The following is a 72,089-nucleotide window of genomic DNA, read 5'->3' as shown; positions in this document are numbered from 1 at the left end:
TATACTTGGACAAATGCAGAAAGAATGTGTACCTAGGCCACCATCGATTTCTTCCGACCAACCATCAATGTCGAAAGAAAGGCAAGCATTTCAAAGGCGAGGCAGATCACCGGAAGAAGCCCGCCACGCATACGGTGATCAAGTAGTTGCTATGGTCAATGATTTACACGTAATCTTTGGAAAGGGTCCCGGCGGACTAGCTGTTCCGAATGACGCTGAGGGACACACACCCATGTGGAAGAAGAAATCTATATTTTGGGACCTACCCTACTAGAAAGACATAGAGGTCCGCTCTTCAATCAACGTGATGCACGTGATGAAGAACCTTTGCGTGAACCTGCTAGGCTTCTTGGGCGTGTATGGGAAGACAAAAGATACACCTGAGGCACGGGAGGACCTGCAACATTTGCACAAAAAGACGGCATGCCTCCGAAGCAGTATAAAGGTCCTGCCAGCTACGCTCTTACGAAAGAAGAGAAAGAAATCTTATTTGAATGCCTGCTCAGTATGAAGGTCACGACTGGCTTCTCGTGAATATAATGGGAATAATAAATATGCCAGAGAAAAAGTTCCAGAACCTAAAGTCTCATGACCGCCACGTGATTATGACGCAATTGCTTCCGGTTGCATTGAGGGGGCTTCTACCGGAAAACGTCCGATTAGCCATTGTGAAGCTATGTGCATTCCTCAATGCAATCTCTCAGAAGGTGATCGATCCAGATATCATACCAAGGCTAAGGAGTGATGTGGCGCAGTGTCTTGTTAGTTTCGAGCTGGTGTTCCCACCATCCTTCTTCAATATCATGACGCACGTATTATGGTTACATAGTGGACATATGGGAACTTGACTACGGACATGATTTTAAGGTCCCTTTGTTTAAGTGCAAATGGGTCAATCTGTCAGGAGGCGGGGTACAGGTAGACCCACAGTACGGAATGACAACAGTGGATCTCAACAATCTTGCGTATGCAGACGAACCGTTCGTCCTAGCCAATGATGTGGCATAGGTTATCTATGTGAAGGACATGTCTACCAAACCGAGAAAAAGAAAAGATAAGGAAGCGAATACATCATACGATGAGCTAAAGCGCCACATAGTTCTTTCAGGAAAAAGGGACATCGTGGGAGTGGAGGGCAAGACAGACATGTCTGAAGATTATGCAAAGTTTTATGAAATTCCTCCCTTCAAAGTCAAGGCTGACCCAAGCATCCTTATAAACGATGAAGATTATCCATGGTTACGGCCCAATAAGCAAATGACACGAGCGAAGAAAAAGTGAAGACTTTCACCCGCAACTATTATGATCATACCATGCCAACTTTGTAACAGACGAGTATGATACCATTGTCCGTTTTGTACATGCACATGCTATGTGGGTGAAATTATGATACCATGCCAACTTTCAACTTTTTCAGAGTTCATTTGAAATAGTTTAATGTCTTATGGTTCGGCCCTCGTAATACCATTATTCAAATTTTAACTATTCAAATTTGAAAACTAATGACACTAACAGAAAGTTTATAATTTTTTCTAAAACTAATGGCACTAACAAAAAGTTTATAATTTTTCTAACCTAAAAGCAAAAGGAATTAAAAAATAAAGCAAAAAACAAAAGAAAATAAATAATGCAAAAAACAAAACAAAAAAACTGAAAAAAAACTATTTTTGTAGTAAAGTTAATCATAAACTTGTGATTCACACAAATTTCAAAGAATTTAAATTTTAACTATTCAAATTTGAAAACTAATGGCACTAACAGAAAGTTTACAAGTTTTCTGACCTAAAAGCAAAAAGAATTAAAAAATAAAGCAAGAAACAAAAGAAAATAAATAATGCAAAAAACAAAACAAAAAAACTGGAAAAAATAGAAAAAACTGCCACCTATTGGGCCACCACGGCCTGAATACGACTAGAAACCCAACCTGGGCCAGGATTCAGGCCCGCAGAAGGCCCAATAGGCCCACATACAGCATAGTGTGAGATTAGGCCCGTAAGCCTGCAGTTGAGAGGAGCTCGAGAGGGCAGCCGCAGTGGGGCTTATAAACCACACCGAGCCCCTCTCAACTAGCGAGGTGGGACTTAACTTTTGGCTGCGGGCAGCGCAAGGCCTTTGGTCCCGGTTGGCACCACCAACCGGGACTAAAGGGGGCATTGGTCCCGGTTCGTGGCACCAACCGGGACCAATGCTCCTCGCCCCTGGCCCATGACCATTAGTCCCGGTTTGTGCCACAAACCGGGACTAAAGGGTTGCTCCTCGTTGCGGGCAGAGTTTAGTCCCACCTCGCCAACTGAAGGGGGCTCACACCGGTTTATAAGCCCTTCCCTCTCTGCCTTGTTGAGCTCATCTCAAAGTGAAAAGAGATGCCCTTATAGAGAAAAGTTTAACCTAAATTCAGAGTGAATTTCTCTGAAATTCATAGAAATTTACTTGAATTTAGGTTGAATTTTCTCTATAAGCGCAGCTATTCTCATTTTTAGTAAGTTAATCACAAACTTGTGATTCACACAAATTCCAAAGAATTCAAATTTTAACTATTCAAATTTGAAAACTAATGGCACTAACAAAAAGTTTATAATTTTTCTAAAACTAATGACACTAACAGAAAGTTTATAATTTTGTTAACCTAAAAGCAAAAAAAAATTAAAAATTAAAGCAAAAAACAAAAGAAAATAAATAATGCAAAAAACAAAATAAAAAAAATAGGAAAACAACTATTTTTATAGTAAAGTTAATCACAAACTTGTGATTCACACAAATTTCAAACAATTCAAATTTTAACTATTCAAATTTGAAAACTAATGGCACTAACATAAAGTTTATAATTTTTCTAAAACTAATGACACTAACAGAAAGTTTATAATTTTGCTAACCTAAAAGCAAAAAGAATTAAAAATTAAAGCAAAAAACAAAAGAAAATAAATAATGCAAAAAACAAAACACAAAAACTTGAAAAAACTATTTTTATAGTAAAGTTAATCACAAACTTGTGATTCACACAAATTTCAAACAATTCAAATTTTAACTATTCAAATTTGAAAACTAATGGCACTAACAGAAAGTTTATGATTTTTCTAAAACTAATAACACTAACAGAAAGTTTATAATTTTGCTAACCTAAAAGCAAAAAGAATTAAAAATTAAAGCAAAATATATAAAAAAAGCAAAAAACAAAACAAAAAAACAGGAAAAAAACTTTTTTTATAGTATAGTTAATTACAAACTTGTGATTCACACAAATTTCAAACAATTCAAATTTTAACTATTCAAATTTGAAAACTAATGGCACTAACAGAAAGTTTATAATTTTGCTGACCTAAAAGCAAAAAGAATAAAAAAATAATGCAAGAAACAAAAGAAAATAAATAATGCAAAAAACAAAACAAAAAAACTGGAAAAAAAAACTGCCACCTATTGGGCCACCACGGCCTGAATATGACTAGAAACCCAACCTGGGCCAGGATTCAGGCCCGCAGAAGGCCCAATAGGCCCACAGACAGAATAGTGTAAGATTAGGCCCGTAAGCCTGCATTTGAGAGGAGCTCGAGAGGGCAGCCGCAGTGGGGCTTATAAACCACTCTCGAGCTCTCTCAGCTAGCGAGGTGGTACTAAACTTTTGGCACGGGGCAGCACAAGGCCTTTGGTCCCGGTTGGTGCCTCCAACCGGGACCAAAGGCCTCTGCTTCTCGCCACCAACCGGGCCTAAAGGCTTTGCTATATAAGATGACACTTAGGAAATTTTCACTTCTCATCTCGCAGTTGCCCCCGACGATGCCGACGACATTGACGTCGCCAGGCTGCCCCAACGCCGCCCGCGTCCCCGGCCGTCACCGTCGCCCACCATCGCCGTCGCCCACCGTCGCCGTCGCCCGCGCCCTCGCCCTATGCCATCGCCGCTCGCCGCCCCTTCCCTGACGCGCGCCGCCCCGGCCCTGCCCCGCCCCCTTCGTCATCATCGGCCCCTGCCCCAAGCGCGCGCCCCCTGCCCTGTCGATGTCATCGCCGTCGCCATCCTCGCCGCCGACCCCGCGCCCCTGCCCCTCCTCACCTTGGTCCGGCCGGCGCCCTCCCTGTCCTTGTTTTTTCATATATATGATGATGTATATGCTTTTTTATGTATATGATTGTTTTTTTCTTACATATGATGATGTATATGCTTGTTATCGTAATTGTTTTTGTTCATATATATGATGATGTATATATAGAATATGATGTTTGTTTGTTCATAGATGATCATATATATGATGTATGCATGGATTTGGATGAAATGAGATGAGATGAGATGTGTTTTGTGTTGGAGAAGAAAACATTTTTTCCATGTATATATGCAAAAGTTACATTTTTAGAAAAGTTTTACATATATAGCTAGGAAAGGAAGAAGAAAAAAAAGAATGAGAGGAAAAAGGAAAATAAGAAGAGGAAGAAAGGAGAAGAAGAGGAGAGGAAGAAGAGGAGAAATAAATAAGAAAAAGAAAAAAGAAGAAAAAGAAGAGGAGAATAAGAAAGGAATATCCCCTCTATTCCTTTCTTCTTCTCCTCTTTTTTTCTTCTTTTTTTTCTTCAATCTTATCCTCTATTAATATCTTCTTCTCCTCTTTTTATTTCTTCTTCGTCTTCTTATTTCTTTTATTGGATATGTCGTTGCCGATATACCCCGTGTCCCGATAACTTCAACACGAGGGGGGTTCGACCTACCCCCTCCCCGATTACATTATTTTCCATGTATATATGCAAAAGTTACATTTTTTGAAAAGTTTTTATATATCCAACTAGGAAAGGAAGAAGAAGAAAAATAATGAGAGGAAGAAAGGAAAATAAGAAGAGGAAGAAAGGAGAAGAAGAGGAGAGTAACAAGAGGAGAAATAAATAAGAAGAAAAAAGAAGAAGAAAAAGAAGAGGAGAAGAAGAAAGGAATAGAGGAGAAGAAGAAAGGAATAGAGGAGAAGAAGAGAAAATAGAATATTCTATTTTATTTTCTTATCCTCTATTTCTTTCTTCTTCTCCTCTTTTTTTTCTTCTTTTTTTCTTTGATCTTCTCCTCTATTAATATCTTCTTCTCCTCTTTTTATTTCTTCTTCGTCTTCTTATTTTTATCGGTTATGTCGTTGTCGATATACCCCGTGTCCCGATAACTTCAACACGAGGGGGGGGGGTGGGTTCGACCTACCCCCTCCCCGATAATATTATTTTCCCATGTATGTATGCAAAAGTTACATTTTTAGAAAAGTTTTATATATCTAGCTAGGAAAGGAAGAAAAAGAAAAAGAATGAGAGGAAAAAGGAAAATAAGAAGAGGAAGAAAGGAGAAGAAGAGGAGAGGAAGAAGAGGAGAAATAAATAAGAAGAGGAAAAAAGAAGAAAAAGAAGAGGAGAAGAAGAAAGGAATAGAGGAGAAGTCTATTTTCTCTTCTTCTCCTTTATTTCTTTCTTCTTCTCCTCTTTTTTTTCTTCTTTTTTCTTCAATCTTCTCCTCTATTAATGTCTTCTTCTCCTCTTTTTATTTATTCTTTGTCTTCTTATTTTTTATCGGATATGTCGTTGTCGATATACCCCGTATCCCGATAACTTCAACACGAGGGGGGGTGGGTTCGACCTACCCCCTCCCCGATAACTTATACCACGGGAGCACCCCCGGCCCTCTCGCTTGACCAAAAATCTCAAGGACACCCAAACCCTAGAAAAAACGATGTCGGTTTCCTACCCCCTCCCGCCGCGCCCCTACCCTTGAAGAGTTGCCGAGGCCACCCCAAACCCGGAATAAGCTAGGTCTAAATTTGCCAGTAATAGATCCACATGCTGTCATGTTTATGTAATAATTGCCGTGTTGTAATATTTGCAGAAACAATGGAGTTTGGACGAGACGAGGAACAAGAACAGGTGTTGGGGGACATAATCTTAGCCGGAGGTGATGTCATGTCATATCTTAACGACAATGATGGTCTGGAAGCAGAACAGGGTGAAGAAGAAGCAGGCTACGGTGATCGAAGAATGGAGGAGGAAACACATGATTATGATGGCTCCGGTGACCCAATGCTGGTGCAAGAAGGAGCCCGTGGTGACGGCTCCGGTGACCGAACAGAGGCCGGCTAGGTAAATATATTAGTTAAGCCTGTGATGACTAGCTAATTGATGCATTCATTGTTTTGGTATGTACACATATTAATTAACTCTCGTCTAATTCTTCTTTTTTCTAGCCCTCCAGATCGAGCACAACTTCGATAAAGAGACGAGGCCTGAAGAAAAAGTTGCGCTCGGATGAAAGGTTTGAGATCATAGAAATCGCGCGCGATGGCACGCCGATTGAACCCATCCGGACAAAGGAAGCATTTTGTTCTCAGTGCGGGTTTCTTGTTAGGGACAAGATCCCGATCAGCATCCAGCAATGGTATGAGCCTAAGAACGAAGACCCTGAGGTGTCTTATGTCAATGATATGCAGAAAGATGATCTTTGGACTGAGCTGAAGGAAAATTTCACCCTACCGCCAGAGGAGGATCTGGAGAAGCCAGTTAAAGAGCAATTAATCAAGTCTCATGCTCTTAAGAAGATGGCAGAGCTATTCAGGAGGTGGAAGAATGAGCTGAAAACGTTTGTCGACAACGAAGAGACACCAGAATTCATCGGCAGATATGAGAAGATCAGAGATCACTGGCCCGCATTTGTGGCCTACAAGACATCGAAAAAGAGTAAGAAGATGTCGGCAACAAACAAGAAAAATGCTGCAAAGAAGAAGCTTCACCGTCACACGGGGTCAGGTGGCTACCTCAAAGCCCGGCCTAAGTGGGCCAAGGATGAGAATGATCTGCTTGATAAAGGGATCGAACCAGAGACTATGAACTGGCCAAACCGTTGCCGGACTTGGTTCTTCGGGGCTGGCGGAACCGTGGACCCTGTATCAGGGAAATGCGTTTGGACAGACGAGCAAATGAACATACCACTCAAGAAGCTAAAATACTATATCGATGCAGCGCAGCAAGGGACGTTCGTTCCAGACAAAGAGAATGACGAGCTCACAATGGCCCTCGGGAATCCTGAGCACCCTGGACGGACACGAGGCACGCCAGGCTCCGTTTCGTGGAAGGCTGGTTTTCCGGACGCAGGCGGTTACAAATGCCAGGAGAGGAGGAAAAAAGTGCAGCAGACCCAAGTGCAGGCGCTGCACGCAAGGGTACAAGCGATAGAGAAACGAGAAGCAAATCGCAGCAAACGAACTGCCGACGCTTCCCCCGAAGCTACCCCGCCATCTCAGCGGAGAAGCAGTGTGGCTTCCACCGAGCTGCTTCAGCTGGAGCATGTCTTGACGGCTCCTGCCAGCTATCCCGTGGATGCTATCACGGAGTCTCAAAATTGCCACCTTATGACACAATGGATGAATTTGAAGGTCAAGGCGGTGTTGGCTCTGTTTTTCCTACTGAACCCAGCGCGACTTTTCACTGCCAGCCGATTCCAGAAGGATATGCTAGGGTGATGTTGGATGAAATAACGGAGGGATTTGAGGACCTCCAGCTTGACCACCCTACCGGTGAAGGGGAGACTCGGCTGGGTTCTGCTCTGAAGACTCCATGCCTATGGCGGAAGGAGCTCATCAACCTTCCGAACTGGATGCCTCCGCCTCCGCCTCCTCCTCCGGCGAGTCAGGGCACTCCGCCTCCTCCACCGCCTCCTCCTCCGATGAGTGACAATTAGGGCACTCGGCCTCCTTCTCCGGCACGTGGCGGCACTGAGGTTAAATATCATGCCGAAGATACCGAGGCTAACTTGCTACGATCGTTGGTAATAAATGAAAATAAAGATATAATACTCTTCCCTTACAACTTCAAGTAAGTGTTACTGTCTTGTGCATATTCGGTTTCCCTGCTTAGTAGTCCAGGTTATAGTAATGTAATTGATGAGTTATGCATGCGTGCACAGATTCCACTATATTCTCCTAGAGATTAAGCTTGACCAGGGACTAGTAACCGTCTTAGACTGAGACGAAAAGATCCCCAGGACTATGCGGACATGACTCAAATGCTCGAGAAGTAAGTTAAATCAATCATTATCCACCATATCAGCAACTTTGTTCATTTCCTGATATCAAGTAATTGTTTTCTTTGTCTGGCAGGGTTTGGAGAAAATTCACCAAAAAAGCTCCGGGACTGCCGAAGAAACTGCAATTTAGACACCCGAAAGTAGGTACTATAGTAACATGTTCCACGCATCTCCTAGTGATTCAAGCGCTAGTTTCATCAATACCATTTGGCATGCTTGCTTATCAGTTTGATTGACCTCTATTTCTTGTAAAGTGGTTGTGGCAGGAACAAGGGAATGATTTCTGTGGATACTACGTTTGCGAGTCCATCCGCCACACGACCTGTGAACGAAGGTACTCTGACGAACAATATGAAGTGCGTAAGCAATAATATTCACAATTTTATTTTATTACCATCATTTGTGTTGAGTTTCATTTATTCATATATATATAATATATATATATATATATATATATATATATATATTATATATGTATGTATGTATTGACCCCCTTCTTCAAATTAGATCTTTCGGATGCGGGATGAACTCCTAGCACCACATCGTATGCGAGCAATTCAAGAGGAATTTGCGTTATTCTTCCTTGACCACGTGATCGCTAAAGACGGGGAATACTATGTGGATCATGTGTTCGTATATAATTAGGAGATTATATTGTAAGAGATAATTATTGTATATATGTAGCAGGTAGTGTCGGATAGATATACGAGAACTTGTTGTTCGACCAATCTCTTGAGAAGGAGAGGTGGTCGATATCACTTCTCTCTGTATGCATATATGTTCATGACGATCTTCTGTTTCCTTCGTTTGCTTACTAGCTAGCTAGCGTGTCTAGTCCTCTCTATACGTATATAGTACGTAGCGTCGACCAAGCACAGACATAAGAGAGGACACTTCTCTCTATTAATTAGCTAGCTAACACAATATATGAAACACCTAAATTAACCTCCTAAAACCCCCACCCCCCCTTCAAAAAAAAACAAAAACCTCAGCCCCTAAAACGCTGACGCGTGGATGCCTATTGGTCCCGGTTGGTGCCACCAACCGGGACCAAAGGCAAAAAAAAAACTTAGCCCCTAAAATGCTGACGCGTGGATGCCTATTGGTCCCGGTTGGTGCCACCAACGGGGACCAAAGGCCCTCCTGCCTGGGCTCGGCGCACCGGCCACGTGGAGGCCCATCTATCCCGGTTCCTGTTTGAACCGGGACTAAAGGGCCAGGGCATTAGTAACGACCCTTTAGTCCCGGTTCAAAAACCGGAATAAAAGGCCCTTACCAACCGGGACAGACGACCTTTTTTCTACTAGTGATTGTCACCATGATTTATGATTTTTCATTAAGAAGACATCCAAAAAATTCAACCCAATTTTGCACTCTCTGCCATAATCTATTATCCACACTGGTTTGATAGTTGTGAACTATAGTGCATGGTGTTTTGGTCCGAATTTGATGCAAGGATGTATTGGTCCAAGATGTGGCAAGAAGCATAAGTGGTGAAAGAATACATTTTTTTTGTGGGGAAGTGGTGAAAGAATGCTTGTGACCGTTACGGCATTGAGAACCAAAATTATAAGTCCATGGCTAGAGCCGACAATGCCAGATTAAGAGTGGGTGAAAGAGAATGGCGGTGGGGCACTGAGGAAGGGAGAAATATACCAATTTTTTTAGTGCAAGGAGCGGATGGTTAAGGAAATAGAAAGAGTAGGAGGAAAGAAACGGGAGGGAATCAATGGTTTTCTGCTAAATGAATCCAAACCACATACAATCAATTTTGACACATATTTCGAATTAAAACAACCATATGTCAACATATCTATTTTTTTATCTCGTGGCAACGCACGGGCATTCAACTAATGGTTTCTTAAGGCATCCATTGCTTGTTTTCCTCTTCTTGGGATTGAGGCAAGATTTTGTCATGTATGGTGTAGGTTTCTTGACTTTTCCCTCCATTTCCATGTTTCTCCAGAGAATCTTGTTGGTATCTTGTTGTTGGCTTAGATGACTGACTAGTGCCAATTTCCTGATATTCTCTTACAATTGTGTTTGAAATCTTTGAGGAGACCTAATACCCCTCGAGGTGTTGTGCTGGTCCGCCACAACGCGGAGAGCCGCGCTGAGGTCGATGCGCTAGGTCGAAGGTAGGTGCGGCATGGGTCGCAATGCTTTGAGGTGATGGTGTTCCAGGCGGTGGTGGATGTGCAGGCGCATCTGAGAGGGCGGTATAGCGGTCGACAAAAGCACTGCGGTGTGTTGCATCAACGTGCTCTGCGGTACATGCAGTCCCTCCAGTTGGTCGTATGACCAAAAATCGTTGTTGCCTAACTTTCCCAACGTATCCTATTCCCGCACTAGCAAATTTACGTTTACCACACTTCACTAGCTCTTTCTCCTCCATTTTTCTGTAGTTGTACGCATGTAGTAGCCCTATACTACAGTACTAGTCTCGATGTGTTATATATTTAATTTCACCCTTGTACATCATACTCTCTCTGTCTCTTCAAATGCGTAGTATTGGCAAACAACTAGATGCATACGTATCTGCGTGTTAGTACTTCGAGTATTGGCCAGCTCTGCATACTTGTCATATATATAGTGGTGCTAGCTAGCTCGCATAGTATCACGTCTGCTCATTATTGCCTGGTAGGTAAACAATGTACTACTGCTTCACCGATCTACTTTGCAGAGAGACGTAAGCTTGTGGCCATATGGACAGACACAGCTAGTGATGTACTGCTGCTTCATTGATCCATTTTGTAAAGAGAAATGCTAGCTTCTAATAATAAGGACAAGCACAGCTAATGTATGTAATCAAAGTGCAAAATTAATGTCCTTAGCAACCATGCATTAGCCAAGTCATCTTCCTGGATCCAGATCGATCTGACGGTTGGAGTTAATATTTGTACATATGTCAGGTTTTCTAAAGAATTGCCAGTCTTCAACTCAGAAAGAAAGATCCGATCAATTGATTGCAACCGTTTTGATGATTATGACAGCTAGTACGGTAGCGAGGGCATTATATTTAGTTTACATTTTTAGAGATATCTATATTATGTGATACAAATAATACAATCATATGTATAGAGACCAGAAATTTCTATGAAAATATCTATAATTATTGGTTCCATTTCACTAACAAAAAAACACCTTAATAATGTAAGTATGTTCTTCTTTGTAAAGTTATAAAGCTTAGATATGCCACTGGACGATAGGTTGTTGTGCGCCTATTATTTCTTGGTAGGTAAAATTGTACTACTGCTTTATCGATCCATATTGAAAAGAGAAATGCTAGCTTCTGACCACAAGGACAAATAAAGAAGACGAAGAGGTTTGAGGACATCTTGGCGAAGAAGGAGAAAACATGTTTCAAGCGTTCCGACGTTAAGGAGGAAAAGAAGGCCGAGAGGTGGGAAGAAGCTCAACCTCGAAGAGAAGGAGACGAAGCTCGAATAGAGAAGGGATGAGCTCGCGGCTGCTTCGAAGGATACAAAGATGTTGACCATAAGGATGGATGAGTTGGATGACGATGCGACGACAATCGTGCACGCCATCCATGTCAAGATGTTGAAGCGCTTGGCGGACGAGATGGAGGCGGTTAAGAAGGAGGCGACCAAGAAGGAGCCGAATGGTGGGAGGAGGCGGCGGCAGTGTGATCGAGGAGGCTCGGATAGCCGGTTAGCAGGGCAAAAATTCCCTTTTTTTACACGGACTTTTGTGAACATGCGCATGCAAAAACTATGACCGGGTGCTATGTAAACCACAATTTAACTTGGTCTTATATTGATATGCATTTGAAATGAAATTGATGGGACCTGACCGGACATTTAGGAAATATCATTGGATGGTCGGCTCTTACATTTCAGGGGATGTCGTGAGATGCCCTAACATAGGATTCACATCAAATCATTTATTTATTTTTCCTTCATAATTAAAAAAACCTGCCCTTACTCCATATGTGATACATCAAGTGGAAGCAGAGAGCAAGCCCTTGAGAAATTCCCGGGGCCGGCACACAAGAGCCAACGGCGTGGCCATAGGCATGCTTAGACCGGCACCTTCGGCCATGTCAATGGCACGACCTTCCCCGGCATCCCATTCGAAGCACTGCACGAGCGTCGCAAGCGTCAAGCCAAGGAGGCGCATCGCCAGCCCTTCCGCGGGGCACCGCCTCCGGCCAAACCCGAACGGCATCATGGGCGTGGGCTTGGCCGTGTCCAAGAACCTCTCCGGCATGAACTCCGTTGGGGAGTCCCAGAGGTCGGCGTCCCGGTTGATCGCCCACGAGTTCACTAGGATCATGGTGCCGCGCGGGACCCTGAAGCCGCCCACCGTGCAGTCCTCCATGGCCTCGTGCGCCGGGATGAGCGGGCCGACGGGGCACAGCCGAGGGCTCTCCTTCACGACGCATTGGAGGTAGGGCAGGTTGGCCATGTCAGACTCGTCGACAAGCCGTCGGCACGGCGTCTATCTCGTCCCTAGCCCTCTGCAGCGCCTCCGGATGCGTCAGCAGCAGCGCCATCGTCAACTCGATGGTCAGCGCCGTCGTGTCAGTCCCGGTGCTGAACAGTACCTGGATTGGATTGGTTGGACATTACGTTGCAGCAGCTTATATACGTTAAGCTATATTCATGTTGGATGAAGCAATTACGGTGCTACTACTCACCAAGACGATGCCTTTGAGGACGTTGTCTGTGTAGTACTCGGGATCGGCTTCTTGTAGCGCCAAGAGCTCGTCGATAACGCTGGTCGTGTGTCCACCACCGGCCTTGCTCCGCCTTCGTCTGTGGTCGTCGACGAGGCCTCCGACCAACGCGTCACGCCTCGCCTGCAGCCTTGCATGCGCCGCGTCGATGCCGCATAGGCGGTCGACCCACTGCAGTGCCGGGAAGAAGTCCCCGACGCTGGGCGCGCCGACAACCTTAAACGACTCCTCGACGAACTCCCGGAACCTGCCCAAGTCGCCAGAGTGCCCGTGCGCGGTCACGGCACACAGCATCACGTTCAGCACCAACTCAAAGAGCCTAGGGCGGAGGGTGACCGGCGCGCCGCCACCGCCTGCTGCCGCTGTGTCCTGGAGCAGATTGTCCACGAGGGACGTGACCTCGGCATGGCGGTCGGCCGTGCGTTCATCGAGGTAGGGCGCCGAGAAGAGCTTGCCGGCGAGGAACCGACGCAGGACATCCGAGTGGAAGTATCGAAGGTCGGCGTCTCGGTTGATCGCCCATGATTATGACATTTCCATAGCCATTTCGAGATATATTGTCATACAACTTTTCACCGTTTCATTTATTATGACACGCATCATCATTGTCATATTGCTTTGCATGATCATGTAGTTGACATCATATTTGTAGTAATGCATCATACTTAATTTTTCATATATGTCACTCTTGATTTATCGCAATCCCGGTACACCGCCAGAGACATTCACATAGAGTCATATTTTATTTTAAGTATTGGGTTGTAATTTTTGAGTTGTAAGAAGATAAAAATGTGATGACCATTATTAAAGCATTGTCCCATGTGAGAAAAAGACGATGGAGACTATGATTCTCCCGAAAAAAAAGGGAAGAAAAGAGGCCAAAAGAAAGGCCCAAATAAAAAAAAAGGAAAAAATATAAGAGAAAAAGAGAGAAGGGACAATGTTACTATCTTTTTTCCACACTTGTGCTTCAAAGTGGCATCATGATCTTCATGATAGAGTCTCCTATCTTGTCACTTTCATATACTAGTGAGAATTTTACATTATAGAACTTGGCTTGTATATTTCAATGATGGGCTTCCTCAAATGCCCTAGGTCTTCGTGAGCAAGCAAGTTGGATGCACACTCACTTAGTTTCCTTTGATGAGCTTTCATATAGTTATAGCTCTAGTGCATCCGTTGCATGACAATCCCTACTCCTTGCATTGACATCAATCGATGAGCATCTTTATAGCCCATTGATTAGTCGCATCAATGTGAGACTTTCTCCCCTTTTGTCTTCTCACACAACCTCAATTATCACATTCTATTCCATCCATAGTGCTATGTCTATGGCTCGCGCTCATATATTGCGTAAAAGTTGAAAGAGTTTGAAAATGCTAAGTATGAAACAATTGCTTGGCTTGTCATTGGGCTTATGCATGATGAGAGCATTTTGTGTGACAAAAATGAAGCATGGCAAAACTATATGACTTTATAGGGATAAGTTTTCTTTGGCTAAGGTATTTTGATAAGACATAATTTCTTGATTAGCATACTTGGAGTATTACTATTTTTATGTCAACAATAAACTTTTATCTTGAGTCTTGCGGATATGAACATTCATGCCACAATAAAGAGAAAATACATTGGGAAATATGTTAGGAAGCATTTCACATCAAAAATTCTGTTTTTATCATTTACCTACTTGAGGACGATCAGGAATTAAGCTTGGGGATGCTTGATACGTCTCCAACGTATCTATAATTTTTGATTGTTCCATGCTATTATATTATCTATTTCGGATGTTAATGGGCTTTAATTTACACTTTTATATTATTCTTGGGACTAACCTATTAACCGGAGGCCCAACCCAAATTGCTATTTTTTTTGCCTACTTCAGTGTCTCGCAAAAAAAGAATATCAAACGTAGTCCAAACGGAATGAAACCTTCGGGAGCGTGATTTTTGGAATAAACGTGATCCAGAGGACTTGGAGTGGACGTGAAGCAACCAACGAGGCGGCCACGAGGCAGGGGCACGCCCTCCCCCCTCGTGGGCCCCTCGTGGCTCCACCGACCTACTTCTTCCTCCTATATATACCTACGTACCCCGAAAACATCCAGGAGCACCATGAAACCCTGTTTCCACCGCTGCAACCTTCTATACCCAAGAGATTTCATCTTGGGGCCTTTTCCGGAGCTCCGCCGGAGGGGGCATTGATCATGGAGGGCCTCTACATCAACTCCATGGCCCCTCCGATGATGTGTGAGTAGTTTACTTCAGACCTTCGGGTCCATAGCTAGTAGCTAGATGACTTCTTCTCTCTCTTTGGATCTCAATACAAAGTTCTCTTTGATTCTCTTTGAGATCTATTCGATGTAATCTCTTTTTGTGGTGTGTTTGTCGAGATCCGATGAATTGTGGGTTTATGATCAAGTTTATCTATGAACAATATTTGAATCTTCTCTGAATTCTTTTATGTATGATTGGTTATCTTTGCAAGTCTCTTCAAATTATCGGTTTGGTTTGGCCTACTAGATTGATCTTTCTTGCAATGGGAGAAGTGCTTAGCTTTGGGTTCAATCTTGCGGTGCTCGATCCCAGTGACAGTAGGGGAAACAACACGTATTGTATTGTTGCCATCGAGGATAAAAAGATTGGGTTTATATCATATTGCATGAGTTTATCTCTCTACATCATGTCATCTTGCTTAAGGCGTTACTCTGTTCTTATGAACTTAATACTCTAGATGCATGCTGGATAGTGGTCGATGTGTGGAGTAATAGTAGTAGATGCGGGCAGGAGTCAGTCTACTTGTCACGAAAGTGATGCAGGCAGGAGTCGGTCTACTTGTCACGGAAGTGATGCCTATATTCCAATCTATTTTATTTTGCAATCTTTACTTTCAATCTATATCATAAAAATACCAAAAATATTTATATTATTATCATTATCTCTATCAGATATCACTCTTGCAAGTGACCGTGAAGGGATTGACAACCCCTTTATCGCGTTGGTTGCGAGGTTCTTATTTGTTTGTGTAGGTACGAGGTGACTCGCGCGTGGTCCCCTACTGGATTGATACCTTGGTTCTCAAAAACTGAGGTAAATACTTATGCTGCTTTGCTGCATCACCTTTTCCTCTTTAAGGGAAAACCAACGCATGCTCAAGAGATAGCAAGCGGCAACAACAATTCACTAGTAGAAAAAGGCCCATTTGTCCCGGTTCATAAGGCCCATCTGTCCTGGTTGGGGATCCGGGACTAAAGGATCGTTACTAATGCCCTAGGCATTTAGTCCCGGTTCTTATACAAACCGGGACAGATGGGCCTCCACGTGGCCGCTCCGGCGAGCCCAGGCAGGAGGGCCTTTGGTCCCGGTTGGTAGCACCAACCGGGACCAATAAGCTTTCACGCGTCAGCGTTTCAGCGGCTAGTTTTTTTGAAAGGAGGTGGTTTAGGGGTTTTGGGGGTTAATTTAGGTTCGTATAGGTAGCTAATAGAGAGATGTGTCCTCTCTTATCTCTGTGCTACTGCTACTGCTATGCCTAAACATGACTTAGATTGAAGTGAGGCAACATGTGGTGCATGTCGAAAGTAATAGTAATCCTAACTTGATCAAGTTTGGATTGTACTACTTCCGACATGCACCACATGCATGTTGCCTTCACTTCAATCCAATCCATGTTCATTTCACCCGCTGGTATGTTGGGGAACGTAGTAATTTCAAAAAATTTCCTACGCAGACGCAAGATCATGGTGATGCATAGCAACGAGAGGGGAGAGTGTTATCTACGTACCCTCGTAGACCGGCAACGGAAGTGTTGACACAACATAGAGGAAGTAGTCGTACGTCTTCCCGATCCGACCGATCCAAGTATCGAACGTACGGCACCTCCGAGTTCTGCACATGTTCAACACGGTGACGTCCCTCGAGTTCCGATCCAGCAAAACGTTGAGGGAGAGTTTCGTCAGCATGACGGCATGATGACAGTGATGATGTTCTACCGACGCAGGGCTTTGCCTAAGCACCACTACGATATGACCGAGGTGGAATATGGTGGAAGGGGGCACCGCACACGGCTAAGGAACGATCACGAGGATCAACTTGTGTGTCATGGGGTGCCCCCTTGCCTTAGTATATAAAGGAGGGATAGGGGGAGGTGCGGCCGGCCCTATGGGTGCGCCTGGAGGAGTCCTACTCCAACCGGAAGTAGGACTCCCCCCTCTTGCCTTGTTGGAAAAGGAAGGAGGAAGGGAGAAAGAGGAAAGGGGGGCGCCGCCCCCCCTTCCTTGTCCTATTCGGACTAGGGGGGAGGGGGGGCGCGGCCTGCCCTGGCCGGCCCTCCTCTTCTCCCTTATGGCCCATGTAGGCCCAATAACCCCCCCCCCCCGGGGGGGGGGGTTCCGGTAACCCCCCGGTACTCTGGTAAAATCCCGATTTCACCCGGAACGTCTCCGATATCCAAATATAGGCTTCCAATATATCAATCTTTATGTTTCGAACATTTCGAGACTCCTCGTCATGTCCGTGATCACATCCGGGACTCTGAACAACCTTTGGTACATGAAAACACAAAAACCCTAATTACGATCGTCACCGAACTTTAAGCGTGCGGACCCTACGGGTTCGAGAACTATGTAGACATGACCGAGACACGTCTCCGGTCAATAACCAATAGCGGAACCTGGATGCTCATATTGGCTCCTACATATTCTATGATGATCTTTATTGGTCAGACCGCATAACAACATACGTTGTTCCCTTTGTCATCGGTATGTTACTTGCCCGAGATTCGATCGTCGGTATCTCAATACCTAGTTCAATCTCGTTACCGGCAAGTCTCTTTACTCGTTCCATAATACATCATCCTGCAACTAACTTATTAGTTGCAATGCTTGCAAGGCTTGAGTGATGTGCATTACCGAGAGGGCCCAGAGATACCTCTCCGACAATCGGAGTGACAAATCCTAATCTCGAAATACGCCAACCCAACAAGTACCTTCGGAGACACCTGTAGAGCACCTTTATAATCACCCAGTTACGTTGTGACGTTTGGTAGCACACAAAGTGTTCCTCCGGTAAACGGGAGTTGCATAATCTCATAGTCATAGGAACATGTATAAGTTATGAAGAAAGCAATAGCAACAAACTAAACGATCAATTGCTAAGCTAACGGAATGGGTCAAGTCAATCACATCATTCTCCTAATGATGTGATCCCGTTAATCAAATGACAACTCATGTCTATGGTTAGGAAACATAACCATCTTTGATTAACGAGCTAGTCAAGTAGAGGCATACTAGTGACTCTCTATTTTTGTCTATGTATTCACACATGTATTATGTTTCCGGTTAATACAATTCTAGCATGAATAATAAACATTTATCATGATATAAGGAAATAAATAATAACTTTATTATTTCATCTAGTGCATATTTCCTTCAGTCTCCCACTTGCACTAGAGTCAATAATCTAGATTACACATTAATGATTCTAACACCCATGGAGCCTTGGTGCTGATCATGTTTTGCTCGTGGAAGAGGCTTAGTCAGCGGGTCTGCAACATTCAGATCCGTATGTATCTTGCAAATTTCTATGTCTCCCACTTGGACTAAGTCCCGAATGTAATTGAAGCGTCTCTTGATGTGTTTGGTTCTCTTGTGAAATCTAGATTCCTTTGCCAAGGCAATTGCACCAGTATTGTCACAAAAGATTTTCATTAGACCCGATGCACTAGGTATGACACCTAGATCGGATATGAACTCCTTCATCCAGACTCCTTCATTTGCTGCTTCCGAAGCAGCTATGTACTCCGCTTCACATGTAGATCCCACCATGACGCTTTGTTTAGAACTGCACCAACTGACAGCTCCACCGTTCAGTAAAAACACGTATCCGGTTTGCGATTTAGAATCGCCCGGGTCAGTGTCAAAGCTTGCATCAACGTAACCATTTACGATGAGCTCTTTGTCACCTCCATATACGAGAAACATATCCTTAGTCCTTTTCAGGTATTTCAGGATGTTCTTGACCGTTGTCCAGTGATCCACTCCTGGATTACTTTGGTACCTCCCTGCTAGACTTATAGCAAGGCACACATCAGGTCCGGTACACAACATTGCATACATGATAGAGCCTATGGCTGAAGCATAGGAAACATCTTTCATTTTCTCTCTATCTTCTGCAGTGGTCGGACATTGAGTCTTACTCAACTTCACACCTTGTAACACAAGCAAGAACCCTTTCTTTGCTTGATCCATTTTGAACTTCTTCAAAACCTTGTCAAGGTATGTGCTTTGTGAAAGTCCAATTAAGCGTCTTGATCTATCTCTATAGATCTTAATGCCCAATATGTAAGCAGCTTCACCGAGGTCTTTCATTGAAAAACTCTTATTCAAGTATCCCTTTATGCTATCTAGAAATTCTATATCATTTCCAATCAATAATATGTCATCCACATATAATATCAGAAATGCTACAGAGCTCCCACTCACTTTCTTGTAAATAGAGGCTTCTCCAAAAGTCTGTACAAAACCAAATGCTTTGATCACACTATCAAAGCATTTATTCCAACTCCGAGAGGCTTGCACTAGTCCATAAATGGATCGCTGGAGCTTGCACACTTTGTTAGCTCCCTTTGGATCGACAAAACCTTCTGGTTGCATCATATACAACTCTTCTTCCAGAAATCCATTCAGGAATGCAGTTTTGACATCCATTTACCAAATTTCATAATCATGAAATGCGGCAATTGCTAACATGATTCGGACAGACTTAAGCATCGCTACGAGTGAGAAGGTCTCATCGTAGTCAATCCCTTGAACTTGTCGAAAACCTTTTGCAACAAGTTGAGCTTTGTAGACAGTAACATTACCGTCAGCGTCAGTCTTCTTCTTGAAGATCCATTTATTCTCAGTTGCTTGCCGATCAACGGGCAAGTCAACCAAAGTCCATACTTTGTTCTCATACATGGACCGCATCTCAGATTTCATGGCTTCTAGCCATTTTGCGGAATCTGGGCTCACCATCGCTTCTTCATAGTTCATAGGTTCATCATGATCTAGTAGCATGACTTCCAGAACAGGATTACCGTACCACTCTGGTGCGGATCTTACTCTGGTTGATCTACGAGGTTCGGTAGTAACTTGATCTGAAGTTTCATGATCATTATCATTAGCTTCATCACTAATTGGTGTAGGTGTCACAGAAACCGGTTTCTGTGATGTACTACTTTCCCATAAGGGAGCAGGTACAGTTACCTCATCAAGTTCTACTTTTCTCCCACTCACTTCTTTCGAGAGAAAGTCCTTCTCTAGAAAAACTCCGAATTTAGCAAAAAAAGTTTTGCCTTCGGATCTGTGATAGAAGGTGTACCCAACAGTCTCCTTTGGGTATCCTATGAAGACACATTTCTTCGATTTGGGTTCGAGCTTATCAGGTTGAAGGTTTTTCACATAAGCATCGCCGCCCCAAACTTTTAGAAACGACAACTTTGGTTTCTTGCCAAACCACAGTTCATAAGGCGTCGTCTCAACAGATTTCGATGGTGTCCTATTTAACGTGAATGCAGCTGTCTCTAAAGCATAACCCCAAAACGATAACGGTAAATCAGTAAGAGACATCATAGATCGCACCATATCTAATAAAGTACGATTACGACGTTCGGACACAACATTACGCTGTGGTGTTCCCGGTGGCATGAGTTGCGAAACTATTCCGCATTGTTTCAAATGTAGACCAAACTCGTAACTCAAATATTCTCCTCCACGATCAAATCGTAGAAACTTTATTTTCTTGTTACGATGATTTTCAACTTCACTCTGAAATTCTTTGAACTTTCAAATGTTTCAGACTTATGTTTCATTAAGTAGATATACCCATATCTGCTTAAGTCATCTGTGAAGGTGAGAAAATAATGATATCTGCCACGAGCCTCAACATTCATTGGACCACATACATCTGTATGTATGATTTCCAACAAATCCGTTGCTCTCTCCATAGTACCGGAGAACGGCGTTTTAGTCATCTTACCCATGAGGCATGGTTCGCAAGTACCAAGTGATTCATAATCAAGTAGTTCCAAAAGTCCATCAGTATGGAGTTTCTTCATGCGCTTTACACCGATATGACCTAAACGGTAGTGCCACAAATAAGTTGCACTATCATTATCAACTCTGCATCTTTTGATTTCAACATTATGAATATGTGTATCACTACTATCGAGATTCATCAAAAATAGACCACTCTTCAAGGGTGCATGACCATAAAAGATATTACTCATATAAATAGAACAACCATTATTCTCTGATTTAAATGAATAACCGTCTCGCATCAAACAAGATCCAGATATAATGTTCATGCTCAACGCTGGCACCAAATAACAATTATTTAGGTCTAATACTAATCCCGAAGGTAGATGTAGAGGTAGCGTGCCGACTACGATCACATCGACTTTGGAACCATTTCCCACGCGCATCGTCACCTCGTCCTTAGCCAATCTTCGCTTAATCTGTAGCCCCTATTTCGAGTTGCAAATGTTAGCAATAGAACCAGTATCAAATACCCAGGTGCTACTGCGAGCATTAGTAAGGTACACATCAATAACATGTATATCACATATACCTTTGTTCACTTTGCCATCCTTCTTATCCGCCAAATACTTGGGGCAGTTCCGCTTCCAGTGACAAGTCTGCTTGCAGTAGAAGCACTCAGTCTCAGGCTTAGGTCCAGACTTGGGTTTCTTCTCCCGAGCAGCAACTTGTTTGCTATTCTTCTTGAAGTTCCCTTTCTTCTTCCCTTTGCCCTTTTTCTTGAAACTGGTGGTCTTATTGACCATCAACACTTGATGCTCCTTCTTGATTTCTACCTCCGTGGCTTTTAGCATCGCGAAGAGCTCAGGAATAATTTTATTCACCCCTTGCATATTATAGTTCATCACAAAGCTTTTGTAGCTTGGTGGGAGTGATTGAAGAACTCTGTCAATGACACTATCATCAGGAAGATTAACCCCCAGTTGAGTCAAGTGATTATGATACCCAGACATTTTGAGTATATGTTCACTGACAGAACTATTCTCCTCCATCTTGCACCTATAGAACTTATTGGAGACTTCATATCTCTCAATCCGGGCATTTGCTCGAAATATTAATTTCAACTCCTGGAACATCTCATATGCTCCATGATGTTCAAAACGTCGTTGAACACTCGGTTCTAAGCCGTAAAGCATGGCACACTGAACTATCGAGTAGTCATCATCTTTGCTCTGCCAGACGTTTATAACATCTGGTGTCGCTCCTGCAGCAGGCTTGGCACTTAGCGGTGCTTCCAGGACGTAATTCTTCTGTGCAGCAATGAGGATAATCCTCAAGTTACGGACCCATTCCGTGTAATTGCTACCATCATCTTTCAACTTTGCTTTCTCAAGGAACGCATTAAAATTCAACGAAACAACAGCACGAGCCATCTATCTACAATCAAACATAGACAAGCAAGATACTATCAGGTACTAAGTTCATGTTAAATTTAAGTTCAATTAATCATATTACTTAAGAACTCCCACTTAGAAAGATATCCCTCTAATCCTCTAAGTGATCATGTGATCCAAATCAACTAAACCATGTCCGATCGTCATGTGAGATGGAGTAGTATCAATGGTGAACATCAATATGTTGATCATATCTACTATATGATTCACGCTCGACCTTTCGGTCTCCGTGTTCCGAGGCCATATCTGTTATATGGTAGGCTCATCAAGTTAAACCTGAGTATTCCGCATGTGCAACTGTTTTGCACCCGTTGTATTTGAATGTAGAGCCTATCACACCCGATCATCACGTGGTGTCTCAGCACGAAGAACTTTCGCAATGGTGCATACTCAGGGAGAACACTTATACTTTGATAATTTAGTGGGGGATCATCTTATAATGCTACCGTTAATCAAAGCAAGATAAGATGCATAAAAGATAAACATCATATGCAATCAATGTAAGTGATATGATATGGCCATCATCATCTTGTGCTTGTGATCTCCATCTCCGAAGCACCTTTATGATCACCGTCATCACCGGCGCGACACCTTGATCACCATCGTAGCATCGTTGTCGTCTCACCAATCTTATGCTTCGACGACTATCGCTACCGCTTAGTGATAAAGTAAAGCATTACAGCGCAATTGCATTGCATACAATAAAGCGACAACCATATGGCTCCTGCCAGTTGCCGATAACTCGGTTACAAAACATGATCATCTCATACAATAAAATTTAGCATCATGTCTTGACCATATCACATCACAACATGCCCTGCAAAAACAAGTTAGACGTCCTCTACTTTGTTGTTGCAAGTTTTACGTGGCTGCTACGGGCTTAGCAAGAACCGTTCTTACCTACGCATCAAAAGCACAACGATAGTTTGTCAAGTTGGTGTTGTTTTAACCTTCGCAAGGACCGGGCGTAGCCACACTTGGTTCAACTAAAGTTGGAGAAACTGACACCTGCCAGCCACCTGTGTGCAAAGCACGTCGGTAGAACCAGTCTCGCGTAAGCGTACGCGTAATGTCGGTCCGAGCCGCTTCATCCAACAATACCGCCGAACCAAAGTATGACATGCTGGTAAGCAGTATGACTTATATCGCCCACAACTCACTTGTGTTCTACTCGTGCACAACATCAACGCATAAAACCTAGGCTCGGATGCCACTATTGGGGAACGTAGTAATTTCAAAAAATTTCCTACGCACACGCAAGATCATGGTGATGCATAGCAACGAGAGGGGAGAGTGTTGTCTACGTACCATCATAGACCGGCAACAGAAGTGTTGACAGAACGTAGAGGAAGTAGTCGTACGTCTTCCCGATCCGATCGATCCAAGTACCGAACGTACGGCACCTCCGAGTTCTGCACACGTTCAACTCGGTGACGTCCCTCGAGTTTCGATCCAGCAAAACATTGAGGGAGAGTTTTGTCAGCACGACGGCGTGATGATGGTGATGATGTTCTACCGACGCAGGGCTTCGCCTAAGCACCGCTACGATATGACCGAGGTGGAATATGGTGGAAGGGGGCACCGCACACGGCTAAGGAACAATCACGAGGATCAACTTGTGTGTCATGGGGTGCCCCCTTGCCTCAGTATATAAAGGAGGGAGAGGGGGAGGTGCGTCTGGCCCTATGGGTGTGCCTGGAGGAGTCCTACTCCAACCGGGAGTAGGACTCCCCCCTCTTGCCTTATTGGAAAAGGAAGGAGGAAGGGAGAAAGAGGAAAGGGGGGAGCCGCCCCCCCTTCCTTGTCTTATTCGGACTAGGGGGGAGGGGGCGCGTGGCCTGCCCTGGCCGGCCCTCCACTTCTCCCTTATGGCCCATGTAGGCCCAATAACCCCCGGGGGGGTTCCGGTAACCCCCGGTACTCCGGTAAAATCCCGATTTCACCCGGAACATTTCCGATATCCAAATATAGGCTTCCAATATATCAATCTTTATGTCTCGACCATTTCGAGACTCCTCGTCATGTCCGTGATCACATCTGGGACTCCGAACAAACTTTGGTACATCAAAACAGAAAAACCCTAATTACGATCGTCACCGAACTTTAAGCGTGCGGACCCTACGGGTTCGAGAACTATGTAGACATGACCGAGACACGTCTCCGGTCAATAACCAATAGAGGAACCTGGATGCTCATATTGGCTCCTACATATTCTACGAAAATCTTTATGGTCAGACCGCATAACAACATACGTTGTTCTTTGTCATCGGTATGTTACTTGCCCGAGATTCGATCGTCGGTATCTCAATACCTAGTTCAATCTCGTTATCGGCAAGTCTCTTTACTCGTTCCGTAATACATCATCCTGCAACTAACTTATTAGTTGCAATGCTTGCAAGGCTTGAGTGATGTGCATTATCGAGAGGGCCCAGAGATACCTCTCCGACAATCGGAGTGACAAATCCTAATCTTGAAATACGCCAACCCAACAAGTACCTTCGGAGACACCTGTAGAGCACCTTTATAATCACCCAGTTACGTTGTGATGTTTGGTAGCACACAAAGTGTTCCTCCGGTAAACGGGAGTTGCATAATCTCATAGTCATAGGAACATGTATAAGTCATGAAGAAAGCAATAGCAACAAACTAAACGTTCAAGTGCTAAGCTAACGGAATGGTCAAGTCAATCACATCATTCTCCTAATGATGTGATCCCGTTAATCAAATGACAACTCATGTCTATAGTTAGGAAACATAACCATCTTTGATTAACGAGCTAGTTAAGTAGAGGCATACTAGTGACTCTCTGTTTTTGTCTATGTATTCACACATGTATTATGTTTCCGGTTAATACAATTCTAGCATGAATAATAAACATTTATCATGATATAAGGAAATAAATAATAACTTTATTATTGCCTCTAGGGCATATTTCCTTCATGATATATAATAACTCTTCATGCTCGCATCATGCATCATCATATATAATAACAAGTCTACTAATCATCATCATACAACTTCTACTCGTTATTAATAACAAGTCATACGATCATCATCCTCATAGTCATCGAACCAACCCTACTTAATCGTTCTTAGCACATGATCATCAGTATTAGGTAGGACCTAAATACCCTCTTTAAGGTAAAATAGTATAAAACAATATAGACCCTGACTCTCCATTATGAAGAATGGAGATCATCCTGTCTCCAATTCTTGCGCTTTGCTTCCTTTTGCTTTCAAGAACCTCCTTACGCCTGTCCATACATTTTTTCCATACTTTGATTTGCATGTCTCCATTTCTTTTAGAAATCTGGTATGGACAGTTGAGATTCCTAGGATGACCTGGCTGTATGTTCAAAACATTAAGGCTACCTTTCTGATACATCAAATGAGGCACACAATTCTCTGGGATTATCTATTGAAAAACGTAGTAATAACTTCATAGTTAGCAATGATGTACTAGTTTTAGAAGTATGCAAAAGATTCACGGATGTCGTAATACTAAAAAATCTTACAAGGGTATCTCCATGGTAGTTACCGTAGTTGAACACATGCACTAGTGGCACGTTTTGACCATAATGTTGAGGAGTTTGATTGTAGATATTGTAATTCTCAATGTCAGTACAAAATCCGACCAAATGATTTTTCTCCTTGTAAGTTAATTCGGAGCCATCGGTGTAGTGGGTTTTGTCTACAATCTCCCGCACATTCTTTGAAGAATGAAAATAAGCTGTCAATGGAAATAAGCTGTCAACTATTTTGAAATAAACAATATAAATTAGCTAATAACTATGTTTGAGAAACTAAACTCACATAACGGTAGAATTGGAGGCGTATCAACAAGGACCCAAATGTCCATATTGTCTTGCTCGATTTCAGGATCACCAAGATCCATGGTGACAAGCATACCCTCATCAAAACCATACATCTTGCAAAATGCTTCCCATTTTTTGCATCCAAAATGGGTTACGCTCTCAGAATTGTACAGCTTTACTTCAAAATCCACATCATGATGAGTCCTTAGGTGAATTTTCTTTGTTTCAAAATGTTCATGGTCTTCAAAACCCATCCTCTCCAAGACATAGCGCCTTGCATGGCATGGGATAAGCTACTCGAATTGAAAAGATGAGAATTACACGCTGAAATAGTTGTAGTCATGCTTAATTACGAAAAAACACTTGTCGTTGTTGCGTACCATTTCAACATCGAAGGTCTCCTCGAGCTTAATGTTGAAGCGCCGATCATCATCCAGGTGAGGCATGTCGCACAGACCTCGATCGTCGTGGCACCAGCTGCACTCCCCCGGGAGACATTCGTCGTCTGATGATGACATTTTCTACGTTCATATATTCAAAGATTAAACTTGTACAATTAAATATATGTACTACAAAAACTAAATTAGATCATTATTATTCATCACAGGTTGACTATCGGTCTGTCGAGTCTTTTCTTGAAAACTGTTAGCTCACGTGGTGTATATATTCGACTTTCGGTGATGGTCGCTCCTCACTTTGTCCTTGAGTGCATCACACCAAAATGTCTAGCACACGGTAACGAAGAAGAAGCGACACCCACGACAATAGTCGGGATTCTTCGTCCCCATATATATATATATATATATATATATATATATATATATATATATATATATATATATATATATGGTGGAACTCTCCCTCACTGATTCCTCTCTGACATTTGCGACCGTCGGTGATGGTCGTTACTCCTTCTTTCCCTGGTGCATAACAAAGGTCTAGCACCCGGAGAAGAAGGAGAAACGACCCCCATGACAACAGTCGGGCTTCTTTTTCCTCTCATATATGGTGGAGACTCGACAGACTTAAAGTCAATCCGAAATATCGTTTAATTATCTTTCTAAAAAAGGATTTGACTGGTCTCACCACGAGGTCGGAGGGGGTCGGTGACAGGGACGACGGCGGGGATGATGGAGGGGGGCTCCTAGATTTCTGCGAAAACAAAAACACTATAAGCTATCAACTAATCATATGCATACGCCTTGCATAGTGCTCTCCAATTAGCATTCAAAGTAGGAGTAGTTTTCCAATTTGAGCATTCAGTAAGCAAAATCAAATCGCAAAATAAAGTAGTATTAAAATTATGATGCATTCAATTATAAGGAAAACTACATCATCTCCATGCGTCCGTACATCGTCGAATATTATCACTAATACACCTCGAATACTATCATACATATAGCATCGCCAGTACAGCTAGAACTATAGCGCCCGACGGGTATCGGCGCGGGCGGTGGACACCCAAAGGGAAGGAACCATCACAGGATCACAGCTCTAGTGAGATCCATGAAGAACCTGCCAGGTATTGTCGAACCTTCCCTCCAACGTAACCATGTAGCGACGGACGTGCTGGTCCTCCTCGCTGACATGGTGACGTACCACCTCCGCGGTGTCCGCAAGCCTCGGCACCGTCACTAGCCCACGCGACCGCCACCAAACAGGGATCGGGTCAATGACGGGCTGGCTCCTCACCAACCTACGCCCCCCGGAAGGTAGCACCTCCCAAAACCAGCCTGGCGGAGCCCAGTCCCGGACATGGCCCCTTTGATCAAGCCGGCCTCCTCCACTGAGTCGACGATGAGGATGCGGGATATGCATAGTCGACGTCGATGCGGGAATAATTGCTTTAACTAAAAAACAAACTAGTTCTATTAATTTCCTTGCTAAAAATAAACTACTTCTATAGTAAAATAAACTACTTCTATATATAGTAAAATAAAGTAGTTTTATTAAATCAACTAGTTCAACTACTAAGCACTTATTATAAATAAAATAAAGTAGTACTTACTAAAAATAAACTTGTTTAACTAGTTCTATTATTTATCGAGCCCCCTCATGTCGAAGTTATCGGAGAGGGGGTATATCGACAACGACATACCCGATAAAAAATAAGAAGAGGAAGAAGAAGAAAAAAAGAGGAGAAGAAGAAAAAATAGATTTTAATCTACTTTTTCTTCTCCTCTATTCCTTCTCCTTCTCCTCTTTTTTTTCTTTTTCTTTGTCCTCTTCTTATTTTTCTTCTTCTTCCTTCTTCCTCTTTTCTTCCTCTTTTCTTCTTTCCTTAATTTTTTTCCTCGACGACCCTAACCCTAAACAGTACAACTCACTACAACGACTTCGCTTGCATACATATGAACAAATATGATCGATCATCTATGAACAATATAAAAACATCATATAATATATGAACAAAAAAATCACATCTATGAACAAAAAAAATCATCTAATCATATATTTTTTACGGCGTCGAGGCAGGGGCGGCGCGGACCGGGGCAGTGACGACGCGGGGCGGCGCGGCGCGCCGCGACGGTGTTGGGGCAGGGGGCGACGGCGTCGGGGCAGGGGCGACGCGGACCGGGGCGGTGACAACGCGCGGCGGCGCGGCAACGGCGTCGGGGCAGGGGCGGCGGGCGGCGACGGCGTTGGGCAGGGGGCGGCGGCGCGGCGACAGCGTCGGGGCAGGGGCGCGCGTGGCGACGGCGTCGGGGCAGTGGGAAGAAGAACTGAACCAAAATTTTACAAGTGTGGCTTATATAGACAGACCTTTGGTCCCGGTTCGTGGCACCAACCGGGACCAAAGCACACCTTCAGTCCTGGTTAGTGCCACCAACCGAGACCAAAGGTCATTTTTCAGCAGCCCAAAGGGCGGGAAGCAGAGGCCTTTGGTCCCGGTTGATGGCACAAACCTGGACTAAAGGGGGGGCATTGGTACTGGTTGGTGCCACGAACCGGTACCAATGTATGCCTTTAGTACCGGTTGGTGGCACCAACCGGGACTAAAGGCCTTGTGTTGCCCGCATCGCGGCACGAAAGTTTAGTCCCACCTCGCTAGCTGAGGGAGCTCAAGAGTGGTTTATAAGCCCCACTCCCGGTGCCCTCTCGAGCTCCTCTTAAATGCAGGCTTTCGGGCCTAAACACACTGTATCTGCCTCTGGGCCTATTGGACCTTCTACGGGCCTGAATCCTGGCCCATGGGTGGGTTTCTAGTCGTATTCAGGCCGTGGTGGCCCAGTAGGTGGCGTTTTTTTATTTTTTCCCAGTTTATTTTTTTCTTTTTTGCTTTATTTATTTTATTTTGTTTCTAGTTACAACAAAATTCTTATTTATTTCATTTTATTTTGTTTCTAATTAATTATTTATTTTATTTTATGATAATTCTTTTTGCTATTAAAGTTTCTAACAAAAAAGTTCTTTATGAAAATTCTTTTTTGCTTTTAATGATTTTGAACAGAAAAAACTTGATAATTTTAGTTGCATCAATTTTATATAATTTTAGTTTCAGTAATACTAGAGGTTGCTTATAATATTTTGAACAGAAAATACGTTGATAATTTTAGTTTCATAAATTTTATTTATGTTATTAAAGTTTATTTTATTTTGTTTCTACTTATATATTTTATTAAAATTTATTTTATTCTGTTTCTAATTACTTATTTATTTTTTATGATATTTGTTATTTTCCATGCATTTACTGATTATTTTGAGTTATAAGACCCTGAAATTGAAAAGCACTAGAAATGAACTCTGAAAAGGTTGAAAGTTGGCATGGTATCATCATTTCACCCACATAGCATGTGCAAGAAAGTAGAGAGGGTTACGGCAAAAACTAGATGCACTTCGTGTACAAAACGGACAATCTGTTTCGAAGTATCAGGATTTCATACGGAAACTCGTCTGTTACAACAGGCATTTCAAATGAACTACGAAAAGGTTGAAAGTTGTCATGGTATCATCATAATAGTTGTGGAGAGAAAGTCTTCACTTTTTTTCGCTTGTGTGCTTTGCTTATTGCGCCGTAACCATGGATAATCTTCATCGTTTATCAGGATGCTTGGGCATCCTTGATTTTGAAGGGAGGAATTTCATGAAACTTTTCATAATCTTCAGACATGTTTGTCTTGCCCTCCACTCCCACAATGTCCCTTTTTCCTGAAAGAACTATGTGGCGCTTTGGCTCATCGTATGATGTATTCGCTTCCTTATCTTTTCTTTTTCTCGGTCTGGTAGACATGTCCTTCACATAGATAACCTGTGCCACATCATTGGCTAGGACGAACGGTTTCGTCAGTGTACCCAAGATTGTTCAGATCCACTGTTGTCATTCCGTACTGTGGGTCTACCTGTACCCCGCCTCCTGACAGATTGACCCATTTGCACTTAAACAAAGGGACCTTAAAATCATGTCCGTAGTCAAGTTCCCATATGTCCATTATGTAACCATAATATGTGTCCTTTCCCCTCTCGGTTGCTGCATCAAAGCGGACACCGCTGTTTTGGTTGGTGCTCTTTTGATCTTGGGCGATCGTGTAAAATGTATTCCCATTTATCTCGTATCCTTTGTAAGTCAATACAGTCAAGATGGTCCCCTGGACAACGAGTACAGCTCATCACAAACAGTGTTGTCACCTCTGAGACGTGTTTCCAACCAACTGCTGAAAGTCCTGATGTGTTCACATGTAATCCAGTCGTCACACTGCTCCGGGTGTTTGGAGCGCAGACTGTTCTTGTGTTCATCGACATACGGGGTCACCAAGGTAGAGTTCTGTAGAACTGTGTAGTGTGCTTGAGACCAAGAATGCCCGTCCCTGCATATTATTGAGTCCGCTCCTAGCGTGCCTTTTCCAGTCAGTCTCCCATCATACCGCGATTTAGGGAGACCTATCTTCTTAAGGCCAGGAATGAAGTCAACACAAAACCCAATGACATCCTCTGTTTGATGGCCCATGGAGATGCTTCCTTCTGGCCTAGCACGGTTACGGACATATTTCTTTAGGACTCCCATGAACCTCTCAAAGGGGAACATATTGTGTAGAAATACGGGGCCCAGAATGACAATCTCGTCGACTAGATGAACTAGGACGTGCGTTATGATATTGAAGAAGGATGGTGGGAACACCAGCTCGAAACTGACAAGACATTGCGCCACATCACTCCTTAGCCTTGGTATGATTTCTGGATCGATCACCTTCTGAGAGATTGCATTGAGGAATGCACATAGCTTCACAATGGCTAATCGGACGTTTTCCGGTAGAAGCCCCCTCAATGCAACCGGAAGCAGTTGCGTCATAATCACGTGGTAGTCATGAGACTTTAGGTTCTGGAACTTTTTCTCTGGAATATTTATTATTCCCTTTATATTCGACGAGAAGCCAGTCGAGACCTTCATACTGAGCAGGCATTCAAAAAAGATTTCCTTCTCTTCTTTGGTAAGAGCGTAGCTGGCAGGACCTTCATACTGCTTTGGAGGCATGCCGTCTTTTTCGTGCAAACGTTGCAGGTCCTCCCGTGCCTCAGGTGTATCTTTTGTCTTCCCATACACGCCCAAGAAGCCTAACAGGTTCACGCAAAGGTTCTTCGTCACGTGCATCACGTCGATTGAAGAGCGTACCTCTAGCTCTTTCCAGTAGGGTAGGTCCCAAAATATAGATTTCTTCTTCCACATGGGTGCGCGTCCCTCAGCGTCATTCGGAACAGCTAGTCCACCGGGACCCTTTCCAAATATTACGTGTAAATGAGAGACCATAGCAAGTACGTGATCACCGGTACGCATGGCGGGCTTCTTCCGGTGATCTGCCTCGCCTTTGAAATGCTTGCCTTTCTTTCGACATTGATGGTTGGTCGGGAGAAATCGACGATGGCCCAGGTACACATTCTTCCTGCATCTGTCCAGGTATATACTTTCGGTGTCAGCTAAACAGTGCGTGCATGCGTGGTATCCCTTGTTTGTCTGTCCTGAAAGGTTACTGAGAGCGGGCCAATCATTGATGGTCACGAACAGCAACGCCTTTAGGTCAAATTCTTCCCCCATGTGCTCATCCCACGCACGTACACCTGTTCCATTCCACAGCTGTAAGAGTTCTTCAACTAATGGCCTTAGGTACACATCAATGTCGTTGCCGGGTTGCTTAGGGCCTTGGATGAGAATTGGCATCATAATGAACTTCCGCTTCATGCACATCCAAGGAGGAAGGTTATACATACATAGAGTCACGGGCCAGGTGCTGTGATTGCTGCTCTGCTCCCCGAAAGGATTAATGCCATCCGCGCTTAAAGCAAACCATACGTTCCTTGGGTCACTTGCAAACTCAGCCCAGAACTTTCTCTCGATTTTTCTCCACTGCGACCCGTCAGCGGGTGCTCTCAACTTCCCGTCTTTCTTACGGTCCTCACTGTGCCATCGCATCAACTTGGCATGCTCTTTGTTTCTGAACAGTCGTTTCAACCGTGGTATTATAGGAGCATACCACATCACCTTCGCAGGAACCCTCTTCCTGCGGGGCTCGCCCTCAACATCACCAGGGTCATCTCGTCTGATCTTATACCGCAATGCACCGCATACCGGGCATGCGTTCAAATCCTTGTACGCACCGCGGTAGAGGATGCAGTCATTAGGGCATGCATGTATCTTCTCCACCTCCAATCCTAGAGGGCATACGACCTTCTTTGCTGCGTACGTACTGTCGGGCAATTCGTTATCCTTTGGAAGCTTCTTCTTCAATATTTTCAGTAGCTTCTCTAATCCTTTGTCAGGCACAACATTCTCGGCCTTCCACTGCAGCAACTCCAGTACGGTACCGAGCTTTGTGTTGCCATCTTCGCAATTGGGGTACAACCTTTTTTGTGATCCTCTAACATGCGATCGAACTTCAGCTTCTCCTTTTCACTTTCGCACTTTTCCCTTGCATCAACAATGACCCGGCGGAGATCATCATCGGGCACATCGTCTGGTTCCTCTGGATCTTCAGCTTCCTCTTGATCTTCAGCTTCCCCCGTTGCAGCATCACTGTATTCAGGGGGCACATGGTTGTCATCGTCCTCCTCTTCTTCGCTGTCTTCCATCATAACCCCTATTTCTCCGTGCTTCGTCCAAACATTATAGTGTGGCATGAAACCCTTATAAAGCAGGTGGGTGTGAAGGATTTTCTTGTCAGAGTAAGACCTCGTATTCCCACAATTAGGGCATGGACAACACATAAAACCATTCTGCTTGTTTGCCTCAGCCACTTCGAGAAAATTATGCACGCCCTTAATGTACTCAGAGGTGTGTCTGTCACCGTACATCCATTGCCGGTTCATCTGCGTGCATTATATATAATTATGTGTGTCAAAAGTAAGAAAATTAGACAAGTATCTATCTAAAGTAAGATTTTTTTCTTTCAGAAAGAAGATAAGAACAAGAGGCTCACCACGGTGGTGCCGGCGACGAGATCGGCGCGGGCGATCGACGGCGGTGAAGACGAGGACGGGGCGTGACGGACCGCTAAACCTAGACAAATCTCGGAAAAAATGGAGCTCGGAGGTCGAGCTTCGAGAGGAGAAAGCTTAACTAGTGTGGCTCGGGCATTTCATCGAACACCTCATGTGCATAGAAGGTGAGCTAGAGCACCCAATGCCCTCCCCCTCGCCGGCCAGCAAAAAACAGAGCACTGTGGAGTGCTCTGCTCGCCGGCAATGGGGTATATATAGGCAACTCATTGGTCTCGGTTCGTGGCTGGAACCGGGACTAAAGGCCATCCTACTGTCCCGGTTCCTGCCACGAACTGGGACCAATGGTAGTGGGCCAGGAGCGAGGCCCATTGGTCGCGGTTCATGCCAAGAACCGAGACAAATGGGCCCAGACGAACCGGGACCAATGCCCACGAGGCCCCGGCCGGCCCCTTGGGCTCACGAACCAGGACAAATGCCTCCATTGGTCCCAGTTCGTGGCAGAACTGGGACTAATGGGCTGGCCAGGCCCGAACAAAAGCCCCCTTTTCTACTAGTGATTGGTATCAGAGCTTCGGTTCAGGCGATCACCGACGACCATGGCGCTCGTCCCACACGGCGGCGGCGCGGGCGGATCGGCGACGATGGCGATGCCAATGCTGACCGCGGAGAACTACACGGTCTGGGCCATCAAGGCGCAAGCGATCCTCGACGTCCACACCGTATGGAAGGCGGTGGCACCGAGCGACGCGGTGGTGAACGCGCGGAAGGACAAGATGGCGCCGTGTTGCTTCTCGGGGCGTTGCTGGAGGATGTGCTATTGCAGGTGTTGACGAAGCTCATCGCCAGGGAGGTATGGGACTCCTTGAAGGTGAGGTTCGTCGGCGCCGATCGGGTCCGTGCGGCGAGGCTGGCGATGCTGTGTGGCGAATTTGACCGCCTAAAGATGGCGGACGGCGAGGAGTTCGATGTGTACGGAGGGAGGCTCGCGGCGATGGCGGCAAGGTACGTCAACCACGGGGAGACGCTGGACGATGCGGCGCTCGTCAAGAAGCTGCTGGATACGGTGCCGGATCGGTTCTTCCCCGTCGTCGCTGGTGTCGAGCAGTTTCACGATGTGACGACGATGGCGTTCGACGAAGTGCTTGGGCGGCTGCGCGCGTTCGACGAGCGAGTTCGGCGTCGACGGCAGGACAGCGGGACGGACATCTCCTGTTCACGGCGGCGCAGTGGCGGGCGCGGGAGTGGCAGCATGGCGGAGCACGGGACGACGACGACGGACGCAGCGTGGCGTCAGGAAGCGGCAGCAACAGCCGCTGGCACTGCTACAAGTGCGGGGAGCACAGGCACTTCCGGCGCGAGTGCCTGTAGCTGCGGAAAAAGACCGGCGGTGGAGCAGGCTCTCTTGGCCGGCGGCAACGTCGACGATGACGGACTCCTCTAGGCCGTGGCTTGGGAGGTATGTGTTGGAATAAGTCACGGCGTCGGGCTTGTCGGGTTCGTCGGGCGCTTCGATGGCGCGCGAGACGGGCGGGACGTGCGGGACGCAGCAGCGTGGCATGTGTGTGTATAGGCAGTGTATGGCCCATGTGCGTGCGTTTGATTCATTATCGCAGACTGGTTTGTTGCAGCGGGCGCTGGCTATGCGTGGTGGTGACCAGGTATTACGGATGAGTAGGTGCTCACGTTGGGAGAAGACCGAATCACTAGGAGGATGGGCGTGCGTGGGTTCTGTAGCTACAAAGCCGGCTGGGGCGTGTGTTAGGGCATCTCCAGCCGTTGGCCCCCCAAGGACGCAAAAAAATCGTCCCCTGGGGGCGAGCCGACGATACAATCGGCGCTGGGGGCGGTTTTGCGCCCAGTCGTCGCCCCCAGGCGCCGAAATTGGCCCACTTTGCAGGCCCATATGGGCGAGAATAGGCCCATATTCGGCGTGGTTTCGCCGTGTCTCAGCGTTCAATTATCAACACAATTATTTCTTATCACATATTTCATCACAGAAAAATCAAATACTTCAACAAAATAGTACAACAACAAATAGTTCAATACAAATTATATAGTTCAACAAATAAAAACTCGTATTTCATCACACGGCGTCCCCCTTGAGACTCCATAGGTGCTCAATCAGATCTTTCTGCAGTTGATGATGCACCTATGAGTCTCGGATCTCCTGACGCATACTGAGATAGGCAGTCCAAGTTGCCGGTAGCTGGTGATCAACTTCGGCTAGAGGACCCTGCCTGTAGTATGGTTCAGTGTCAAATACTAGGTCTTCTTGCTCGCTCTCGATGATCATGTTGTGCAAGATGATGCAGCAAGTCATAATCTCCCACATTTGATCTTTGGACCAGGTCTGAGCGGGGTACCGAACAACAGCGAATCGAGATTGGAGCACACCAAATGCCCGCTCGACATCCTTCCTGCAAGCCTCCCGAACTTTCGCAAACTAGGCGTTCTTGCCTCCTGCCGCAGGGTTTGAGATCATCTTCACAAATGTCGACCATCTCGGATAGATGCCATCTGCTAGGTAGTACCCCTTGTTGTATTGGTGCCCATTGATCTCGAAGTTCACCGGAGGAGAATGGCCATCAACGAGCTTGGCAAAAACAGGAGAACACTGCAGCACGTTGATGTCATTGTGATTTCCTGGCATACCAAAGAAGGAGTGCCAAATCCAAAGGTCCTGTGTGGCTACCGCCTCAAGCACCATACTGCAACCGGCTTTGGCGCCTTTGTACATCCCCTGCCAACAAAATGGGCAATTCTTCCATTTCCAATGCATACAGTTGATGCTTCCAAGCATCCCAGGAAATCCTCTTGCTGCATTCTGGGCTAGGATCCGAGCAGTGTCTTCCGCATTGGGTGTTCTCAAGTATTGTGGCCCAAACACTGCCACCACTTCCCGACAGAACTTGTAGAAACACTCTATGCTGGTGGACTCGGCCATGCGCCCATAGTCGTCGAGTGAATCACTGGGAGCTCCATATGCAAGCATCCTCATCGCTGTCGTGCACTTCTGGATGGAGGTGAATCCAAGAGCGCCAGTGCAATCCATCTTGCACTTGAAGTAGTTGTCGAACTCCCGGATGGAATTCACAATCCTGAGGAAGAGCTTTCGGCTCATCCGATAACGGCGCCGAAATGTTCTCTCGCCATGAAGTGGAGCATCGGCGAACTAGTCGGAGTAGAGCATGCAGTAGCCTTGGAGACGATGCCGGTTCTTTTCTTTCATCCGCCCCGGCGCCGAGCCACCTCGCCGCGGCTTTTCATTGCTCGCTAGTAGCTGGCCGAGGGCGGCGAGCACCATGAGATGCTCTTCTTCCTGGACGTCGGCCGCGGCTTTCTCCTCCAGCAGCGCGGCGAGCTCTTCCTCCTCATCCGAGTCCATCGCCGAGGCAGGCAAAACGCCGAACACCTTGCGCTCGGTGGGCGTGTACCCGCCGTTAAACCGCGCCTCCGCGGCCGGAAACGGCGGCCGGAAACGCCCAGCTGCTGTGGGAGGGGCTGCCGCGGCGAAGCGCTGCTATTTTCCGGCGGGGAATGGCTATCTAGCGGAGTAGGGCGGCGGCCGTCGCCGTGATATAGCTAGTGGTGGCCGAGGGCGCGGGGGGTGCGAGGCAAGTCGGGGAAGAAAACCTTGACTTTTCCGCTGTCGGTGTGGGCCAGGCGTGCTTTTCCCTAGCGCCGGAGCCCCCAACTGCTCCCCAGCGCGCCGGATTCGGCATGTGACCGCCGGGCGGAAAAAAGGTCCGAACCGGCGATTTTCGGTGTCCTGGGGGCACGACTGGGCTGTTTTTTCGGCGCCAGCGCCGAAAAAGTGGCCTGGGGGGCCCTGTTGGGGGCGCGGCTGGAGATGCCCTTAGTGCTTAGTGCATGCCTAGGAAAAGGCCATGCAGTTAGTGGCTAGGTTAGTGGCGTCCAGCGTGTGTGCATATCTGGATATAAAAGGTCCCTCATTGTAGGATGAGACTTGCCTGCTCCCTGCGTGTGCTCCCATCCGTTCTTCCGCATACGTGGCTTGATTTGATTGGAACAAAATAAGGTCTGGCTTCACCCCTTTAAAATCAAGGGGGAGATGATTAGATTAGAAAGGGAAAAGAAAAAAGAACAACCGTAGGATGAAGTGGGAGCACGGATGGGAGCACGAGGAGGGAGCAGGCAAGCCGGATCCCTCATTGTATGGCTTGTAGACGGGGAGTGAGCCGGAGATAATTGGAAAGGGCTATGTTGCGGCCGGAAAAATACTGTTATATTTTTTCTACCTCTATTCTCCGTCCGGCATAAGAGAGAGCGGCAACAACATACCTTGACACGGCGGTCGGCCGTGCTTTCATCGAGGCGGGGCGCCGAGAAGAGCCTGCCGACGAGGAATCGACGCAGGACGCCCGAGTGGGCGCTGTGGGATGCCCAAGTGAGCGTGGTGTGGTTATACCCAAGGTACTTCCCCACAAGCAGTCGTGGCCGTCCCGCCAGGGCGGCGTCCTGCGCCGTGAAGCACTCCTCGGCGGCAGCATGTGTCGACACGAGGAGGGCTGGCCGCGCCTGATGGGGTTGTGTACCTAGGGTAGGATCATGGACCTGATCCAAGTAACTTACCCTAGGACACCCTGAGAAGAGGTCGCCTTCCAGTCGACCAACGAGGACTCACTCGACTGGTCTGAAGGACTCGACCACGAAGACTCACTCGACCACCAGGAGGTCAAGAGGCACTCTGCACTGCAACGGCCTGTAATCAAGTAGACTTTATGATAGTAAAGGCACTTTATGTGGGGCGTTACCAGTAACGCCCCAGACTTAACTCACCTTAAACCCTCTCCTGCGTGGGCTGGCTGGGGTCCTGGCACACTCTATATAAGCCACCCCCCTCCACAGGCAGAAGGGTTCGGCACCTTGTAATATATACATTCATAATCCACTCGACCGCCTCCGGGCTCCGAGACGTAGGGCTGTTACTTCTTCCGAGAAGGGCCTGAACTCGTACATCCTTTGTGCTTACAACCTCTCCATAGCTAGGACCTTGCCTCTCCATACCTACCCCCACTCTACTGTCAGGCTTAGAACCACGACAGTTGGCGCCCACCGTGGGGCGGGTGTTTTAGCGATTTTGTGGAGAAGTTGCGATTCTTCTGAGTACTCTCACCATGGTGTCTGCTGGAGTTTTGGTCGAGGGTCAAGAGATCCGTCTCGGCACTCTCACCTTCATCGCCGACGACTCCGCATGGCTCCAGGAGGCTCCACTCGACGTAGATGCGCTCCCCGTCCGCGGTGCGACGCATTTTCGCGCATGTGTCCGCGGCGTTCTGCTGCGGCAACCGTCGGCCAGTATCGGTCGGCTCCTCCATCGTCCACCCTCCCGGTCTCCTGCCGGCGCATGCGCTCAGGCCGGTCGAGGCTTCAGCGATGGGTGAGTCACGCTGTGGCTCGCCAATCGGCTACTACACAAGTTGCGGCAATCGAGCCCAACGAATCTCTCTACGGCTTGTTCGATCAGTCGACTGGCTCCGGAGAGACTGCATCCGAGTGCGGAAGCAGTGATCCAGCGGCGGAAATCTTGATGGTTGACGGGCCCCACAGCCCTCCTGGCTTCGCCCGTGGCGGTGGAGCAGGTGGCGGCGGCGACCATGCACGAGACTACGAAGAGTACCAGCCCGAACCACTCGACTCTCTGCAAAGAGAAGAGCTTCGCCGCAGGAACGAAGATCCCCTGCGTATTCCCATCACAGGAGAAACCCCCGAGGCTCGCGCCTTGGAGGAGGCGCGTCTGGCCAATTTGGCCGAGCGCACTCGACTGGAGAACCTTCAGCGAGCACTCGACGAGCGCGCGCGGCAACGAGTTCCCGACACCAGTCGACGTCAACTCTTCCCGCCGACTCAGGTATATCGAACCCCAATTCAGAATTTAGCAGCTGCGACCCGTATAGCAGAGTCCATTCAGCCTTCGCAGTCGGAAGCTGGCAGAGGTTTGCTGCAGATCAGGGATCTGCTCCGGGCAGCAGGAGATCAGAATTCAGCCGTGTCTCAGTCGCGCAACAGAATTCACAGTCGATCTGTCACTGTGAATACGGTTCAGTCGGCTCACAGCCCCAGATCGCCTCCGCGGCGCGAAGGGCGTGAGAATTGGCGAGATCAATATGGCGACAGACTCGACCGAGATGATAGGCGTCGAGTGCCCTATTCCCCTCCGAGGGGTGGGTCTTACGCTCCTCGGCAGCCAGATGATAGGCGTCAGTACAGTGCAGGGCGTAGGGTTCCTGTTGACCCCAGAGAGCCAGGCTTCGATGCGCGATCCATTCTCGTGCAAGGGCTGGTCGACCGGAACAAAGCCCATCGAGGCGCACTCGACAGAGATGTACCCACGAGCAGTCGAGTACACGTTTCTGGTCCTGAATGTTTCAGCAGAGCTATCAGAGCCGCAGTTATCCCCCCCAATTTCAGGTTGGCAACAGGAGTCAGCAAGTTCACTGGTGAGTCTAAGCCTGAAACTTGGCTTGAAGACTACCGAGTGGCAATTCAGATCGGTGGTGGGAACGACGAGGTGGCCATGAAGCATTTGCCCCTCATGTTGGAAGGTTCTGCCAGGGCATGGTTGACTCAATTACCTCCTAGCAGCATTTACACTTGGGAAGATCTGTCCCGAGTGTTCGTCAGAACGTTTGAAGGGACTTGCAAGCGACCAGCGGGATTGACAGAGCTGCAAGTCTGCGTGCAGAAAACTAATGAGACTCTCAGAGAGTATATTCAGAGGTGGATCACTTTGCACCACACCGTGGAAAATGTCTCTTATCATCAGGCAGTTTGCGCCTTCAAAGACGGCGTCAAGAACAGAGAACTGAGTTTGAAATTTGGTCGAACCGGTGACATGACCTTGAGTCGAATGATGGAGATTGCTACCAAGTATGCCAACGGCGAAGAAGAAGACCGACTCCGAAGCGGCAAGCACAAGCCAAGTCAGTCGGAAAAAGGGAACGTCAGTCGGAAACAGAAGCGAAAGGCTGAACCGGCAGCTCCTGGAGAGGCTCTGGCCGTAACTCAAGGAAAGTTTAAGGGGAAACAAAAAGGATCCTGGAACCCCAAGAAGGTAAAGGATAAAGAAGGGAACTAATATTCAGATATGGAGTCCCACACAGCATCATTACAGATAATGGGTCGAACTTTGACTCAGAGGAATTCAGAACCTTCTGCAACTCCCAGGGCACACGAGTCGACTACGCATCAGTCGCCCATCCGCAGTCAAATGGACAAGCAGAGCGAGCTAATGGACTGATTCTCAAGGGACTGAAGCCTCGACTGATGCGTGTTCTCAAACACGCGGCTGGAGCTTGGGTCGACGAACTTCCATCTGTACTCTGGGGACTGCAGACCACACCTAATCGGTCGACCGGAAGAACTCCATTCTTCTTGGTCTACGGAGCTGAAGCAGTCTTGCCGAGTGATCTCCTCCACAATGCTCCTCGAGTTGAAATCTACAACGAGGCAGAAGCTGAACAAGCGCGGCAGGACGCAGTCGACCTTTTAGAGGAAGAAAGGGAGATGGCTCTGATCCGATCGACCATCTACCAACAAGATTTGCGTCGTTTCCACGCCAGAAATGTGAGAGGTCGAGCCTTCCAGGAAGGAGATTTAGTTCTCCGAGTGGATCAGCACAAACCACACAAGCTTGCTCCTTCTTGGGAAGGTCCCTTCGTCGTCACCAAGGTTCTCCACAACGGGGCGTACTGTCTTTACAACGTCGAGCATAACATCGACGAGCCCCGAGCTTGGAAAGCGGAGCTACTCCGCCCATTTTATACTTAAGATTTCTCACTCGGGTGAGTTGCAACAAAGTACTCCTGTAGTTCATGGACCTCAAAATAATAGTGTCACAGTTCCTCTATAATTTCTGTCACTTTTTATTTTTGTCCAATAAAATTCCCCCTCAGTGGGTGACTTAGCTGCGAATCCGTTTCGCCTAAGTTTGTAAAAATCCTACCGAGTGGTAAGCCAGCCTTCCACTCGGAGGCTTAGCTGCGAATCCGTTTCGCCTAAGTTATCAAAATCCTACCGAGTGGTAAGCCCGACTTCCACTCGGAGGCTTAGCTGCAGCCCTGAGCTCGCCTAAAGTTATCAAAATCCTACCGAGTGAAGAGCAACCCTCTCACTCGGGGGCTTAGCTGCAGCCTCGTGCTCGCCTAAGTTATCAAAATCCTACCGAGTGGTAAGCCAGCCTTCCACTCGGAGGCTTAGCTGCAGCCTCGTGCTCGCCTAAGTTTTTCAAAATCCTACCGAGTGGTAAGCCAGCCTTCCACTCGAAGGCTTAGCCGCAGCCTCGTGCTCGCCTAAGTTATCAAAATCCCACCGAGTGATAAGCCAGACTTTCACTCGGGGGCTTAGCTGCAGTCCAAGGACTCGCCTAAGTTTTTCAAAATCCTACCGAGTGGTAAGCCAGCCTTCCACTCGGAGGCTTAGCTGCAGTCCAAGGACTCGCCTAAGTTTTTCAAAATCCTACCGAGTGGTAAGCCAGCCTTCCACTCGGAGGCTTAGCTGCAGCCTCGTGCTCGCCTAAGTTATCAAAATCCTACCGAGTGAAGAGCAACCCTCTCACTCGGGGGCTTAGCTGCAGCCTCGTGCTCGCCTAAGTTATCAAAATCCTACCGAGTGGTAAGCCAGCCTTCCACTCGGAGGCTTAGCTGCAGCCTCGTGTTCGCCTAAGTTATAAAAATCCTACCGAGTGAAGAGCAACCCTCTCACTCGGGAGCTTAGCTGCAGTCCAAGCACTCGCCTAAGTTATAAAAATCCTACCGAGTGAAGAGCAACCCTCTCACTCGGGGGCTTAGCTGCAGTCCAAGCACTCGCCTAAGTTGTGAAAATCCTACCGAGTGAAGAGCAATCCTCTCACTCGGAGGCTTAGCTGCAGCCTCGTGCTCGCCTAAGTTATCAAAATCCTACCGAGTGGTAAGCCAGACTTCCACTCGGAGGCTTAGCTGCAGCCTCGTGCTCGCCTAAGTTACAAAAATCCTACCGAGTGAAGAGCAACCCTCTCACTCGGGGGCTTAGCTGCAGTCCAAGCACTCGCCTAAGTTGTGAAAATCCTACCGAGTGAAGAGCAATCCTCTCACTCGGAGGCTTAGCTGCAGCCTCGTGCTCGCCTAAGTTATCAAAATCCTACCGAGTGGTAAGCCAGACTTCCACTCGGAGGCTTAGCTGCAGCCTCGTGCTCGCCTAAGTTACAAAAATCCTACCGAGTGAAGAGCAACCCTCTCACTCGGGGGCTTAGCTGCAGTCCAAGCACTCGCCTAAGTTGTGAAAATCCTACCGAGTGAAGAGCAACCCTCTCACTCGGGGGCTTAGCTGCAGTCGAAGCACTCGCCTAAGTTATAAAAACCCTGCCGAGTGGAGAGCAGCCCTCTCACTCAGGGGGCTTAGCTGCAGCCCGGTGCTCGCCTAAGTGAACTAAAGAACAAGTCGATTGCAGTACAGGCGCCTTGCTTTGAACCTGCAAAAGACATTCCGAGCCGAAGGCAATCATATTCAAGCGCCAAATTCAAGTTTGAATCGATATCTAAAGGAACCGAAAGTGCTCAGGCATCAAGCCCGTTAAGGTTTGTCGGTTACAATTCCACTCGGCATACCGAGGCAAATTTAAAGTGTCGAGCCAGAAGAAGTTTTTTACCCCTCCTGTGGAGGGCTGGAAGGTGCAACAAATTCATCAAGGTCAATTCCGTCGGCGATCCGAGTGGCAGCTGCAAGGAAAGTCTCCATAAAGGACCTGAAGTCGTGCTTCTTAGTATTGGCCACCCGAAGGGCCGCCAGCTTCTCCTCTCGTGCATCTTTGCAGTGGACTCGGGGCAGACACAGAGCGACATCTGCACCACACCGAGCCGAGGACTTCTTCCACTCCTGCACTCGACCAGGGATCGTGTTCAAGCGGGCCATCAGTGACTCAAGGTCATTCTGAAGTGTCTCCTCAGGCCAGAGCGTCGAGTCGATGCGAGATGTGGCGGCCTTCAGCCTTGCGAGATAGTCCACGACAGCTGCAACGCGAGACTCCAGTCGGAAAATATCCATGGCAACTTCGTCGTTCACCGGAGAATTGACGGGGTCAAGGTTTGGCTCTAGTCGACTGGTTTCTTCTTCAAAGTTTTGACAAAATTCTGCAAGGGTGATCACTAAGTCAAGGAGATAGTCGAATGGAAAAAGCCACAATTGGAAATATTTGCCAAACATGGAGGTTTACCTTCAAGCATAAGGAACAACTTCTTGGCAAGGCCACTCAGGAAGGCCTCCAGTTCAGTTTTCTTCTCAGTCAATTTGCTGACTCGGTCGGTCAGGGCAGCTTTGTCAGTTTTCAGTCGACTGACCTCCTTGTTGGCAATCCCAAGAGCAGCTTTCAGATTGGTATTGTCTTGTTCGAGCTTGGTGACTGAAGCTAACTTCTCGTCAGCAAGCTTGATCTTCTCAGCTAGCTCAAGGTCTTTCTTCTGCTGGGCCTCCCTTACCTTACCTGCAAGTTACAGCAAGATCAGATGCTGAAACAAGCAAGGGGAAAAGCAGTCGTCAGGGTCTCACCAAACATACCTTCGGTCTCCTCCTTTGCCTTTGTCAGCTTCTCCTGAACCAGCTTCAAGCTCAGCTCGACTTGAGTATGTTTCTGTTCCAGCTCTGAGTAGCGAGCCACAAGATCACAAGAGTTCTGCGAAGAACCAATCGACTAAATGTCAAATGTAATTCACTTCCGAGTGAAAAAGGGAAAAACACACGTTTCTAAGACTACAGCCGAATACAAGCATTCGACCGTAGTCTCGGGGACTACACCCAGTGGGTGCACTCAGCGTGCCCCCACTAATCCTGTTGAAGACAAAGTCGACCAGTCGACCTCAAAAAAAAAAAAGTGTGCGAGATGCATTCTCTAAGACTGTGATCAACTGCAAGCAGTCGACCACAGTCTCGGGGACTACACCCAGTGGGTGCACTCAGCGTGCCCCCACCGGTTTGTGAAATCCAGTCGACCAGTCGACTGATAGAAAAATTGACATCATAAAGCCTAAGGCCGACTGCCAGCAGTCGACCTTAGCCTTGGGGACTACACCCAGTGGGTGCACTCAGCGTGCCCCCACCGGTTTGTGAAATCCAGTCGACCAGTCGACTGACAGAAAGATTGACATCATAAAGCCTAAGGCCGACTGCCAGCAGTCGACCTTAGCCTTGGGGACTACACCCAGCGGGTGCACTCAGCGTGCCCCCGCTAACACGGAGTTTATTCGACACACCCAGTGGGTGACTAATATAAATTCCGGAAAAGAAAAGTTTTTGGTAGCATATCCAACAGAACAAACAACGGTCGACTGACCTGGACATTGCTTTGGAGGGCAGAACTGGCGTCATAAGCTGCCTGGCTCGCGTCCCGGATGGTCTTCAGTTGCTCCATCATAAGGCCCGCCTGGCGTATTGCCTCCTTCGCTGCGCCAGCTTGGTCCTCTGGGACGTGGTGCGTCGTGAAGAGAGAGGGCTGCTGAGCACTCGTCAGTGGACTTGCGAAGGACACCGTGTGTCGAGTGGTGTTCCCTTCCTCCACAGTCAGAATCTCAGGCGCCGTCACATCCTGAGGTACCTTACTGGTGGTCGCTTTCCGACTCCTCCTGCGTGTCAGTGGCTCTTCATCCTCGTCGTCGTCAGGGAGATCGATAACAGTGTTGGGTGGAGCTGCGGAGAAGGATCAGGATCAGAGATCGCGAGTCAGTCGACTAAAAACGGTGTTAAGAATACAGTACCTGGGTTCGAAGTTGCCGCATCCTCCATCTCGTGGTCATCGGCCCGGGCCGAGGTCTCAGAAGTAGTAGCACTGCAACTCCAAAGGATCAGTCGACTAACTTCAGCGTCGACCAGAAATAAAGTTCATACAGAATAAGAAAATATGAGCAGCACAATTACCCTGATATGGTGGGGATGGACACCTTCATCTTCGGCAGGAGCTTGGTCGGCTTCGGCGGAGCCCCCCTAGGCTGCTTCGACGCCTTTTCAGTCGGCGCCGGAGAAGTGGTCCTAGGGCGCTTGGTCGACTGCGTCGCAACCCCCTTGCCACGTTCAGTCGAAGGATCGTGGACGAGCTTCGACCGCCTTTCCGAGCGCGGTGGCACGACCTCCTCCTCCTCCTCCTCGTCTTTGGCGTCATCATCATCGCCGTCGTCGTCATCATCATCGTCGTCATCATCCTCTGCGACATCCGAGTCCCATTCCTCCTCTTCCTGGCTCTCGCCTCCGCTCGCCTCGCCCTCCTCAGTCGAAGCTTGTGCCCCATTGGGCATCGAGTACAGCTCGGTGAGGGCCTAACAAATGCCCAGACAAGAATCAGTCGACCAGTCGGCAAGATTAACAGCAATGAATGCGACAAGGGCGCAGTGGAGAGCAGAGCAAATGTACCTTGTTTGGGTCGCTGTTGTGGTCGAGTGGAGGAATCCTTCTGGCTCCGCGCGGGTTGTCCTTGTTTCCGGTAACGGCTACCATCCATCTTTCCAGAGTGACGTCGTCGACTGCTTCTGGATGGACTCTGGTCTCGTCTTCGGTCCCACAGTACAACCACATGCAGTGGCTCCGGAACTGGAGAGGCTGGATGCGACGCCTGAGGAAAACCTCCAAGAGGTCCATGCCTGTCACTCCCTCCCGAACCAACTGCACCACGCGCTCCATCAGCATCTTCACGTCGGCTCTCTCCTCCGGAATCAGCTTCAGAGGGGAAGGCTTGCTCACTCGGTCCATGGTGAACGGAGGGAGTCCACTCGACTGCCCTGGCGTCGACTGGACCTGGCAGTAGAACCAAGTCGACTGCCAGCCTCTGACGGACTCGGGAAAGGTCATGGGCGGGAAGGTGCTCTTATTCCTCACCTGGATCCCCAGGCCCCCACACATTTGGACGACTCGGGTTTTCTCATCACCTGGGCTCGCCTTCTTCACGGTCTGAGAGCGACACGTGAAGATATGTTTGAACAAACCCCAGTGCGGTCGACAGCCCAAGAAACCCTCACACATGGACACGAATGCAGCAAGATAGGCAATGGAGTTTGGGGTAAAGTGGTGGAGCTGCGCTCCAAAGAAATTCAAGAAGCCACGGAAGAAAATACTTGGCGGCAAGGAAAACCCACGATCCACATGAGTGGCCAAAAGCACACACTCACCCTCTTCTGGCTGTGGATGCCACTCCTCCCCCGGCAACCTCGCAGCTCCGTGAGGGATCAAGCCCTCGTTGGCCATATCGAGGAGGTCCTTCTCTGTGATGGTCGACTGGATCCAGTCTCCTTGGACCCAGCCCTTCGGCAGGCGGGACCTGGACGAGGACCCTCCACGGCTGGTGGATCTCCCCTTCGCCCTCTCCGACGCCGACGCCTTCTTGGCGCGCTCCAGCGCCGCCGTCTTCTCCTTGGCCATGGTCGCCGGGGGGATGCGCGAAGGAAAGTGGTGCGGAGGCGAGAGCGAGCACGCTGAGCAGGGAAGAAGGAAGCAGAGAGAGAGGGAGAATGCTGGGGCGCAGCACAGAAATCCTCGCCGGGCGCATTTATAAGGTCCCTTCCGAGTGGCTGACATGCGGGCCCGGTCGATCTAATCATATCTGAGGGCAGTTATGCAGGCTGGATACGTGGCGAAAAAGGCGGCGCGGAGATCGAGGCGTCTATGCCCCGTCCCATCCGAACGCCGCGGTCCGCCCCGCTTCGCGCGCGCCCCCAAATTTCGCATCCCGCGGAATCCGCGAGCAACAAATCAGTCTGTCAGACGCGGTGTTTCCAGCGATCCGTCGCTCGGAGATCGTCGAAGCCCGAAAGATCACTCGACGTAAAAACAGAATGGATCGAGTCGACTGAAGGCAAATTGCTCCCTGTCAACGAAGAGATTCTTTGGTCCAGAACAGCGCACAACTAGAGCGCAAAGGTCAATCGGAAACGACATCAACTCCTTCACTCGAAGCCTCAATCCATTCGGGGGCTAATGATGGGGTTGTGTACCTAGGGTAGGATCATGGACCTGATCCAAGTAACTTACCCTAGGACATCCTTAGAAGAGGTCGCCTTCCAGTCGACCAACGAGGATTCACTCGACTGGCCTGAAGGACTCGACCACGAAGACTCACTCGACCACCAGGAGGTCAAGAGGCACTCTGCACTGCAACGGCCTGTAATCAAGTAGTCTTTATGATAGTAAAGGCACTTTATGTGGGGCGTTACCAGTAACGCCCCAGACTTAACTCACCTTAAACCCTCTCCTGCGTGGGCTGGCTGGGGTCCTGGCACACTCTATATAAGCCACCCCCCTCCACAGGCAGAAGGGTTCGGCACCTTGTAATATATACATTCATAATCCACTCGACCGCCTCCGGGCTCCGAGACGTAGGGCTGTTACTTCTTCCGAGAAGGGCCTGAACTCGTACATCCTTTGTGCTTACAACCTCTCCATAGCTAGGACCTTGCCTCTCCATACCTACCCCCCACTCTACTGTCAGGCTTAGAACCACGACAGCGCCCCCAGCCTCAGCGATACGAGCGGCCTCAGGGCCCCGCCGTGCACCGAGGCGGCCAGCGTGGCCAGCGAGCGGTGCAGCGGCTTCTTGATCAGGGGGAGGTGGCCCAACAGTGGGAGTGGATTCGGTGCGGTTGCACCATCCGTCGACGGAAAAAAATTATATGAAATTAGGTCTCACGGTTAGCAGGTGAGACCCGCCCTGATGGATGACACGTGTCATTCATAAATCACAAAGCATCTAACCTCTTTCCCTCTGATTTCAAGTGAGGATGAGGTAGATGCTTTGTGATTTGTGAATGCCACGTGTCATCCATAAGGATGGATCTTACGTGAAACCTGGTCTCATAGAATTCTTTTCCTCTATTGACCCATACGATCGAACAAAAGTCGCGATGACACCGGTGAGAAGGACGAGAAGGAGCAGGAGAACGCCGCCGCTGCCGCGTCCATGGCTAGCATTGGCATTGCCATGAAAATCCTCGGCACGCGCTTGCTATATAGTGCTAGTACCAAGCAGGTTGCTTCATAATAACGATTCTTAAAGAAATCGTCGGCTCAAATGCGAACAAAACTAGAACTTCAAAAATCCAATCAGGCAGCCAATCCACTTGGTAAGAGAACCACTGCTTACATTTTACATAAAAAGAACCATTACTGGTGTGTTGCTTACAGTGATTCGTGAGACTCGCGCTCTAGTCCTTCTAAACCTCAAGCATGACCTAAGACTTACGTGAGATGCCTCGCGTCATGAGCAATACCGTATGCCTATGCCAGGCAATCTATATCCCTAGCGACTTAGCGACTGGAGGGGTGTCTTATTCTCGCTACTAACCAGGTTTTGTTTGTCATACTTTTTTTCCGCTGAAACTCACCATTGTCGTAATAGAAACGGTAAATTTTTCCGTCGTTGATGTTTCACTCTCACTCGTGGTTTTTAAATATGTTTATGGAAGAACCAATATGTAATTGATTGGTTAGAAGGATGGTTGTACTCCTAGCTCACTAGGAGTCAAACCACATGTTTGAAACTTGTGTGTCTCATAAAGGCAGAGTGTTCTTTTGATGGGAGGGGACGTTTTCGTCAATAGTGACGTGTCCGAGGTGTCTTCGTCAACCTCAAGACCCACCGGCTCAATCTCCCGAAGGTGCTCATAGGACTAGGGGTGCGTGAGAGCGTGTATGAACATGAGTGTATGTGCATGTATGTGAGTATATGTGTTTGTACTGTGTTTCTCAAAAAAAATGTTTATTGAAATATAAAATTACACTAGCAATTTTATATTTTTGTTTCATTATGTTGTTGTTGTCAATTTTAGTGAAACTTACACTATAAGAACTATGTTGTTTATTTATGTTTTTTGCCTTCAGTAAGAGATTGAAAATAGCTGGTTGTTGTGTTTTTTTTCTAAAACGCCTTACAAAAGTGAATCAAGGAAGTACTATCTTGTCACGAGCAAATGGATGTTTTAGCACACATCTGATTTTCGTTGTCTGAATTAAGAAATGAAATGACTAGAGCTAACTCATATACTCTTCATTCTAAAATAAGTGTCTTAACTTTGTACTAGTTTTAATACAAGTTATACTAAGCTTAAGACGGAGTGATATCTGTCGAACTGTCAACACAAGCAATCACTTAAACTCTTTATTTGGCCCTTTCTTAAAATTTGGTTCCTTTTTTGACCCCAAAAACTTCTTTTTTCCCTTTTTGACACTTAAGCTTCATTTTGTTCCCTACGTGACACTTTCATCCACTTTTCCATCCGACGGTGTTAACTATGATGTACAAAGACAATTTTACCCCTGGTGGTAATATATGTCACTAAGAAAGGGAAGAGAAGGAGCGTGAATATGAATGTATGAAAGTGTTGCGCGTTGGAGATTCCACGTTCAAATATTCATATGCACCAACGCCCGACCAGTCGCGTTGCACAGCTCGATCCGCGACCGTGAGAGCGCGGCACTCAGTTGCTCACGCACGAGTACGTACAAAGCTAGCACAAGAACCATGCAAGCTAGCAACTTGATTGATTTTGCCTGAACACTGAACGCACATCTAGCCGGCACCTCACATGCGTACGCGAACCAGTAAAAGCTAGCGCTTAATCGATCGGATCAATTTGATCTCGGCGGAATACTCTCATGACTATCCTACTGATTCGTGTATATACATTGGTAGTGAGGAGACATTTTTTTGGAACGATTCGGTGGAGACATTTTACTCAATGGAGGCGTGAGCTTGTGCAGCAAATTGAGGCGCGAACACAACTCAGGGACATCACCCGTCGAGGTTAAACTACCACCCGCGAGATTAATCTGCACAAATTTATACACTACAGTCTACAGTAGAGGCTGAATGGGTAGTTATTATTCCACTCATCATATTATTATTAGTCCCCTGCAATTTTTTTAATGATTAGTCATGTAGTACTATTTTTTTATTTATCCAACCACGACAAAATATATCACATTACCTCTTTGTTTGCATGTGAATAATCTAGTCATATACTACACTAGGGGTAAAAATGTCTTTTTATGTCAGACTTAACACCATTACTAGTCAAATATGACGAAAGTGTCACATAGGGAACAAAATGAAATTTAAGTGTCAAAAAGGGAAGAAAAATGTTTTTTGGGCTAAAAAAGCAAATTTTAAGAAAGGGCCAAATAAAGAATTCTCTCATCAATTAAGGTTCGTGACCTGGAGTCAGTTTTATGCCGGTAGTGCTACGTCCATTTCCTGTTGTAGTGCATATAAGTTTTTTGAAGCTAAACTTTACAAACGATCAAGTATCTAAAAAAAGTTCTACAACTAGATTACTAACTACTCCTTCCGTTCTAAAATAGATGACCTAGCTTTGTACTAGTACAAAGTTGAGTCATCTATTTTGGAAAGAGGGAGTATATACCATTTGATACATTATGAGTGTATTTTCATATTATATATAAATAATTTCCTCTCTTGTAAATTTTGACTTAAAAAAATTATATGCGCACTCCATTGTTAAACTGAGGGAGTAGTTGCAGCGGCAGGTATCACCTATTACCTCATTCATTTGTTTTTAACTACCACTGACTTACTTCATAGACTTGAACGGAGGGAGTAGTTGCTGCTAACGTACAGCTTCATTTGTAAGTCAGTGGTAGTTAAAAGAAGGAACATATTGATCCCTTCCTATTCGTTCCTTAGGTTAGTACATGCACGTAGAAAAAGAACGAACTGATTGATCCCTTTCCATTCATCACGCACGCATTCACTTTGCACTTTCCAATTTACCGGCGGCCGGCCGCCGACCCTTGTCTTTTGGCTAATCGCGACTGTGTGCATGGCGCTTTTTTCCCCTTTTCTCCTAAATCGATTGTTCCTTCCTAATTCAGTGAGGTCGTCTGCCGATTTCAATTCCCGGGCGGCGGGCGCAACCTCGCTTTGCTCTCCATCCATCGACAATTCGATCCTCTAAGGTATATCTTATATCTTATATTCATATCCGTATTCTACTTCCTAGTCTCCTAGATGAACAGCCAACACATCGGCACTGTTCAACAATTGTCATTTGGTGTATTTTTTTATATTTATTTTCGACATTGTGTCTTATCATGGCGTCCGGAAGAAAATATCCATCTGGTAGCGACTAAAAAAAAGAAGAAAGTTGTGGCTGACTTGGTACAATCACAGTGCGGAAATATTTATGATGAAAGTGATTATCAAGAAGAAACCCTAGAAGTTGAGAAGGCTTTTCAAGTTAAATATTTCTTTTATTTTGGTTGATATGGCGATCACCTCTTTGAAAGGTAGATTTAAAGAACTCGTGGTGATTAAAGATATATATTCGGATTATTATTGAACTCGGGCACTCTGAAATCATTACATGATATTGAACTTGAAGAATGTCGCACAAAATTTGCAGAAACTTTCTCTCTTGATGGTTTATGAGATGTTGAGGTATATGATCTTATTTTTGAGTTGAAGATTATAAGATTAACTTTGCCAGATGGTGTAATGTCTGCTATGGAGATTTTCGAGCATGTCCAAGAAGTTGTTTTTTATCCTAATATCTTCATTGCCTACCACATCTTACTTAATATGCATGTGACTAGCTTACAAAGTTGACATTATTGAAGAACTATCTAAGGTAAACATTGGTTCGGAGAGGATAAATGATTTGGCAACATTATGCATTGAGAAGAATTATTGGATGATATTAACATGGACCCCATCGTAATTGACTTTGCATTGAGGATTGTTAGAAGAAAATTTTAAGGTAATATGTATAAATTATTTTATATGCATACTGATTTAGATGCATTTAAGTGCTATCGATCAATATTTCATATATATGTATATTCATTTTTATGTTATGACATCCATATTAAGGCCCCGACTTTTAGTCTCGCCCCGGGCCCCCAAAATCTCAGGACCGGCCCTGGCCTACGCTAGGCAATCTATATCCCTAGAGACTTAACGACTGGATGACTGTTTTGTTAATCTACTACGAGGTGTCTTATTCTCGCTAGTAACCAAGGTATTTGTCGAATCACGGGTTCCGGCAAAACCCTTAAGGTTCGAACACTGGGGTGCGCGCAAAGATTTTCCCCTATCGATCCACGTCCTAACTCGGCTAAGATCTTACGAACTAACTTGACGAACTCGCAACACAAAGTACACAAGATTTATACTGGTTTGGGCCACAGTTGTGGTGTAATACCCTACTCCAGTATGGTGATGGTGGATTGCCTCTTGGGCTGAGGATGAATAGTATAAGGGGAAGAACAACCTCCTGAGGTTGAGGTGTTCTTGTGCTTGGTGAACTTGTGCGTGTGAGGATTCAATCCTCCCTCTTGATGTGTCTCTAATCGATCGGGTACCTAGCTAGGGTGGTGGCTAGTCCTATTTATAGAGGCCCTAGTCCTCTACCCAAATATTGAGCGGGAAGAGAGCCAATAACGACCAATTTGAAAGGGGACAGCTAGTACAGCTTATCCTGACAAAAGTGGTCTTCGCCTGCAAAAGGCTCTAGTGGTGACGCCGCCTTGGGCTCCATGGTGACCTCCATCTTGCCGCCCTGCTAGTCTTGGTCTCGTTGCACTGATATGGAAACCTTTGCTTGATGCCTCGGTACTCCGCGTCTGCGCTTGTCCCCTTAGCACCAAAGAGGAAACAAGGACGCTGCGCGCGCTGGCGCCCGCCTGGCGCTCGCCTGGTCTCGATTGTCATGGCTCACGTCACGAGAACCTCGCGAGGTTTGCCTGGCCTTGAACTCTCCACCCCTTACGAGCCAGCCTGGTGAGGCCGCTCCTAAGGAGGGTCTTGAATGCCTTGTTGATGAAGATGGGCCGTACAGACCTGCTAGCAAAGCCACGCCATGGGCCGCAGGCAGGCAAGTCTAGGGACCCCCATTCCCAGAACGCCGACAGCAGCCTCCGGGCCCAAGGCGAGCTCGGGCTTGGCTTCGAGGCGAAGCCGAAGGTAAAGTGTGGAGCGCCGCGGGCCCCAATAGCATGCGGCCTTCGTCGACGCGTGGCGGTTGATTGGACGTGGATGTCTCCGCTTCCCCATGCTGCCTTGGCAACTGCCCGACTTGACAAGTCCCTGCGACATGCAAGGAAAACCATCATTACCTGTGATCATGGGGGTGCTGGTTGGCCTTCTGCTATAAATGAGGAGGGAGGGCAGAGCCCCCGTCGCCTATTTCTTCCTCTGCCTCTCCCGCTTCTTCTCCTTCCTAGCTCCAGTCCTTGCTTGTGCACACATGGCAGCGATACGGAGATTCTCGGCCGTAGAGAAGGGCAAGGTTACCCTTATTGAGCCCGAGCTTCTCCCATCGAAGAAGAGGAGGTCTCATCGCTGTGAGATGGTCGTGAGGCCGGTGGTGTCACGGCCTTGGTACGAAAGGCTGCCTCCTGGGTACCCGATGTCCTTGTATGCTCACACCGACGATTCCGGAGGGAGGAGCGGTGAGCGGCGCCTCCTGCGCCGGAGCCGTTGCCGTCGTGCCATGGAGGCGCACGTCGTCGCCCCAGGGGTCCACGCTGCGGACTCCTCGCACGAGTTCATGTTGTGTGCGGCGATGCCCCCGAGCACCTGGATATGCCTCCCGCAGTTCTTTTCCGCCGATGGGCCTTCGTGAGCTTTGGCTGCAACACATCGACTGCGACGCCCCGGCGACTGGAGCGGAGATTGGAGTCATTGCCTCTAGGAAGATCTTCATGACCCAAGGCTGGGCCGAGATTGCCCGAATCTGTCGCGCAGAGGGCGCCCTCGCGATCCACTTCGAGTACGACGATGCCTCCATGCTGTTCTTCAAGGTCTTCGACGAGGAAGGCCACCGCCTGGAGTGCTGCCCTGAAGGAGGTCGCCAGGACGACGCTGCGGCGGGCATTGGGCTCACCGCAGGCCTCGCCTGCAGCTCCTCCAGCGATAGCAGCGACTCCTGGTGGTCCAGCGACTCTCCTGAGCTCTTGGAGTCTCCGGAGACGAGCGATGACAGCTATGTGCCCCTGAGCTCCCGCCGAGCCCGGAGCAGGGCTGCGGTGTCCAGCCACCGTCGCCGCTGATCTGGATGGGGTTGGCGCCGGCCTCGCGTGGCCCACTGTTGATGATGGCATCGGCGACATCTCGTGCATGTAGATAGAACTCCTAGGAATTCCTTCCCTTTTGTTCCCTGCGAGGAATCGAGAAATGAACCCCGTGGAGGCGTGTAAAGCGTATGTAATGCCTTTTGTCAATATAGCCCTTATTATAAAGATTTTTGTGCGCATATCCTGCCGAGGCTCAACCTTCCCTTTCCAATCCTGCAGCAGCTGGGTGCTCTACGTTGACAGGTCTCGGTCCCCAGGCAGGCTTCAGCTGTCGCTGGTATGCCAGGTTGCGTGTCGTGGTCAAGGCCAGGAGGTGAGAGGCCCGAGGTCCAGTAAGAGCTCCTAAGGCGCGATGCTCAAGAGGTCCCCTTTAGCGCGCAAGCAACTGTCTTAGGATGGGAAAGGAAGAAAACATTGCCATAGCAGGGCAGCGAAGGGAGTGAGCGTAGCGATTGGCGGATCTAGAGCGAGAACTTATCTTGGCTGTCCGGGGTCGGCTCCTTGAGTCGTGCCGAACTCGTACGTCGGCCACGGTAGTGTAGCTTGGTCAGGCCCGTGCGGGCCTCCCCTCCCCTCCATGTCCTTCTTGGTGCTCTGCGTCCTCAAGTCCCGGCCCTTGAGCGAAGTCAGCCGCCGCTGGTATGCCAGGTCGCGTGCCGTGGTCAAGGCTTGGGGTGAGGGCTAGAGAGCCAGTAGGAGCTCCTGAGGCGCGATGCTCAGGAGCCCCCCTTTTAACGCGCAAGCGAATCACATGAGAGAAGAGGGAGAGTGATACGTCTCCAACGTATCTATATTTTTTTTATTGCTCCATGCTATATTATCTACTGTTTTGGGCAATATTGGGCTTTATATCCACTTTTATATTATTTTTGGGACTAACCTATTAACCGGAGGCCCAGCCCAGATTTGCTGTTTTTTTTGCCTATTTCAGTGTTTGGAAGAAAAGGAATATCAAACGGAGTCGAAACAGAACGAAATCAACTGGAGAAGTTAATTTTTGGAAGGAAAGCTACTGGAAAAGCTTGGAGTGCACGTCAGGAAAGAAGGGAGGTGCTCACGACGGTAGGGGGCACACCCCCTGCCTTGTGGCCCCCCTTCGGTCCCCTAACGTATCTCTTTCACCCATATATACTCACGTACCTTAAAACTTCCAAAACAGAAAATAGATCGGGAGTTCCGCCGCTAGAAGCCCCCGTAACCACCGAAAACCAATCTAGACCCGTTCCGGCACCCTGCCGGAGGGAGAATCCTTCTCTGGTGGCCATCTTCATCATCCCGGTGCTCTCCATGACGAGGAGGGAGTAGTTCTCCCTCGGGGCTGAGGGTATGTACCAGTAGCTATGTGTTTGATCTCTCTCTCTCTCTCTCCTCTCTCTCTCCTCTCTCTCTCTCTCGTGTTCTTGATTTGGCACGATCTTGATGTATCGCGAGCTTTGCTATTATAGTTGGATCTTATGTTTCTCCTCCCCCTCTTCTCTCTTGTAATGAATTGAGTTTCCCCTTCAAAGTAATCTTATCGGATTGAGTCTTTAAAGATTTGAGAACACTTGATGTATGTCTTGCATGGGATACCCGTGGTGACAATGGGGTATTCTATTGATCCACTTGATGTATGTTTTGGTGATCAACTTGCGGGTTCCGCCCATGAACCTATCCATAGGGGTTGGCACACGTTTTTTTCGTGATTCTTCGGTAGAACTTTGGGGCACTCTTTGAGGTCCTTTGTGTTGGTTGAATAGATGAATCTAAGATTGTGTGATGCATATCGTATAATCATACCCACGGATACTTGAGGTGACATTGGAGTATCTAGGTGACATTAGGGTTTTGGTTGATTTGTGTCTTAAGGTGTTATTCTAGTACGAACGCTAGGGCTGTTTGTGACACCTATAGTAATAGCCCAACAGATTGATTGGAAAGAATAACTTTGAGGTGGTTTCGTACCCTACCATAATCTCTTCGTTCGTTCTCTGCTATTAGTGACTTTGAAGTGACTCTTTGTTGCATGTTGAGGGATAGTTATGTGATCCAATTATGATATTATTGTTGAGAGGACTTGCACTAGTGAAAGTATGAACCCTAGGCCTTCTTTCCACACATTGCAATACCGTTTACGCTCACTTTTATCACTTGTTACCTTTCTGTTTTTATTATTTCAGATTACAAATACCTTTATCTACTATCCATATACCACTTGTTTCACCATCTCTTCGCTGAACTAGTGCACCTATACAATTTACCATTGTATTGGGTGTGTTGGGGACACAAGAGACTCTTTGTTATTTGGTTGCAGGGTTGCTTGAGAGAGACCATCTTCATCCTACGCCTCCTAACGATTGATAAACCTTAGGTCATTCACTTGAGGGAAATTTGCTACTGTCCTACAAACCTCTGCACTTGGAGGCCCAACAACGTCTACAAGAAGAAGGTTGTGTAGTAGACATCAGAGAGTCTGCGGTATCGCCTGCTGTGGCCCTCAGGAAGTTCCTGCAAGTTAGCGCGAGGAAGGGCACCGGTCGCCGTGGTGATTGCTGGTTTGCTTCTGGTGCGTGAGAGGGGACTCCCTACTACGGAGCGCCCCCGGGGCGTGTACAGCCCCGCCCTGACACGTGGCTTGAATGGCAGGGCTAGACGAGGTGTGTCTAGTCACTCGTGAGCTAGCAGGGGACTTACGAGGCCCTACCTCAAGGCGGGTTGCGCCTGGTCTTGGTTCTTGTTTGCTGTCTTGGTCCTGCGAGATAGTTAGACAACGCGAAGGGTCCTGAAGAAAGACGGCCGGCGCGCGGCTCTCATGGTGGGCGACAATCAAGCAGGTGATAGTAATAGATGGATTAAGCATGGAAAGCATACTGGCTTAAGTAAATGCAGGGAAGATGCATGCCACTGGGTCCTGCCTGAGCGGCTTGGGGATGATGCAGCCCGAGGGGCGCCCCCAACAAGGTAAGATGAAGACATAAAAAAGGAAAGATACATGCCACAGGGACGGACCCAGGCGGCCTGGGAATGATGCAGCCCTGGGGGTGCTCCCAGCTGAATGAACTTGGAAAATGTCACCTGGTTCTTTTGATGAAGGAGAGTTGGGGTAGCTGAAGGTATGCGGCGAAGGGGCTACTCCTCATGAGCCACCGGGGCCCTGAGCCTCGGGAGGCTCTAGGGCTCTAGGGGTTCCTTGAGGACCATCTTCATCTCCGCCAGCTCAGCGTGGTGTCTGGCCTCCTCAGCCGCCAGGATGCTCCGCAGGTTGTGTTGGTAGGCGGTCGCCATGCTCGGCAGGCCAAAAGGCATGCAGACGTAGCTATGAGCTTGGCCCTTGCAGCGTCCCATGCGCGAAGGCCAGAAAATCTCCTGAGAGGCGTCCCAATTGATCCCTAGGACATCGATGCAGACGTGCAGCCCGGCATCCTTGCCTGGATGGAGAGCTGCGCCTGGTGAGCGGCGGCCGCCGCGCATGGCCCTTCCGTCTTGTAGTTCCTTAGTGGTCTTGGTGATGAACTCCTGAACGATGGGCACTCCTTGTCATGTGTTCTCCCAAGGGAAACGTGCCGCGAAGCACGCCTCCAAGTGGTGCCCATGCGCCTCCCTCATGATGCTGGCAAAGTCTGAGGCCCTCTAGAAGAGAGCCCCCGAGCCCTATCCGAGAGGGGTGCTGGGCGCGCTTTCCTATGTGATGGAGGGAGGCGCCCCAGGCGCAAGCGCCGATCCTGACGAGGCGCCACTTTCCTGAGGCTCTGCATGGCGCAACTGCTTCTTCTTCTTGGGATGGCCTCAGGAGGGCGCTCGCCCTAGCTGTCGGGGTCGTCGATTGCTGCAGCTTGGAAGGCACGCTCGAGAGAGCACACCATGTCTCTTTCCTCACACGGGACTATGATGATTCCGCCACTTCCCAGCATCTTGAGGACATTGTAGCCATGATGGGTCACCGCATAAACTTGGCCAGGGCTGGATACCTGAGGATGGTGTTGTATGGCAGGCAGATGTAGGCGACGTCGAAGTCGATGAGTTGGGTGCGGTAGTTTTTGCGTTCTCCGAAGGTAACGGGGAGGTGGACCTGCCCGATCGGGGTAGTAGAGCCGTCGGTCACTCCTGAGAAAGGCTTGGTAGGCTGAAGCTGGTCATATGGCACTTGTAGGTTGTCGAACGTGTCGACGGACAAGACATTGAGCCCTGCGCTGCCGTCGATGAGGGTCTTGGTAACTTGCATGTTGCTGATGACTGGTGAACAAAGCATTGGGAGGACGCCTGCAGTAGCCGCACACTTGAGCTGATCTGCTAAATTGAACGTGATGGGGCACCTAGACCATCTGAGCGGGCGTGTGGCCTCGAGCTTGGGGATGACTGCATTCACTTCGCGAGCAAACTGTATGAAGATACACTACGAGGCTGGGGCTTGAGTTCCGCCCAAGATGCAGGCGATAGCGCGCGGCTCCTGGAAGCCCCCAGCCCCCTCGTCTTGATGGTGGTCGTCATTCCTTCTGGGTGGTGGCAGTAGTGGAGGAAGGCCAGCATTGCCTTGAGGACGATCCTCACGAGGCTGGTCCCTCCAGGCGCCCTCACGAGGCTGATCCTGCCAGCGGTCCTCACAAGGCCGGTCATGCCACACTTGGCACGGGCCACGGTCATCCCAGCGTCCGCCACCATGTCCTCCTCCTCGGTCGTAGCCCCGGTCGCTGCGCTCGGGGCGTCGACCAAAGCGTCCTTCTCGAATGGCTTTGAGCTCTTGAAAGTCGCTGGGTATGTAGGTTATGGAAGGCGTAGAACGGTCGGCTGCTCTTGGATGACTCGGGAAGATCTCGGCCGCGCTCGGTGTCTGGCTCCACCGCGAGCACGGCACTCCCTTGCGCTTCACGTCCTTGGCCTTAGTCTTCTTCTCCTCTAGGTCCGCAGCAGGGAGCTCGAGGAGGGAGAGGCGCCCCTCCTCAGCTCTTGCACACTTGGTCGCGATGTTGAACAACTCCAAGGTTGTGCACAGATCCTCATGGATGGCGAGCTCCTCCTTCATCTTGACGTCGTGGACACCGTCGGAGAATGCTGAGATGATGGCCTCGTCGGTCACCTTGGGGATCTTGATTCGCGCGCTGTTGAAGCACTGGATGTACTTCTGCAGGGTCTCTCATGGTTGTTGCTTGATGCGGCGCGGGTCACCCGCGACCGGGGGCGGTCGCGAGTGCCCTAGAAGTTGGCGATGAAGCGGTTGCGCATCTCGACCCAGGAGGAAATCATGCCTGGAGGTAGGTTCAGGAGCCAGGAGCGAGCGCCTTCCTTGTGAGCCAAGGAAAACCAGTGCGCCATGACTTTCTCATCGCCGTTGGCTGCCTCGATGCTCAGCTCATAGAGCTGCAGGAACTCCGCGGGGTCGGGGGTGCCGTCGTAGCGAGGAGGCAGATCTAGCTTGAACTTGCCCGGCCAGGCGACGCTACACAGCTCGGGGGTGAAGGCGCGAGAGCTGGCCGTGGTCACCCGGGCCCGCCTTGGAGGTGGAACTTGGTTTTGGCGCCCACGCGCCGCTACGGCAAGCGGCGCGGAGCCTTGCCGCAGCAAACGATCCTGGCGCGGCGGTGCGAGGAGTGGCGGAGTGTTCTCTTGCGGTCGAGGGACTTCTTGGCAGCTTCTTTCTTCATGCGCGGGTGCCAGACACGGTGGGTCACACCATGGAGACGCGCGCCTTGGCGCTAGGTCGCCTTCTTGGTGCATAGGTGGTGGAGGTGCTTCGTGAGGTGCGTCGCCCGTGGCTGGCGGAGGGCGAGGCAGACAGTGGGACGGCGCAGGGGAGCCCCCTGCGGCACGGACAAGCTCGGCGATGCGGTCAAGAAAGTCCTCGTAGAGGTCGTCGACTGGGCGGTAGCGCAGGAGCTCGTGCTCCATGAGGAGCGTAGCCTAGGCGTCCATGGGAACGCGACGAGCGTGAGACGATGAACCAGTGGGAGTCAGTGATGGAGTAGCAGTGCGGTTGTCCGGTCGCACCGAGGGGTGCAGAGAGGATGCTTGCTGCTTGTTCCCCGCCGGGACGATGGCGGCAGGCGACGGAGAGCGACGAGGTGGCCCGCCGACAGGGGCCATCTGAGCAACGCGGATGACGAGGGCAGCCCGGCGCTCGGCGCGGACGCGGCGTGCGTCCGCCATGGAGACGATGAAGTGACGTGACGTGGAGCGATGATGTCTACTACACAACCTTCTTCTTGTAGACGTTGTTGGGCCTCCAAGTGCAGAGGTTTGTAAGACAGTAGCAAATTTCCCTCAAGTGGATGACCTAAGGTTTATCAATCCGTGGGAGGCATAGGATCAAGATGGTCTCTCTCAAGCAACCCTGCAACCAAATAACAAAGAGTCTCTTGTGTCCCCAATACACCCAATACAATGGTAAATTGTATAGGTGCACTAGTTCGATGAAGATTTGGTCATACAAGTGGTATATGGATAGTAGATAAAGGTATTTGTAATCTGAAATTATAAAAACAGCAAGGTAACTAATGATAAAAGGGAGCGTATACGGTATTGCAATGATAGGAAATAAGGCCTAGGGTTCATACTTTCACTAGTGTAAGTTCCCTCAACAATAATATTATAATTGGATCACATAACTATCCCTCAATATGCAACAAAGAGTCACTCCAAAGTCACTAATAGCAGAGAACGAACGAAGAGATTATGGTAGGGTATGAAACCACCTCAAAGTTATTCTTTCCAATCAATCTGTTGGGCTATTCCTATCAGTGTCACAAACAGCCCTAGAGTTCGTACTAGAATAACACCTTAAGACACAAATCAATCAAAACCCTAATGTCACCTAGATACTCCAATGTCACCTCAAGTATCTGTGGGTATGATTATACGATATGCATCACACAATCTCAGATTCATCTATTCAACCAACACAAAGGACCTCAAAGAGTGCCCCAAAGTTTCTACCGGAGAATCACGAAGAAAACGTCTGCCAACCCCTATGCATAGGTTCATGGGCGGAACCCGCAAGTTGATCACCAAAACATACATCAAGTGGATCAATAGAATACCCCATTGTCACCACGGGTATCCCGCGCAAGACATACATCAAGTGTTCTCAAATCTTTAAAGACTCAATCCGATAAGATTACTTCAAAGGGGAAACTCAATTCATTACAAGAGAGAAGAGGGGGAGGAGAAACATAAGATCCAACTATAATAGCAAAGCTCACGATACATCAAGATCGTGCGAAATCAAGAACATGAGAGAGAGAGATGAAACACATAGCTACTGGTACATACCCTCAGCCCTGAGGGAGAACTACTCCCTCCTCGTCATGGAGAGCACCAGGATGATGAAGATGGCCACCGGAGAAGGATTCCCCCTCCGGTAGGGTGCCGGAATGGGTCTAGATTGGCTTTCGGTGGCTACGGAGGCTTCTGGCGGCCGAACTCCCGATCTATTGTGTGTTCGGATATTTTTAGGGTATATGGAGATATATATAGGTGGAAGAAGTACGTCAGGGGGGGCACGAGGGGCCCACGAGGGTGGAGGGCGCGCCCTAGGGGGGTGGGCACGCCCCCTGCCTCGTGGCCTCCTCGTAGGTCCCCCGACGTGCACTCCAAGTCTTCTGGGCTTCTTTCCTTCCAAAAATGAGTTCCGTGAAGTTTCATGTCAATTGGACTCCGTTTGATTTTCCTTTTCTTTAAAACTCTAAAACAAGGTAAAAACAGAAACTGGCACTGGGCTCTGGGTTAATAAGTTAGTCCAAAAAATGATATAAAAGTGTATAATAAAGCCCATAAACATTCAAAATAGTAGATAATATAGCATGGAGCAATCAAAAATTATAGATACGTTGGAGACGTATCAGCATCCCCAAGCTTAATTCCTGCTCGTCCTCGAGTAGGTAAATGATAAAAGAAAGAATTTTTGATGTGGAATGCTAGTTGGCATAATTTCAATGTAATTCTTCTTAATTGTGGTATGAATATTCAGATCTGAAAGGTTCAAGATAAAAGTTCATATTGACATAGAAATAATAATACTTAAAGCATACTAACTAAGCAATCATGTCTTCTCAAAATAACATGGCCAAAGAAATTTCATCCCTACAAAATCATATAGTTTAGTCATGCTCCATTTTCATCACACAAGAATGCTCTCGTCATGCACAACCCCGATGACAAGCCAAGCAATTGTTTCATACTTTAGTAATCTCAAACCTATAAACTTTCACGCAATACATGAGCGCGAACCAAGGATATAGCACTATGGGTGGAATAGAATATAATGATGGGGGTTATGTGGAGAAGACAAAAAGGAGAAAGTCTCACATCAACGAGGCTAATCAATGGGCTATGGAGATGCCCATTGATTGATGTTAATGCAAGGAGTAGGGATAGCCATGCAACGGATGCACTAGAGCTAAAAATGTATGAAAGCTCAACAAAAGAAACTAGTGGGTGTGCATCCAACTTGCTTACTCACGAAGACCTAGGGAACTTGAGGAGGCCCATTGTTGGAATATACAAGCCAAGTTCTATAATGAAAAATTCCCACTAGTAGATGAAAGTGATAACACGAGAGACTCTCTACTATGAAGATCATGGTGCTACTTTGAAGCACAAGTGTGGTAAAACGATAGTAACATTGTCCCTTCTCTCTTTTTCTCTCATTTTTTTGGGGCCTTTTCTTTTTTTATGGCCTTTCTCTTCTTTTTTTGGGCCTTCTTTTTTTATGGCCTTTCTCTTTTTTTATTACTCACTTGGGACAATGCTCTAGAAAATGATGATCATCACACTTCTATTACAACTCAATGATTACAACTCGATACTAGAACAAGGTATGACTCTATATGAATGCCTCCGGCGGTGTACCGGGATATGCAATGACTCAAGAGTGACATGTATGGAAGAATTATGAATGGTGGCTTTTGCCACAAATATGATGTCAACTGCATGATCATGCAAAGCAATATGACAATGATGATGCGTGTCATAATAAACGGAGCGGTGGAAAGTTGCATGGCAATATATCTCGGAATGGCTATGGAAATGACATAATAGGTAGGTATGGTGTCTGTTTTGAGGAATATATAAGGAGGTTTATGTGTGATAGATCGTATCATATCACGGGGTTTGGATGCACCGGCGTAGTTTGCACTAACTCTCGATGTGAGAAAGGGCAATGCACGGTACCGAAGAGGCTAGGAATGATGGAAGTGGGAGAGTGCGTATAATCCATGGACTCAACATTAGTCATAAAGAACTCACATACTAATTGCAAAAATCTATAAGTCATCAAAAACCTCGGCACTACGCGCATGCTCCTAGGGGGATAGATTGGTAGGAAAAGACCATCGCTCGTCCCCGACCACCACTCATAAGGAGGACAATCAAATAACACCTCATGTTTCAAATTTGTTACATAACGTTTACCATACGTGCATGCTACGGGACTTGCAAACTTCAACACAAGCATTTCTCAAATTCACAACTACTCAACTAGCACGACTTTGATATTATTACCTCCATATCTCAAAACAATCATCAAGCATCAAACTTTTCTTAGTATTCAATACACTCATAAGAAAGTTTTATTATTAATCTTGTATACCTAGCATATTAGGATTTTAAGCAAATTACCATGCTATTTAAGACTCTCAAAATAATATAAGTGAAGCATGAGAGTTCATCTATTTCTTCAAAATAAAACTACCACCATGCTCTAAAAGATATAAGTGAAGCACTAGAGCGAATGACAAACTACTCCGAAAGATATAAGTGAATATCAATGAGTAGTTGAATAATTATGAAACTATGTGAAGACTCTCTAACATTTAAGAATTTCAGATCTTGGTATTTTATTAAAACAGCAAGCAAAGAAAAATTAAATGACATTCTAAGAATAGCAATCATCATGTGAAGAAGCAAAAACTTACGATCAACCGAAACTAACCGATAGTTGTTGAAGAAGAAAGGTGGGATGCCAACCGGGGCATCCCCAAGCTTAGATGCTTGAGACTTCTTGAAATATTATCTTGGGATGCCTTGGGCATCCCCAAGCTTGAGCTTTTGTGTCTCCTTAATTCCTCTCATATCACGGTCTCCCTAAATCTCAAAAGCTTCATCCACACAAAACTCAACAAGGACTCGTGAGATAAGTTAGTATAAACCATTGCAAAAACCTTATCATAGTCTACTGTAGAAAATCACTAAAATTATTATTTAACATTGAATACTAAATGCCTCTGCATATTCAATAGTCCTATCCTCAAATAGAATCATTAAAGAAGCAAACATATGCAAACAATGCAAAACATAACAGCAATCTGCCTAAACAGGACAGTCTGTAAAGAATGCTGCAACATCCATACTTCCCTAGCTCCAAAAATTATGAAAGAAAATTCCCACTGTATTAAATTTATCATAGATTAATATTAAAAAGGTTTCAACATCTTATCACATTCTGAATTTCCGAGGAAATTATTGCAACAGCGGTAAACTTTCTGTTTTCAAACAGCAACATGTATACTTGTAACATAGGCATAGTAAAGGCTATCAATGCCACTTTTATTGGAATAAAAGATGCAAAACATTGTTCTAAATAAAATAAAGAAAATCCTAAAAAAATAAATTGACGCTCCAAGCAAAACACATATCATGTGGCGAATAAAAATATAGCTCCGAGTAAAGTTACCGATGAACAAAAACGAAAGAGCGGATGCCTTCCGGGGCATCCCCAAGATTAGGCTCTTGGTTATCCTTGAATATTACCTTTTAGTTCCTTGGGCATCCCCAAGCTTAGGCTCTCGCCACTCTTTATTCCATAGTCCATCGAATCCTTACCCAAAACTTGAAAACTTCACAACACAAAACTTAACAGAAAACTCGTAAGCTCCGTTAGCGAAAGAAAACAAAACACTACTTCAAGGTACTGTAATGAACTTATTATTTATTTATATTGGTGTTGAACCTAATGTATTCCAACTTCTCTATGGTTTATAAACTCTTTTACTAGCCATAGATTCATCAAAATAAGCAAACAACACACGAAAAACAGAATCTGTCAAAAACAGAACAGTCTGTAGTAATCTGGATCAAATGTATACTTATGGAACTCATAAAATTCTCAAATAAATTGCTGAACCAGAGTAATTTATCTATTAATCATCTGCAAAAAGAATTAACTAAATATCACTCTCCAAATAAAAATGGCAGCAATTCTCATGAGCGCTAAAGTTTCTGTTTTTTACAGCATGATCACAAAGACTTTCCCCAAGTCTTCCCAACGGTTCTACTTGGCACAAACACTAATTAAAAGAATAAAACCACATCTAAACAGAGTCTAGATGAATTATTTATTACTAAAGAGGAGCAAAAATCAAGGAACAAAAATAAAGTTGGGTTGCCTCCCAACAAGCGCTATCGTTTAATGCCCCTAGCTAGGCATGATGATTTCAATGATGCTCACATAAAGGATAAGAATTGAAACATAAAGAGAGCATCATGAATAATATGACTAGCACATTTAAGTCTAACCCACTTCCTATGCATAGGGATTTTGTGATCAAACAACTTGTGGGAACAATAATCAACTAGCATAGGAGGGCAAAACAAGCATAACTTCAAAACTTTAAGCACATAGAGAGGAAACTTGATATTATTGCAACTCCTACAAGCATATGGTCCTCCCTCATAATAATTTTGAGTAGCATCATGAATGAATTCAACTATATAACCAGCACCTAAAACATTGTTTTCATGATCTACAAGCATAGAATTTTTATTACTCTCCACATAAGCAAATTTCTTCTCATGAATAGTAGTGGGAGCAAACTCAACAAAATAACTATCATGTGATTGAAAATTAAGATCAAGATGACAAATTTCATTGTTGTAGTTGTTCTTTAAAGCATACGTGTCATCACAATAATCATCATAGATAGGAGGCATGCTTTCATCATAATAAATTTGCTCATCAAAACTTGGGGGACAAAAAATATCATCTTCATCAAACATAGCTTCCCCAAGCTTGTGGCTTTGCACATAATTAGCATCATAGAAATTCAAGGAATTCACAATAACAACATTGCAATCATGCTCATCATTCAAATATTTAGTGCCAAACATTCTAATGCATTCTTCTTCTAGCACTTGAGCACAATTATCGGAATCCTTATTTTCATGATAGATATTAAAAAGATGAAGCATATGAGACAAACTCAATTCCATTGTTTATAGTTTTCTTTTATAAACTAAACTAGTGATAAAACAAGAAACTAAAAGACTCTATTGCAAGATCTAAAGATATACCTTCAAGCACTCACCTCCCCGGCAACGGCGTCAGAAAAGAGCTTGATGTCTACTACACAACCTTCTTCTTGTAGACGTTGTTGGGCCTCCAAGTGCAGAGGTTTGTAGGACAGTAGCAAATTTCCCTCAAGTGGATGACCTAAGGTTTATCAATCCGTGGGAGGCGTAGGATGAAGATGGTCTCTCTCAAGCAACCCTGCAACCAAATAACAAAGAGTCTCTTGTGTCCCCAACACACCCAATACAATGGTAAATTGTATAGGTGCACTAGTTCGGCGAAGAGATGGTGATACAAGTGGTATATGGATAGTAGATAAAGGTATTTGTAATCTGAAATTATAAAAACAGAAAGGTAACTAATGATAAAAGTGAGCGTAAACGGTATTGCAATGATAGGAAATAAGGCCTAGGGTTCATACTTTCACTAGTGTAAGTTCCCTCAACAATAATATTATAATTGGATCACATAACTATCCCTCAACATGCAACAAAGAGTCACTCCAAAGTCACTAATAGTGCAGAACGAACGAAGAGATTATGGTAGGGTACGAAACCACCTCAAAGTTATTCTTTCCAATCAATCCGTTGGGCTATTCCTATCAGTGTCACAAACAGCCCTAGAGTTCGTACTAGAATAACACCTTAAGACACAAATCAATCAAAACCCTAATGTCACCTAGATACTCCAATGTCACCTCAAGTATCCGTGGGTATGATTATACGATATGCATCACACAATCTCAGATTCATCTATTCAACCAACACAAAGGACCTCAAAGAGTGCCCCAAAGTTTCTACCGGAGAATCACGATGAAAACGTGTGCCAACCCCTATGCATAGGTTCATGGGCGGAACCCGCAAGTTGATCACCAAAACATACATCAAGTGGATCATTAGAATACCCCATTGTCACCACGGGTATCCCACGCAAGACATACATCAAGTGTTCTCAAATATTTAAAGACTCAATCCGATAAGATTACTTCAAAGGGGAAACTCAATTAATTACAAGAGAGAAGAGGGGGAGGAGAAACATAAGATCCAACTATAATAGCAAAGCTCGTGATACATCAAGATCGTGCCAAATCAAGAACACGAGAGAGAGAGAGAGAGATCAAACACATAGCTACTGGTACATACCCTCAGCCCCGAGGGAGAACTACTCCCTCCTCGTCATGGAGAGCACCGGGATGATGAAGATGGCCACCGGAGAAGGATTCCCCCTCCGGCAGGGTGCCAAAACGGGTCTAGATTGGCTTTCGGTGGCTAAAGAGGCTTCTGTCAGAGGAACTCCCGATCTATTGTGTGTTCGGATGTTTTTAGGGTATATGGAGATATATAGGCGGAAGAAGTACGTGAGGGGGGCCACAATGGGCCACGAGGGTGTAGGGCGCGCCCCCTGCCTCGTGGCCTCCTCGTAGGTCCCCCGACATGCACGCAAAGTCTTCTGGGCTTCTTCCCTTCCAAAAATGAGTTCCGTGAAGTTTCAGGTCAATTGGACTCCGTTTGATTTTCCTTTTATTTGAAACCCTAAAACAAGGTAAAAACAGAAACTGGCACTGGGCTCTGGGTTAATAAGTTAGTCCCAAAAATGATATAAAAGTGTATAATAAAACCCCTAAACATTCAAAACAGTAGATAATATAGCATGGAGTAATCAAAAATTATAGATACGTTGGAGACGTATCAAGCGACGGAAGGGAAGCTTCGGCGCACTCCTACCTGGCGCGCCAGGTGTCTGATCACGGGTTCCGGCAAAACCCATAAGGTTCGAACACTGGGGTGCGTGTGAAGATTCCCCCCTACCGATCCACGTCCTACCTCGGCTAAGATCTTACGAACTAACTTGACGAACTCACAACGCAAAGGACACAAGATTTATACTGGTTCGGGCCACCGTTGTGGTGTAATACCCTACTCCAGTGTGGTGGTGGTGGATTGCCTCTCGGGATGAGGATGAACAGTACAAGGGGAAGAACAGCCGCCTGAGGTTGAGGTGCTCTTGTGCTTGGCGAACTTGTGTGTGTGAGGATTTGATTCACCCTCTTGATGTGTCTCTATTGATTTGTCTCCAATCGATCGGGTGCCCCTAGCTAGGGTGGTGGCTAGTCCTATTTATAGAGGCCCTGGTCCTCTCCCGAAATATTGAGTGGGAAGAGAGCCAACAACGGCCAATTTGAAAGGGGGCAGCTAGTATAGTTTATCCTAACAAAAGTGGTCTTCGCCTGCAAAAGGCTCTGGTGGTGACGCCGTCTTGGGCTCCATGGTGACCTCCGTCTTGCCATCCTGCTGGTCTTGGTCTTGTTGCACCAATATGAAAAACTTTGCTTGATGCCTCGGTACTCTGCGCTTGCGCTTGCCCCCTTAGCACCAAAGAGGAAACAAGGACGCTGCACGCGCTGGCGTCCGCCTGGTCTCGATCGTCATGGCTCACGTCACTAGAACCTCGCGAGGTTTGCCTAGACTTGAACTCTCCGCCCCTCACGAGCCAGCCTGGCGGGGCCGCTCCTGATGAGGTCTTGCATCGTACGCCTCGTGAGGCTTGGCCCCTCGCGAGGGTCTTGAATGCCTTGTTGATGAATATGGGTCGTATAGGCCTGCTAGCAAAGCCACGCCGTGGGTCGCAGGCAGGCAAGCCTGGGGACCCCCGTTCCCAGAACACCGACAGTATTTGTTTCTCATACTGTTTTCCCGCTGAAACTCACCATTGTTGTAATAGAAATGGCAAAAGGTTTTTAAATATGTTTATCGGAGAACCAATATGTGATTGGTTGGTTAGGAGGATGGTTGTACTCCCCCACCAAGAATCAGACCTTTGGTTTGAAACTTGTGTGTCTCATAAAGGCAGAGTGTTCTTTACATGAGAGACGACGTTTTCGTCAATAGCGAGGAGCCCGTGGTCTCTTCGTCAACCTCAAGACCCACCGGCTCAGTCTCTTGAAGGTGCTTATAGGGGTAGGGTGTGTGTGAGAGCCTTTATGAAGATGAGTGTATGTGCATGTATGTGAGTATATGCGTTTGTCCTGTGTTTCTCAAAAAAAGATATGTTTATTAAAATATAAAATTCCGCTAGCAATTTTATACTTTGTTCCATTATGTGGTTGTTGTCAATTTTAGGAAACATACACTATAAGAACCATGTTGTTTGTTTATTTATTTTGCTTCAGTAAGAGATTGAAAATAGCTTATTGTTGTGATTTTTTTAAAGAAACCGTGAGACACTATAAGAACTATGTGATTTGTTTATTTACTATTTCATTAAGAGACTGAAAATAGTTGGTTGTTGTGATTTTTTTAAAGAAATCGTTGGACACTATAAGAACTATGTGATGTGTTTATTTACTGTTTCATGAAGCGAATGAAAATAGTTGGTTGTTGTGATTTTAAAAGAAACTATTGGACACTATAAGACCTGTGTATTTATGGATGTGTGAAAAAAGAGATGAGCATCCAATGGAATCACAATGACTTAGGGATTGAGTCCCATTGTCTAGAAGATCTTGATGTTATAGTCCTTGCCAGAATGCGAATGGAATATGAGCCTATGTGCTTAATGCTTTTCTGGTCATTTGTCGCATTGTTTCCAATGGACTTTTATTATGAGGACTTGTATGTAAAACTTGGTGTTGAACTTTTGCTTTTACCAAATGTTTGTCTAGATTGCTCTTTTGTTGCCTTTGGGTTTGTTATTTGTCAAATTGTTTGGTGGATAACACATTTTCAGATGCAATTTTCTAGTTCTTTGACTGGCGGATAATATCTTTTAGAAGGATATAGTAGATGTGACATTAATTGTGATCCACTAGATCAACTCAAAATGAAACTATTATAATTTCACATTGTTTATCTCAACATTCATCTGCCTACTGGGTGAAGAAGTTACAGAAGATCAAATTACAATGCTCAAGCAGCAACGACCCCAAACATTTTGATGAGCCACATTGTCCACTAACCACAATAGGTGGGAACATAGAATCATTGAACACATTGTAACCAGGCTCACACCCTTTTCAAGACTGACTACCAAACTGTTGTATCCTTGTTATAATTTCACATAAGAAGACCAAAAGCACAAAAGAAGGAATATAGAGAAGAATTTGCAAAACAAACTTGACACCTTTATCTCCGCCACCATTGACGGATCAGGAAACTATGCATAGAAAATTCAAAAGGTTGACACACACCAAAAATACAAAATATTAGGGTCAGCAACCCGCGGTATCATAATACCACATTCTTCCTGCGTGAGTTCCATTGGTCATGATGGTCACACGATAAAATTCATAGAAGGGTGTTTGGTTGGGCTATGTCCTACAAAAAAGAGTAGGCCATCGGTTATCTGCTGAGAGGAGTTGTTGTGTGGGGAACCTATTACTGATCATTGTAGCCATTTGGCAAACTTGTTGTCTGAGGTGTGATAAGAGGTTGTTTAGTTGTTGATTTAATGAAAACAACCTTAACTGGTGGGTATTCACCGAATTTTGTATATTGTATGCATGTATAACATAGTATATCTGTGTGACATAGTTTTGTACCTAATTTAAAATGTGATGACTAGATTAACAAATTACCAAACATAACATTAGTCGTTCATACATCTTCATGTCACGTATCTATACCAAGATACCACTTTCTCATACATTTTCTAAGGAAGATAGTGATACGTCTCCAACGTATCTACTTTTTCTCACACTTTTCCTCTTGTTTTGGACTCTAATTTGCATTATTTGAATGAAACTAACCCCGGGCTGACGCTGTTTTCAGCAGAACTACCATGATGTTGTTTTTGTGCAGAAATAAAAGTTCTCGGAATGGAACGAAACTTTTTCAGGTTTTTTTTTATATCAATAATAAGAATTACTGGAGCCAAGACCCACCATAGTGGGGCCCCTGGGTGGGCACAACCCACCAGGGCACGCCCCCTCTCCTGGCATGCCCAGGTGAGTTGTACCCACCTGGTGGCCCCGCTGACGACCCCCTGATACTATAAAATCACATATTTCCACAAAAAAATTAGGGAGAAAGAATTATTGCAATCCACGAGATGGAGCCGCCGCCAAGCCCTGTTCTTCCTCGGGAGGGCAGATCTAGAGTCCGTTTGGGGCTCCTGAGAGGGGGGTCTTCGTTCTTCGTCATCACCAACCCTTCTCCATCGCCAATTCCATGATGCTTCCCACCGGGAGTGAGTAATTCCTTCGTAGGCTCGCTGGTCGATGAGGAGTTGGATGAGATTCATCATGTAATCAAGTTAGTTTTGTTAGGGCCCGATCCCTAGTATCCACTATGTTCTTCGATTGATGTTGCTATGACTTTGCCATGCTTAATGCTTGTC

The 72,089-nt window shown here is 46.7% G+C and overlaps 1 pseudogene; it reads right to left on the bottom strand.

The window, feature by feature from the left end:
- Positions 1-11,989: 11,989 nt before the first annotated feature.
- Positions 11,990-48,060, bottom strand: LOC123130374 (cytochrome P450 81Q32-like; annotated as a pseudogene).
- Between the last annotated feature and the right edge of the window lie 24,029 nt (positions 48,061-72,089).

Source organism: Triticum aestivum, chromosome 6A, assembly GCF_018294505.1.
Source record: "Triticum aestivum cultivar Chinese Spring chromosome 6A, IWGSC CS RefSeq v2.1, whole genome shotgun sequence".
Taxonomy (NCBI): Eukaryota; Viridiplantae; Streptophyta; class Magnoliopsida; order Poales; family Poaceae; genus Triticum; species Triticum aestivum.
Note: the sequence above shows the minus strand (reverse complement) of the source record. Positions and strands in the feature narration are given on the sequence as shown.